Here is a 55,627-nt window from a genome sequence, read left to right on the forward strand (position 1 = left end):
TACTGTTCATGCTTGTTTATGTGCTGTTTTGGTGTTTTGCTCTTTTCTGTTTAGATTCCGACGTTTCCGGAGAGTCCGTTTTCGTAGGAGAAGAATTTGAAGAGTTCCAAGGCCAGCAAGGCAAGTCACACAGATCCCAAACAACCCCTTTGAGCATGTTGATCCCATTTAAAGCTATTGTTTCTATTCAACTATTGCATTTATTTTCAAATGTCATTGGGTGGAATTAACCTATTGTTTGTTATAGCCCTTTTGTTCTTGATTACTTTATTCCTTGATACCTTGGGTTCTTATAAATTGACTAGTTGAGCTTTATATATTGGTTCAGCTAGATATTAGATGTGATTGCTTAGCCATGCTTAGAAACATTAGCACACTATTGGGATAACTTATGACTCCCTATTATTTAATGATGGCTTAATGATAACTCATGATGGTTAATCATGATTGGTTAATTAATTAATTTGCCAACTAAAACCTGTTAATGGTGGGTTGTGAGCTCATGGTTTTGATGGTCGTGCTCATGACAATTAAGGACCGGTTCACGAGTTTCGGTTGTGGAACATTAACCGTGCCAACCACAAGCCAGCGTGGGCAACGGCTTTACCTTTTGTATAGCATAGTTCATTGCGGGGCACCAGACTGAGAAGTGGCGGAGATAAGCCCACGGGGGATCGCTGGGGAGTCCATGCCTTGTTTATAAGGGGGTGATTATGATCCAGGAACGGTGCGCTGTGGTGGATTGTGTTGTGCGAGGGGTACTGTCACAGCTCCTTTCTGAGGTACCGTGGTGGTATCAAGGCGCATGGTGACATGTCGTGGGGCTGTATCTTGTGGGTACAGTGGTACACCTCTGGCCAGAGTAAAACTATTCGAATAGCCGTGCCCGCGGTTATGGGCGGGTTTAACAATGTTTTTCGTGATTAGTCTCATACCTCTCATCATAATAAAAGATACTATGACTGGTAATAATTTGATTAGCTCCTGGTTTGGAATGGTATATTCCTGGTTTGGAGATAGAACTGTGCAGCCGGGATTGGTTGTTCAGAATGGTTGGGCCTATGCAACAGGGTATGTTGTATAGCGTTGGAATAATATTGTTTAATTATTACTCAACTGTTTTACTAAATTCTGAAATGTTTATTAAATGCTGTTTATGCAAATGAAACCCTATTATGCCATCCTTTGTTATCCTGTGCACTTGCATATTTGCTGCGTGGCTTGCTGAGTATGTCATATACTCACCTTGCAATCATTCATCAGAGGAGGAGTTCTACAGTGATGCTGATGGTGTGGAGGATTAGGTGTAGCCCTGGTCAAGCTGCCTGTGGAGTGGAATCGTCTGCGCCGTTTATCTTATTTTCCGCTGCTTAGATCTTTATTGATTGAGAGGAACTATCTACCTCTTTAATGACATTTTATTCGCTTATTAATTAGAGTAATAATTGTACTCTAATTAATAAGCGAATAAAAATGTCATTACAGAGGTAGATAGTTCCTGTCAATCAATAAAGATCTAAGCAGCGGAAAAAAAAATAAAAATAAACGGCGCAGACGACTCCACTCCACAGGCAGCTTGACCAAGGCTACACCTAATCCTCCACACCATCAGCATCACTGTAGAATTCCTCCTCTGATGAATGATTGCAAGATGAGTATATGACATACTCAGCAAGCCATGCAGCAAATATGCAAATGCACAGGATTACAAAGGATGGCATAGTAGGGTTTCATTTGCATAAACAGCATTTAATAAACATTTCAGAATTTAATAAAACAGTTAAGTAATAATTAAATAGTATTAATCCAACGCTATACAACATACCCTGTTGCATAGGCCCAACCATTCTGAACAACCAATCCCGGCTGCACAGTTCTATCTCCAAACCAGGAATATACCATTCCAAACCAGGAGCTAATCAAATTATTACCAGTTATAGCATCTTTTATTATGATGAGAGGTGTGAGACTAATCACGAAAGACATTGTTAGACCCGCCCATAACCGCGGGCACGGCTATTCGAATAGTTTTACTCTGACCAGAGGTGTACCACTGTACCCACAAGACACAGCCCCACGACATGTCACCATGCGCCTTGATACTACCACGGTACCTCAGAAAGGAGCTGTGACAGTACCCCTCGCACAACACAATCCACCACAGCGCACCGTTCCTGGATCATAATCACAACCTTATAAACAAGGCATGGACTCCCCAGCGACCCCCGTGGGCTTATCTCCGCCACTTCTCAGTCTGGTGCCCCGCAATGAACTATGCTATACAAAAGGTAAAGCCGTTGCCCACGCTGGCTTGTGGTTGGCACGGTTAATGTTTCACAACCGAAACTCGTGAACCGGTCCTTAATTGTCATGAGCACGACCATCAAAACCATGTGCTCACAACCCACCATTATCAGGTTTTAGTTGGCAAATTAATTAATTTACCAATCATGATTCACCATCATGAGTCATCATTAAGCCATCATTAAATAATAGTGAGTCATAAGTTATCCCAATAGTGTGCTAAAGTTTCTAAGCATGGCTAAGCAATCACATCTAATATCTAGCTGAACCAATATAAAGCTCAACTAGTCAATTTATAAGAACCCAAGGTATCAAGGAATAAAGTAATCAAGAACAAAAGGGCTATAACAAACAATAGGTTAATTCCACCCAATGACATTCGAAAATAAATGCAATAGTTGAATAGAAACAATAGCTTTAAATGGGATCAACATGCTCAAAGGGGTTGTTTGGGATCTGTGTGACTTGCCTTGCTGGCCTTGGAACTCTTCAAATTCTTCTCCTGCGAAAACGGACTCTCCGGAAACGTCGGAATCTAAACAGAAAAGAGCAAAACACCAAAACAGCACATAAACAAGCATGAACAGTACATGTGGATATTTTTAACATGTAGATCTCAATTTTAGAAAAATTTAGAGACTTGAACCAACTAAATCCGAGCTAAGATGAATTAGTTATGAATTTTTAAAGATTAAATCGGATTAAAACACTTATATGGATTTTAATTGAATTATGACGCAATAATGAATTATTTTTGAAAAGGAAAAGAGGATTTATTGCGTCAGCGGCTAGGGTTAGCGGTGGACCGGGTGCACGGCGACGGTTCACGAGAACGGACGGCCGAGATCGATCCATCCAAAACGAACGGTCGAGATCAACCGGTCTACGGCCGGACCACAGCGGATGGCATCGATGACGTCGGCGATGACGTCACCACCGGCGGCGACCGAACCGCGCGAGCTCGCCGGCGAACCACGGCACGACAGCGTGAACGGAAAGCCTCTACGGGCTGCGGGCGACACGGCGAACTCACCGGCGACCAAAGCGACAGCGGACGATGACCGGACGACGTCGGCGACGAGGAAGAAGCGGCGGCAACCTTCGGCTTGATGACGGCGACGGAGTTCCGGCGGTCGACAGCGACGACGGAGGGGCGGACGAGGACGGCGACGCGATGGCGACCACGACGGCGGCCTCCCCGAGCGATGGCGACGACTGGAGCGACGGCGGCGCACGGCTGGAGCGGCGGCGACGACGGCGGCGCGAGGGCTCACGGCGCTAGGGCTCTACGGAAGACGAGAGGCAAAGGCGAGAGTGGCGACGGGTAGCGGAGACACCGGGGATCCTTTTAAAGGGGCAAGGAGGCGGCGGCGAAGGCCCACGGCGACCGGCGACGTGAAGGAAAGGTTAGGGTTCGGGAGAGAGAGACGAATCCGATTCGAGATCGAATCCTCCGCTTTCCAAACGATTTTAGCCGAAGATTCCAAAAGAGAAAAGGTAGAGGAGATCGAGAAGATCATTTCCCCTCTATTGATTTCATCGGAAACAGAAAGGATCGGCCGGATTTGGAAAGAGACGGCGGCGGCGCGACGCTAGGGTTTCGGGCGGCGGCGGCGCGAGGAAGACGACGACCCTAACAGGCGGGCCCCACCTGTCAGCGGGCGGACGCGCGCGCGAACGGCGGCTGCGGACTGGGCCGACTTGGGCCGAGGAGGAGAGAGAGAGGGTTTTGGGCCGACTTTCGGCCCAAAGCCAAAAGAGACTTTTTGAAACTTTTTCCAATTTAAATTATTCATGAAATGCAATTCCATTTATTAAAAATACTTCCTTAGCTCAAATAAATCCCAGAAAAATCTAGGAATTATAGAATTAAGCAAAGTATTTAATAAAATTTTATCTGGCCCCATTTTATATTGGAATTTATTATTTAAAATTAGATCTTCTCTTCTAGGCTTTTAAAATCAATTCTAATAATTCCAATTAAACAACAATTTATATATTTGAAATTTTTAGGGTGTGACAAACCTACCCCCCTTAAACAGAATCTCGTCCTCGAGATTCGGAAGAACTGGCGAACAGATGCGGATGAGCTGACTTCAATTCATCTTCTCGTTCCCAAGTTGATTCTTCTTCCGAGTGATTACTCCATTGAACTTTACAAAAACGGATCACTCGATTCCTGGTTCTTTTCTCATCTGTTTCCAAGATACGGATTGGTTTCTCAATATAGGTCAGATCCTCTTGGACTTCTATCTGTTCAAGATTAGCTTCTTCGGTTGGTACCCTTAAACACTTTTTCAATTGCGACACATGGAAGACATTATGGACTCCTGCTAGAGATTGAGGTAACTCCAACTGATAAGCGACCTCTCCTCTTCTACTGACAATCTTGTAAGGTCCCACGAAACGCGGTGCCAATTTTCCTTTAGTGTGGAAACGATGAACTCCTCGAAGAGGCGTGACACGAAGGTACACATAATCTCCTTCATCAAAACTTAGATCTCTACGACGACTGTCGGCATAACTCTTATGACGGGACTGGGCAACACGCAATCTTTCTTGAATGATTTTTACCTTTTCTTCTGCTTCCCTTAGGATATCAGTCCCAAAAACCTGACGTTCTCCCGTTTGATCCCACAAAAGCGGAGTGCGGCACTTCCGACCATACAGCGCTTCGTAAGGAGCCATCTGAATACTAGCTTGATAACTGTTATTGTACGAGAATTCTGCATAAGGTAAATTCTTATCCCAACTTCCACCGAAGTCTAAAGCACAAGCTCTCAACATGTCTTCTAAAATCTGGTTTACCCTTTCGGTTTGTCCGTCTGTCTGAGGATGATAAGCAGTACTAAAGTTCAACTTAGAACCCATCTCTTCTTGAAGTTTCTTCCAAAATTTTGAAGTGAATTGACTTCCCCGATCAGACACTATTTTCTTAGGGACGCCATGCAAACACACAATACTTGCCATATACAATTCCGCCAACCGACTTCCGGAATATGTTGTCTTTACTGGAATGAAATGAGCCACTTTGGTAAGTCTGTCGACTATCACCCAAATAGAGTCATGTCCTGATGACGTTCTGGGTAAACCGGTGATGAAATCCATACCGATTTCCTCCCACTTCCATTCAGGAATCTTCAAAGGCTGCAGCAAACCTGCGGGCTTCTGATGTTCTGCCTTGACTCGCTGACAAACATCACATACTGCTACGTATTCTGCGATTTCACGCTTGATACTTGCCCACCAAAATCTTTCCTTGAGATCCTGGTACATCTTGGTACTACCAGGGTGAATGGAGTACAAAGTATCATGAGCTTCCTTTAGGATTGCATCTTTTAAACCTTTATTGTCTGGGATGCAGATTCTCTCGCCCAACCATACAGTTTCTTGCTCATCTTCCAAGAAACCGATAGCTTTTCCTCTTCTCATATTCTTCTTAATTTCTTGAATATCGAGGTCATTAATTTGGGCTTCTCTAACCTGATCGATTAGCGTGGGCTTTGCTTCTAAGGCTGCAACAAAACCTCTACTAACAATTCCCAAATTTAATCTTTCAAAATCCTTACATAACTCCAATGGCAACTGTCGTCCTTCCGTAGCATTGCAATAGCCTTTTCTGCTAAGAGCATCTGCTACAACATTAGCCTTTCCCGGGTGATAATGAATTCCCATGTCATAATCCTTAATTAATTCCAACCATCTCCGTTGTCTCATGTTCAGATCTGGCTGAGTAAAGATATACTTTAAACTCTTGTGATTGGTGTACACCTCTGTATGAGTACCGAAAAGATAATGACGCCAAATTTTCAACGCATGAACCACTGCAGCCAACTCAAGATCATGAGTAGGGTAGCTCTTCTCATGCGGGCGTAACTGACGAGATGCATAGGCAACCACCTTCCCATCTTGCATCAGAACACAACCTAAGCCAAGCTTAGATGCATCGCAATACACTTGGAAACCCTTCTTTGGATCAGGTAAAATTAAAATAGGAGCTGATGTTAAGCGATTCTTCAACTCTTGAAAACTCTGCTCACATTCTTCTGACCACTTGTACTTTACATCCTTCTGAAGCAGTCATGTCATGGGCTTAGCAATCTTGGAGAAATTCTCTATGAACCTCCGGTAATAACCTGCAAGACCCAGGAAACTGCGAATCTCTGAAACTGTCTTCGGTTGTTTCCAGTTGGTTACGGATTCCACATTACTAGGATCAACGGCAACTCCTCCGGCTGAGATGACGTGACCAAGGAACTTCACTTCAGACAACCAAAATTCACATTTGCTAAACTTGGCATACAACTGATGTTCTCGCAGCTTCTCTAGTGCAAGACGAAGATGTTCTTCATGCTCTTCTTTTGTTTGGGAGTAGATAAGAATGTCATCAATAAAGACCACCACGAACTTGTCTAGGTATTCCATAAACACCTTATTCATTAAGTTCATGAAGAAAGCGGGGGCATTGGTAAGTCCAAAAGACATAACAGTACATTCAAACAATCCATACCTAGTGGTAAAAGCCGTCTTAGGTATATCCTCTTCTTTAATCCTCAACTGGTGATACCCTGATCGAAGATCTATCTTGGAGAAAACGGTGGCACCTTTAAGCTGATCAAACAAATCATCAATTCTGGGCAGCGGGTACTTATTCTTGATAGTCAGATCATTTAATGCACGATAGTCCACACACATCCTCTGGGTATGATCTTTCTTCTCCACAAAAATAACTGGAGCTCCCCATGGAGATGAACTCGGTCTGATGTATCCCTTTTGAAGCAAATCGTCGACTTGCCTTTTGACTTCTGCCAACTCATTGGCTGCCATTCTGTAAGGTCTCTTATGGATCAGAGTTGTTCCGGGTATCAGATCTATTCTGAATTCAATATCTCTCTTAGGCGGCATACCAGGTAAATCGTCCGGGAACACGTCCGGGTATTCCTGTACTACGGGAATCTCTTCCGAAGGGGGTAGGTTCAGCAGTAGTCCTGTTAAGGCGGAAGTGATCCCACCACTCAGAGGCAGGGCCATGCAGTTGGTGTGATGCAAATGAGACCTTCTCCTGATCGGTGCACTGAAGCAAATCCAACTTCTTCTCTATGGCGTGCAGCCAATCACCAGCTTCCACAGGATTAGTGGTGCTAGAGAAAGTGGGCGGCCTCACACGAAGAAATTCTGCTAACTTGTTCTGGGGAGGTGCGTGGTTATTTCCCTGATTCTGCTGGTTCTGGAGTTGCTGCATCATCATGTTCATAAGCTGTGCCTGTTGAGCCAGGACTTGAGCAAGTGTGGGATTCTCTCCATTGTTGTTGTTGTTGTTGTTGTTGTTGTTGGGGCCATTCCCGTTGCTGCGAGTGAGCACCATCTGGCACAGGCAAGAGCACAAGAAGAGAAACCGGGAAAAACTACTTAGGACAGAGAATTTATTTTTCCACTAACTTAACTTTTATTGATCTTAATTGAGTTTCATTATTACAAAACTGAAGACTCTCTCACACCACTAAACTCACCAACTACCTAACACTCGAAAGCAAACAAACGCATGCACTTACATCCCACCACTGATGTAAACCACATGCAGGACCCACACACACGACCAAACTTAAAACAAGCAAACTAACACAACGATCTAGGACAACAGCTTGACAAGGAACTCTAGGTCTTCCGGGCATCGGAGTTGATTGAAGGCTCGTTTGGCTCGTCTTCATCATCTTGAGTGGCTCCCCACTCGACCTTTGAATGGGTGCGCTTCGATTCTTCTCCTTCATCATCACTTATATTGACGACCGGAGGATCTGCTAGGGCTGGGGTAACTTCTTTCTCCACCACACGGACCTTTGGCGCCAATTGGTAGCGAGGGACGAATAGAGCTCTCTTCCTTGCGGTAAGACGAACCCTGGCCTTCTGCGGCGGTGCTTCTCCCTTCAATGCGGCTAGTTCCTTCTCCAAACGATCCACCTTGTCTTCTAGCCTGCAAATCTTTCCACGATTCCGGTCTTCACGATCTTGAGCTGCTAGTACAACCTCCGCGCGGGTCTCATCCATAGCCCACAGCATCTCAACCAGATGCCTTGTGGTAGCATCATTCTCAATCCCCTCAGTCTCAAGGTAACTGCCACGGTCACTTCCCTAGGGTTGGCGAGGATGGTAGCGATACTCAGTGTCGGCCAACTGATCACTGTAGCGATCGCGGAGCTCTCCTATGGCGATCCTTGCCACCTCCTGACATGCATGAATATAATTTCCCCCTCCAGCTTCGAACATCACTGATGGGATATCTTCACTATTACTGTTTAAGGTGACTTTGACTCGACACTTCTCTTCATTCCGATCATGAGGAATCTGGGCATACATAGGGGCAGTCCCAAATCCTATGGCAAAGGACATCGTACGCAACTCCTGGACAAATCCCTCAACACCAAACAAGTACTCAGGCTTGTAGTGCGGCATCTAAAGACAAGTGAAAGGAGGGAGTTAAGACGTTTGTCCAATTAATAGCACAAGTTTTTGGATTAATTTGAATAAATTTAGAAAATCAAAGTAAAAGATAAGTAAATAAAGTAAACCAAGCTTGCAAGATAAGTTGAAACAGTTGGAAACAGGATCACAAATTTTGCACTTTTGAACAACAGGTTTCAAAATAAAAGAAAAGTTATAAAATCAACCTGCTAAATTTATTTCATTGTAACAAGATAAAACAATGTTGTAAAACTTTTGCTAGTAAATGAGTCATTAGTACAGTAATGGATGTACGGTACTAATAACACAGGATTAATAATAAATAAATTTTTAAATGAGAACAATTAAAGGAATTATAAACTGCATGTGCCATTTGTTTGGTTTAATTAAAAGAGAAAGAGAGGAGAATAGTTCTATTTTTCCAATATTTTTAGAGGGCTTCTATGGGTAACCATTTGGCATAACCTAGGGTCAAGGAGGCTCTGATACCAACTTGTCACGCCCGGAATTTCTATCCAAAATTCCAAACGCTTACATGTGTGTGAACCCTCGTCCAGGAATCAGCCGAGGCACACAATAACAAATTGATAATAGAGTACAATTATTACTCTAATTAATAAGCGAATAAAAATGTCATTACAGAGGTAGATAGTTCCTCTCAATCAATAAAGATCTAAGCAGCGGAAAAAAAAATAAAAATAAACGGCGCAGACGACTCCACTCCACAGGCAGCTTGACCAAGGCTACACCTAATCCTCCACACCATCAGCATCACTGTAGAATTCCTCCTCTGATGAATGATTGCAAGATGAGTATATGACATACTCAGCAAGCCACGCAGCAAATATGCAAATGCACAGGATTACAAAGGATGGCATAGTAGGGTTTCATTTGCATAAACAGCATTTAATAAACATTTCAGAATTTAATAAAACAGTTAAGTAATAATTAAATAGTATTAATCCAACGCTATACAACATACCCTGTTGCATAGGCCCAACCATTCTGAATAACCAATCCCGGCTGCACAGTTCTATCTCCAAACCAGGAATATACCATTCCAAACCAGGAGCTAATCAAATTATTACCAGTTATAGCATCTTTTATTATGATGAGAGGTGTGAGACTAATCACGAAAGACATTGTTAGACCCGCCGATAACCGCGGGCACGGCTATTCGAATAGTTTTACTCTGACCAGAGGTGTACCACTGTACCCACAAGACACAGCCCCACGACATGTCACCATGCGCCTTGATACCACCACGGTACCTCAGAAAGGAGCTGTGACAGTACCCCTCGCACAACACAATCCACCACAGCGCACCGTTCCTGGATCATAATCACCCCCTTATAAACAAGGCATGGACTCCCCAGCGACCCCCGTGGGCTTATCTCCGCCACTTCTCAGTCTGGTGCCCCGCAATGAACTATGCTATACAAAAGGTAAAGCCGTTGCCCACGCTGGCTTGTGGTTGGCACGGTTAATGTTTCACAACCGAAACTCGTGAACCGGTCCTTAATTGTCATGAGCACGACCATCAAAACCATGTGCTCACAACCCACCATTATCAGGTTTTAGTTGGCAAATTAATTAATTTACCAATCATGATTCACCATCATGAGTCATCATTAAGCCATCATTAAATAATAGTGAGTCATAAGTTATCCCAATAGTGTGCTAAAGTTTCTAAGCATGGCTAAGCAATCACATCTAATATCTAGCTGAACCAATATAAAGCTCAACTAGTCAATTTATAAGATCCCAAGGTATCAAGGAATAAAGTAATCAAGAACAAAAGGGCTATAACAAACAATAGGTTAATTCCACCCAATGACATTCGAAAATAAATGCAATAGTTGAATAGAAACAATAGCTTTAAATGGGATCAACATGCTCAAAGGGGTTGTTTGGGATCTGTGTGACTTGCCTTGCTGGCCTTGGAACTCTTCAAATTCTTCTCCTGCGAAAACGGACTCTCCGGAAACGTCGGAATCTAAACAGAAAAGAGCAAAACACCAAAACAGCACATAAACATGCATGAACAGTACATGTGGATATTTTTAACATGTAGATCTCAATTTTAGAAAAATTTAGAGACTTGAACCAACTAAATCCGAGCTAAGATGAATTAGTTATGAATTTTTAAAGATTAAATCGGATTAAAACACTTATATGGATTTTAATTGAATTATGACGCAATAATGAATTATTTTTGAAAAGGAAAAGAGGATTTATTGCGTCAGCGGCTAGGGTTAGCGGTGGACCGGGTGCACGGCGATGGTTCACGAGAACGGACGGCCGAGATCGATCCATCCAAAACGAACGGTCGAGATCAACCGGTCTACGGCCGGACCACAGCGGACGGCATCGATGACGTCGGCGATGACGTCACCACCGGCGGCGACCGAACCGCGCGAGCTCGCCGGCGAACCACGGCACGACAGCGCGAACGGAAAGCCTCTACGGGTTGCGGGCGACACGGCGAACTCACCGGCGACCAAAGCGACGGCGGACGATGACCGGACGACGTCGGCGACGAGGAAGAAGCGGCGGCAACCTTCGGCTTGACGACGGCGACGGAGTTCCGGCGGTCGACAGCGACGATGGAGGGGCGGACGAGGACGGCGACGCGACGGCGACCACGACGGCGGCCTCCCCGAGCGATGGCGACGACTGGAGCGACGGCGGTGCACGGCTGGAGCGGCGGCGACGACGGCGGCGCGAGGGCTCACGGCGCTAGGGCTCTACGGAAGACGAGAGGCAAAGGCGAGGGTGGCGACGGGTAGCGGAGACACCGGGGATCCTTTTAAAGGGGCAAGGAGGCGGCGGCGAAGGCCCACGGCGACCGGCGACGCGAAGGAAAGGTTAGGGTTCGGGAGAGAGAGACGAATCCGATTCGAGATCGAATCCTCCGCTTTCCAAACGATTTTAGCCGAAGATTCCAAAAGAGAAAAGGTAGAGGAGATCGAGAAGATCATTTCCCCTCTATTGATTTCATCGGAAACAGAAAGGATCGGCCGGATTTGGAAAGAGACGGCGGCGGCGCGACGCTAGGGTTTCGGGCGGCGGCGGCGCGAGGAAGACGATGACCCTAACAGGCGGGCCCCACCTGTCAGCGGGCGGACGCGCGCGCGAACGGCGGCTGCGGACTGGGCCGACTTGGGCCGAGGAGGAGAGAGAGAGGGTTTTGGGCCGACTTTCGGCCCAAAGCCAAAAGAGACTTTTTGAAACTTTTTCCAATTTAAATTATTCATGAAATGCAATTCCATTTATTAAAAATACTTCCTTAGCTCAAATAAATCCCAGAAAAATCTAGGAATTATAGAATTAAGCAAAGTATTTAATAAAATTTTATCTGGCCCCATTTTATATTGGAATTTATTATTTAAAATTAGATCTTCTCTTCTAGGCTTTTAAAATCAATTCTAATAATTCCAATTAAACAACAATTTATATATTTGAAATTTTTAGGGTGTGACATCCATGCATGTGATGCTTGTGCATATGGTGCATGTTGGATGCTATGATAGATGATGGTATGCTTCTTTTCACGACATGCACCAAATGAATGTGGGATCCTAGAATATTTTCCCTTTGTATATCAACGATCATATCAAATGTAGGATCCTAAAATATTCTCCCCCTTTTGGCATTAATCACAAAAAGATTTGCATGGAACCAAAGAGAAACAATTTTGCTCAAGCAAAACAAGAACAAACATTCACAAGACCAAAAAAAAAAGATGAAAGCTCAAAGCAAAAATTTGAGAAACGGTCCATTTAAGAAATGCTCCCCCTTACACTCGGAGTCTTGTTACTTAGACAAGAAGAATTAGAATGGATTTTATTTGTAGGAGGGAGTGATTATGAGCACTTGAACTTTCTCTCGAAATATACTCATCAATTATTTTCTCTATGAGAGGAGTTTGGTCAAAGATACTTGAGAGATTTTTGGTCAAGTGAGTACTCTCGGCAATGGAATGACAAAGATTGGCAAATACCGAGTGCAAGATGATCAAAGGATACTACCATTTTATATGGACACTACTTGTGTATGCAAGTGTAAATTTGGAATCAAGAAATGGTAGTTGGCTTTGGTAGCAAGGATCAACTTGTATTTGGTGGCAAAGATTGGAATTTGGAGTCTACCCATGGAGGCTTGGTTTTGAGAAGTCCAAAAATGACTTTTGAGTTTCGGTGGAATCATATATCATTGGCATTTCATAAACCAAAAGAGTTCAAGCAAGGAACACATCCAAAAGAGTTCAAGAATACAATAAGTTTTAGAAACAACAAAGAACTATTACTTGAAAGGATTACCATATTAACAGGGAAAGGATTACCATCGACCTTCATTGGCTTTTTCGAGTCATCAAATTTAATTTTTTTCCTCTTCAATGGCCACCTGGATTTGCTGTCTAAAAGCTAGCTTTATAGTCATTAGTAGAATGAGAACCAGAGTTATGCCATTTGCAATACCTCTTTTTGCCTAGTTCCTCAGCCAATGGTATAATATGACCAGCAGGAAGTTGAATCCGCTTCTCCCGAAGTAACAAGTCAAAGATCTTCTCAGCCTTGGTGATATCAAAATCAAATCATTCTTCTTTTCCAGAACTCTTCACCCATGGGCATGGCACAACCTTTTTGCTCCTGACCCATTCGGCTGCTGCTACTTCGGAGTCATCATCATCATCATCGGATCCATACATGTAAGGATAGACATGATTGATTTTCTTGAAATTCTTCTTAGCCTCTGCAAACCTTTGCTCATGCAGAGTTACCTTCTATGCAAGATGTGATAAACTATCAAACTCCTAAGATGAGAACTTCTCCTCGATTTGGAGCTATCAGACCCTGAAAAGCCAAATCGGCTAGTTGGGAATCAGTCAGACTCAAACTGTAGCACCGATTCCTCATCTCTCTGAATCTCTGAATATAATCCTGCACAGGTTCGTCATGAACTCCACTATAGAAGTAGCTATGGAATTGTTTCTCCAAATCGGCCCAACTATTAATTGAATTGTACGGTAGAGAAGAAAACTAAGTAAAAGCCGATCCGGACAAAGACAAGGGGAACAACCTGACCCTTAAGGCGTCAACAGCCGATGCCTCACCACATTGAGCTATGAATCGGCTAACATGCTCATAAGTCGAGACATTGTCTTGTCCTGAGAATTTTGAAAAAACTGGAACTTTGTATCGGTTAGGCAATTGAACCCTCTCGAACCATTCAGGATATGGATGCCGATATAAGTTTCCAGTGTCCTTTGGTTTAAGCCCAAATTGCTCCCTCATCACATCTACAATCAAATAGGCCCATAGTCTCTGCTGAGGCACCCCTTGCACTTGTTGTGGTATAGGCTCGAATTGATTGAACTGAGGAGCAAACTGAGGCTGAGCTGATCCCCTCTGCTGATACTGAACATGCGGCGATGGAGGCTGATATTGGTAATTCAAATTGCCCCCTTGATAATTCTGAAAGTTTGGTTGTATGTTGCACACCAAATGTTCGGGAATAACTTGAGGTATCACCGATTGATCTGGTTGCACATTATGAACCAAGTGTTCAGGGACAACTTGAGTTGCGACATGCTGCCTTAGCTGATTATCAGGCGTCCTCAACCCAGCCGATGCATTTAGCAAACCTTGCTGTTGAATCGGCTGAGTAATCTGCTGCCTTGGTGGCGTTTGCTGAATCGACAGTGCTGGGTCGGCAACTGGTGGATTTGGCAAGAACATAGCAGCCACCTGCTCCTGAGTTCGCCGATTGATGTTTTGTCCACCCCGCTATGGCTGTTCTCTGACCAGTAACCGTGGATTGGTAATTTGTCTTGGTGCCGATACTGGTGCCGTCGGCTGAGCTGGTGGTACATTAGAAGTACTCGGCTGATTATTTGTGATCAGAGGCCGATAATTTGGGAAAACACCCCCTGGTAAATATACTGGTCCTGTAGCCTGATACTCAGCTATTGAACCCTCAACCAGTGACTTTACCATGTTTGACAAGGTATTGACTAATACTCTGGATTGATTGATCAGAGCATGTTGCACGGCATAGTCAATCCGGTCTTGGAAATTGTTGAACTGTGGTTGTAGTCCATTGCCATCTAGACCAAGATCTTCAACTTGCCCTTCCTGAAAACCGTCACCTTTATCTCCTGAGCCCTCTGCAATGCCTTTACCGCCTGATTCATTTGTACCAGCCGGAACTTGTTGTCCTTCTCCATCCTTATAAGAACCTGTTCCAGGAACATCAGCAACTAATTTTACCTTATACTTCTAAACAACTGTTCCATTACGGGTCTCCATGAACAAGTTCAAGAACTGGTGTTGTGCTTGCTGCATCGTTAGCTCAAACTCCTTCTTTTGCTCTGGTGTTAGTTTGTCTACAGTGATGGGAACAATGTTTCCATCATGAACTTCAGACCCATTAGGTTTTGGAATTTTAGTCCTGGGAGGGACCTCCGGCTTGCTAGCCGACGACAGTGATGGTGGTGGTTTCTCCGCCATGAGAGAACGTTGTTGCAACTCGGTCCCACCGGGTGTGCCAAAAGCGTGTTCATGCGAAAACACAAGGACTGAGAGATCTGCTTAACTCCAGTGTAGGTCTAAAAGCTTGCCTTTAGGTTCGTGAGCGTGCCAGTTGATTTGATCCTGCAATCAACAAGAAATAAAGACAAAGAAACCACGATTAAATCCATAAACGATAGCCGATCGGCTAGTTGCCGATGACATATCATTTATCTTTGAGCCGATGTCATATGTAGATCGATCGACAGTCATGAACAAGTAAGAAAGAACTAAATCTACTCGATCGGCTGTAGATATTAACAATATATAATCCTTATGTCTATATATACTTAAATCAAGTGATTGGGATAGATCGGTCATCATGCCGAGACAGCATAAATCACTTAGATCGAAATATATATTAACAACAGGACTATATATGTTCATAGCATAGCCGATCAGATAGATCTAGCGTGTATCGGCTAATACTCTGATACTACTCTATATTAAGATATCAAAGCAAGTAAAATATACCGAACAAAAGCCTAATATATTTATGTACAACAAGATCTTAATATAAAGGGCAGATTTAACATGTCAATCAAGCATATAAAATACTCCCTCCATTTCACAATGTAAGTCATTCTAGCATTTTCCACATTCATATTATATATGTCTAGATTCATTAATATAAATATGAATGTGGGAAATGCTAGAATGACTTACATTGTGAAACGGAGGAAGTATAAAGTAGTTAAATCAGGTAAGATCGGCTGAAACCCTGATGCTACCCTAATCGGCAACCAGAAAGCAGGCTAGAGATTAAGATTCTAATCACAACTTATAAGATCAAACCCAATTGATGCAGTTATAAGTATGAAAAGAAGGACAATATCTAGACAATCAAGCCGCTGGATGTTTCATAGAGTGGTAGATATCCTATATAATCTCAACGTTGGTATTTAACCTAATCGACTGCCTTCTAGCGATAGATGTTAGCCGATTGAAGGTTAAATAACAATATTGCCTAAGATTATATAAACTATATGATAACTCGACGAATTACATAAACAAGATTAGAGTATCATAAAGATGGAAGCACTAATCCCGAGAACGCAAGCCGCCATAACAAGTTTAACCTCTAGTTGAAGATCGAAACAAAACGAAAGTAAAAGGGTGGCGATGCGCCGAGATTGTATTGAACGTGTGTTGTTGTATTACATGGGGCTCGGGGTCTATTTATACCCAAGATTACAAAATATGTCCGTGTCGGACATGACTCTTATCTCTAACAAACTCTAAGATACCATAAGTCTTTGCGGCAGACTTTTGCCCAAACATATCTCTAAGGGAATTACATAAAATATCCTAATTAATAGATACAATTGCCTTTCCAGGACCTAATCCGTGTGTGGCAATCCATATGAAGCACATTAACACAACCCGACAACATATACCGAGTCGTATTGTCGGAATCGGCTCAATCGGCTAACCTTGTCCGACTTGAACTCTGCCGATTAAGATCGTAGCCGATTCGGACTTAGCCGATTCTTGCTCTGTTTCCGAAACGATCTTGATCTTGGATTCCGCTTCGATCCTATCTTCATCTCGGACACTTGGATTACCAAATTTGGTTGTTAACATCGGTAGAGATGCACTTCAATTCCCAATTAATACCAGCAAGCTTAGAAGGCTTTTGGCCTTTGGTTGCTCACAAGGTAAGTTGGACCCCTCAACTTTGTATTAATTTCTAATTTGAGTCTCTCCTATAAGCAGAACCTATAAGCCCCAAAATTAATCCTAAAGAAGCAATAAATTCTCACATTAGTCAAAAACATTAAATCAACAATGTCGATCTATCCAATCTATTGATCTTCTAGCACAAAATATATGGATTTATTAAAACCAAAATTAATGAAGCTCCAGCTTATTTGGTTTTGACTATTAATTACTCCCTCCAACCCACTGAATAAGACATATATGTATTTTAATATTCAACTCTTTAAATATTTTACCAATAACTATTTTATTATAAATTAAATTTATTTGATAATACCATTGGATTGACATTTGAATTTACTTTCCTATGATTATGATTTTGTTTCTACAAACATTAGTATAAGAAAAATTTAAAGTAAAAGATTAGTTTTGGAAACCGTGATAAGTTTGGTCATGCCTTATTTAGTGGAACAAAGGGAGGATATTTTTTTTATGATTTAATAATAAACACAAAGTGAGCATAACTCAACTGGTTAGGCAAAACCCTAGAGTCGACACTAAAGCACAAGGGGTCTAGCCATGGTGACTAGGTCCAGGGAGTAATGGGGATCCGACCCGGTAAGGTGAGAGCTGTCATGCCTGGTGCACTACTACCTTTCCCACATTCTTTCTGGATCTCCTCAAGTCGCGGCTTGCCCTAGAATCACTATCGCCACTTCTCAAAACACTTTCCAGCATTTCCGGAGGCTTGAGCAATGTGAGTTTGGGTGGAGGAATAAAGTGGCCGAGAGAAGATGTTGCGGGGGAGACATCGGAGATTGAAAGGGATGGGGATGGGGATGGGAGACTCGCAAGGTTTTACAACAGTGGTGAAGGTGGTGGGGAAAGCTTCAATGGAGGACATATTCCGTTCAAGCAGGTGACATCCACACCACATCCACGCCACCTTCAGAATGTGTATTGAGGTGGAGGAGGTGCATTGGGCTAGGGAAGAGGCCCTCGACTACCATAGCCGCACAATTTGCTGGGTGTTGGCTATTGGGGGGGGGGGGCATCAGCGACTACCACAACGTGCAGAGCTATATGTGCCGGTGTTGAAGGAGAAAGCCCTAGCGCTGAAGCAACAATTGCAGGAATCGATATAGGGGGCGCAACAACTCCGTCCGAAGACTACAGTTCATCATCATCGACACCAACAACATGAGCTTGATCGGCTTCGCAAGCTGAGACCTAGTGCTCAGATAAGGCCGTGCTGGGAGATCATGAGCCAATGGCGAAGGTCGTCACCAACAAGTATCCCAAAACACTGACACCTCTAGATAGGTCATGTGAAATTCATTGGATGTCTTTAATTGAAATGGAACTGAGAAGATAATTGGAAGGAAAGTTAAAAATATTAATGAGGGAAGAGGAAATAAAATGATTTCAAAGGAGTAAGTAAAAAGAGCTATTAGAAGGGGGACAATAACACCAAGTATTATCATGGCAAAGCTAATGGTGGGAAAAGGAAGGACACAATAACATATGTGGCACAGGAAGCAGGGATAATTAAAGGGCAGGAGAACTTGTTGAAGTATATCACAATTTTTTACAAAAACTTGTTTGGGTACTGAGAACACACCTCAATGAAAATAAGTCTGGGAGTAATGTTCCAGTATGGAGGAAAGCAAAAAAAAAAGAAGATGTTTTTGAAAGAGTAAATTGCACTGCCGGTCCCTAAACTTGATCGTCTATGTCATCTAGGTCCCCGAATTCTCAAAATGTATTTTCAGGTTTCCGAACTTGTCAAAGTTTTTTATTCCGGTCCCAAATTGCCAAAACCTCTGCGGGATCATGTAGTGGGCCATATGGACGTTGAATTACTTTCTTTATCTTTTTTTTCTCCTTTTTCTTTCTCTTCTTCCTTCCCGTTCGTGGGGGGAAAAGAGGAAAAAAGAGAAGGGAAACGTAGAAAGGAAGAAAATTAAAGAAAAATAAAATTTTGGGACCGCAATGTCCATGTGGCATGCCATATAAGCACAATGTATGATCCTAGAGGGGTTGTGGCAACTTGGGGGACCAGAATAACAAACTTTTCACTAGTTCGGAGATCTCAAAGTGTATTTTGAGAGTTTGAGGATCTAGATAATATGGGCGAACATGTTTAAGGACCGGAAATACGCTTTACTCTTTTTGAAATGGCCCTGGTGGTTTCCCTGTCAAATTTTAAAAGAAATTCTAGGATTTAATAAAAGAGGACTCAAAGAAGATGGTATATGATTTCCATGCTGCTCTATTGGTTATTAATTGGCTAAATCATCGAATGACTACCTTGGTGCCAAAATGTAAGGAGGTAATACAAATACCAAATTTAAAACATTATTCCTTTTAAATGTCAGTTTCAAGATTATCATAAAAATTTTGATCAACAGGCTTGCTGAAGTGATTCACCTCTTAATTGCAAAAATTAAACTGCTTTCTTGAAGCAAAGATATATTATGGTGGGTGTAGTAGTTATTCATGTAATTCCGAACTATCTTCATACCTAAAAGAAAACATGTATTTTGTTTAAAGTTGCTTTGAAAAGGCATATGAAAGATAAAATGGTCTATTGTATATCAAATGTTACAAGCAAAAGGATTTCCTGATAAATGGAATGATAGGATAAAGGGAGTAATGAGAGAAGGTAGGTGTGTGTGAAGCTTAATGAGGTAGAGGGTCCATATTTCAAACTCAGAAAGGATTGAGACAACTATACCCTTTTGTCAAGGTTATGTATAACACATACCAATAGTAGTCGATTAAGTTTGGCAGGGCCCACCATATACCAAGTCTTATACGGAATCATACCTCGTATATAGAATAGATAGTGGTGGAAACGAGCCAAGCCGAGCCTAGCTCGGCTCGGCTTGCAGTGGCTCGCAACAAACTAGACTTGGCTTGGCTCTGCTCAGATAGGGAAACAAGCTAAAACTTGAGATCGGCTCGGCTTATTTCTGGCTCGAGCCAGCTCGAGCTGGCTTGCAAGCCTTCCTGTTGAAACACCTCTTCATATATATTTTGTAATTATTAAAAGAAGCAAGAACAAATCATCAACATGTAAAATCTAAATAAGTTTATATATTCAATTCTTCAAAATCTTAATGATAAATTTCAAGTTGACAAATAATAACGCCATAAAAAGTGAAATAATCAATATAAACACATGATGGCCTAGGCTTGCAAGCCAAAACAAGCGGCTCGCAAGCCAGCTCGGCTCGGCTCATTTCAGCAACGAGCTGAAAAGTAGGCTTGGGCTTGGCTCGTTTGGCTTACGAGCCGAGCCGAGCCAACCAAGCTCGAGCCAAGCCCGAGCTGAGCTCACGAGCTCAAGCTTTTTTTCCACCCCTATATAGAAGGAGTTCCGGATAAGGAATGACAAGTAGAGTTCTATGTGGAAACTATAAGGACTACTCGGATTGTATCTCATATTGGTCTCCCTAGTTCTATTTGGATAAGTGGACATCTATGGGATAAATACAAGACCCCCAAGGAGGAGAGGGGGCACAGAACAGTTAGAATAGACAGCAATACGTGCTGCCCAACATCAATATCAGAGATAAGTCTAGACATACCCAATCTGGCGCCTACGAATGCCAACAAGGGGGATCTAGTGCTATCTCTGATCTCGAAGGTGCCTAGATAGGTTTTTACAAATATTGTACTTGTGTGATTAGGATGAATAAGAGCAATATCAGCTTCGGCCAATAGGAGTAGGGCTATTACCAGATGAATAACGGGCCTGAACCTGTATAAAAATCCTTGTCTATGTCTCTGTTACTTCAATCTTGCATATACCCTGGTACCAACGATCCCCATACCATGGAAATACCATAGTCGTGATCTAAAACGTCGACACCTTTGTCTCCCATGTTGTTTGATTTGTCTACAGAGGCACATACAATCATGATGAGTAATGCTGAAAGACATCGCGTATTAACTAGATTGGCGTTTTTTTTTGGGGGGGGGGGGTGATTTTACAATATACAGATAATACAATCCTTCTTTTAGAGGATTCATTACAGAATGATAAGAATTGTGCTTGTTTGAATAAATGTTAGTGTTAAAATTAATTTCCATAAAAGTGATCTATATAGTGTTGGGTTATCTGAGGAAAAGGAAAATCTTCTTAGTTCTATCTTAACATGTAAGAAAGCGGATTTCCCTATGAAATATCCTGGGGATCCTTTTAACATAAGAGGATACAAAACAAGGATTGAAAACCCTACAAAAGACAAAATGGAAAGTAAACTGGACTGTTGGCAAGGAAAACTTTTGGTAATAGGAGGTTGATTGACTTTGACTAATGCTAGCTTAAGCAGTATCTCTCTTTATATGTTATTATTCTGTACATTACATCATCGGGTGGACTGCTTTAGCGCTAGGTTTGCGTGGCAAGAGTATTAGGGGATTATAAATAATCGCCTAGTTGGTACAATAGGCCTAACCAAGGGGGATTGGATACTTGATCTAGAAGTAACAACCATTGCCCTATTATGGAAATGGTTGTGGAAATTGGAAAATGAACAAGGATTATGGCAGGAACAAATTATAACAAATATTTGGAACAATAAACTCTATCTCAGGTCATACATAGAGCTGGTGACTCACATCTTTTGTTTGGCCGAATGAAAATCAAAGAATTTTTTTTGAAATATTTTAAAACAATAAGTGGGTTTACGAATTGTTCAGCCTAAAATTTGTGACCTACCTTTTTTTGTAATAGTAACCGCACATTCCAGCTCATCCAACGAGCGAGCCCACTTACACATACTACCCCACTTACAGTTTCGTCCTCGCTTCATGTAAAATGGTTTATCCAGCAGGAATAGGGTCTTATAAGTTGGACCACATAGGGCACATCCAAATTGGGCTAGGATGGCACACCCCCTCCCCCTCAAAGGACCTTACATCCCTATTGGTCCAACTTGCATATAGGAACACACCTATGCCATGTCATGTGCTTCACATAGAGCCCACATGCGCCATGCGCCATCTGCCCGCACACTAACCCATAGGCGCAACCGTGAGGGTTAGCTCTGATATCATTTGTAATAGCCCACCCTTGCAACGGGCGGGTCCACTTACACATACCACCCAATTTACACATAGCCCACCCATGCAATCTCGTTGCGCAGCTCAGTCCATGCAACAGGCGGGCCCACTTACACATACCATCCTACTTACACTTTTGTTCTCGCTTCGTGTAAATGGTTAAGCCGGAAGTGATATGGTTGAAGGGACAAGACCTTATAAGTTGGTTCCACTCTTACTTAGGTGGTACTAATCAATTGCACACAACACTCATGAGTTACGTACATACGTCACATCCTAATTGTTCCAGGATGTCACATCAAATGAGCCTCTCAAACAATTTCAATCTAATTAGAGTAAACACCCGTCTCGTGGGCGATTCGGAAGGTTTATGGGACAAATTTAGAAAGAACATTGCACTCTCACAGTGAAGATGGATGATTTACAATGCAAATCAATAAATATGGGAAAAGTATGGTATTAGGTAGATGGTTGAAAGTACAGGTAAAAGAATGATTCGATTTATTGTTGAGTGTTGGGGTTGGGGATTCAATCGAATCAGCCTTTAAGAAGTAGTTGGTCTTACCTCTCCACAGGCCTTCTCCACGTTCTATTATGTTTGAGATCAATTAGGACAAAAGAAACCTCGTGCCTAGGCAAGGAAAGACAAAAACAACCTTAATTAAACTCAGACTTGGGGTTGTCGGGTCCAACCAACGGAACACCTGCGGTCTGACTATAGGTCACCCTCCAGTACGGCCGGCCTCCATGGGAAAGCTCCGGTTTATTCAAAATTTGATCCAAAATTTCTATAAATTTGGCCTAGAGCTAAATTTTGTTGTCAACAATAGGAAAGTAGATATCCCTTCTAAAAGATGTGGAAATTTAAGATTCCAGTCAAAATCAAAGTGTTCACTTGGTTAGCTCGTAGAAACAATGTCCTGACTGAATATAACCTCATTAAAAAGGAATGGAGAAAAGGTAACAACAAATGTCAGTTCTGTAACGAGAAAGAAACAATTGATCGTATGCTTTTCCATTGCCATTTAGCTAGGTTTGTGTGGAATATTTTGAATTGTATCCTTTTTGCCTATAGTACACCAAACTGGATGCAAAATCTAATGGGTGCCTGGCTAATCAAATTCAGTAAGAGGGCTAGTAGGCTTATTGTTGTAGGGATCGCTGCAGTACTATATATGGTCGATCTGGAAATTGAGGAGAGCTTGCCTTTATACTTCATAATGATCCAATTGAAGTTGTTTTTCAAGTTACTTACCATATCTCCAATTGAGCCATGTTGCAGAGCAAGGAGGCAGGGGCAAGAAACCTTCAAGAAGGGGCCAGGCGTGAGCGAAAAGTGAGATCTATGGTGCTTACCATGGATGGAGCTTCAGATCAAGGAGGTTGCAATGCTAAGAACACAAAAGAACAAAGAGGCTGATGTCTTGCTGAGGGTTTGTTGTGGCTATTCTGATTTCTTTCTGAATGTAACAAGGGTTTTTGCCAAGTAGCTGTTGGGAACAAAAAACTTTTTTGGTAGGTTGTGTTTGTAATGGTAGTTGTCTAGAAACATGAAAACTGCTAGTTACTCTCCCCTAACCATGGTGGATGAAACCTAGAAAAGAGGAGTGGTAAAGTTGGCGAGTTGGCGAGTTGTTATGAACTTGGGTTACTTGTACCTTCTCATTTTGCTTAGTGGAAATAGGGGGTTTGCTCTCCTAGTTTTTTTTTTTGAACAAAAAACTCAACTAATAAGATTCCTGGTGGTAAAACCAATCCAGTCATCGGAGATGCTCATAAAGTTAGTGGATTGTGAATCCACCATGCACAGGTTCAATACCCATTATTTGCTCATACCATTATCCCAAATTCCAAAAAATGCAATTTTTTTAATGGTCTAGTTACATATTTACTTACAGCAACGAGAGCAGGGTGTCAACACTGACTTTGTTAATCTTAAAATATATCGAACCAATTTTCGAAGATGCTTATAAGAGTAATAAGTTTAACAGTAGAGGTAGCTAACTACTTGCGATAAGTCAATCTACGATTTAACATATATAATAGATTATTTATAAGGTTATCTCTAATTTTCTTCTCCTCTATCTATGTAATTAATGCATTTGCTTAGGAGAATGTATATAGCTAGCACTCAGGATTTTTCTTGTTCTCTCTCCTCCACAAAAGTACTCCCTCCGCCCCATATTTAACGCCGTTAACTTTTTTAAAACTGTTCGTCTTATTCAAAACATTTTAGTAATTATTAATTCTTTTCCTATCATTTGATTCATTATTAAATATACTTTTATGTATATATATAGTTTTATATATTTCAAAAAAAAATTTCAATAAGATGAACGGTCAAACATGTTTAAATTTTAAAAAGTCTACGGCGTTAAATATTTATGGACGGAGGGAGTATATGGTTGGCCTACATTCTAGTACTACTGATGGGGCTACGTACATGCACGTGGACGTTCAGGTAGACAAGTGCGCGCACATTTACGTTTGCTGGCAGCTATAATGTGTTATGAAAATAGATGCACAACGGAGATACAAATTTTTACGTGCAAAACCTTTGTGGAAAAAAACCACGGGCGCTGACCGGCAATGATCACTATAGAGGAATTGGATACAAACACAGGGATACATTGGGCTGTGACACCCTCACCGTGCGGCTTACAAGAAATATATATAGGAGAAATCTAGAAGGCCTAGTGGATAAAGACTTAGAGTCATACTAGGAAACTAATCCTAATAGTCAAGTTCTATTAGGAATTAGAGAAGGAAGAGATCTTCGAAAAGTAGGTTTTTATGATCCGATAAAGAATCAAACTTGTTTAAATGTTCCAGCTATTCTCTATTTCCTTGAAAAAGGTGCTCAACCTACGAGAACAGTTTCTGATATTTTAAGGAAGGCGGAATTCTTTAAAGAAAAAGAAAGAACTTTGAGTTAATTGAAGAACTAAATGAATAAAAAACTAGGAGAGGCTCACTAGTATCCCTTGTTGTCTAACTATTTAGAAATAATTTGCCTCTTTCTTAATCCTATTTTTGACTGGATTTATGTCGTGCTATTCCAGCATAAGCCTTTATTTTTTTGAGTTTTTCTATCTAATTTTTTTCTTACCATTGTATTTCCATTGACAAAGGTCCATTGAACATAATCCGAATATATTATGGGTCCAAAATTCGGAACACATATTTAGCAATTCTCCACCTTGAGACGAATTTCCCTTGTAGCATAAAAATCTTCAATCTCCAAATAACCTCACGTATGAGATAAAATCACTGTGCGCCAAATAATCTCCATGACTATACTGTAACACCTTTCATCCTTTCATCCAGAAGAGGTAGACCATACTTCAAACTCGCCATTGGGAACAAATCCTGAATCTGTTGGTATGACATTGTGGAACCCAACAGAGACGTGAAACTGATGCATAAACTTTAAACTCACCATGCGAATAAAACCATGAATCTGCTGGCATTAATTTCTGAAATCCTAGCAGAAACACGAAAAATTCTTGTGCTCGAAACGAAATACTTAGATCTCCTTATTAACCTTCTGATACGTTGGGCAAACGGACATAGCAATTCCGCCGGAAATTTGACCACCTCCACGTGATCTGGGTAGGAACCTTGAGGCTCCCTCTCGACGACTTCACTTGTGTGTCCTGAAATATGTATGCACAACTGATAGACTGAAGTATGTATTAGCTTCTCCTCCATAATAGATGTGCCAACTTGCATCTTCAGTTGCCATAACGAGAATATTGTATCTCAATTCAGGAGCGGTAGATCAAACTTCACTCGCCTTAGGAATAAAATCCTTAATCTGCTGGTATAATTTGGGGAACCCTAGTAGAAATGCGAAACACTCTAGGTGCAAAAACGAAGTAATTGGATCTCCGTACAGAACCTCCTGGGAAACTTGGCTTTGTGAACCTAGCAATTGAACTTTGTATTCCCCTGAACCGAACAAGAACAATGCACTGGACTTGATTTCCCGGCCGTGAATGCCTAGCAAAAACAACGTGAAATTGAATTCACATCAACAGAACATATGGCGAAGCCCTAACCTTGATTAACTTGATTTTCCTCGGTAGATGGCCTGCGCTTCTACTGTAAAGATTTTGACTCCACGTCTCCGCTCCCGTCTTGATATGAGTCTTGACGTCGAAACATATATATAATTGATCTGTCGAATCCCGCTTTGGACGGCAGCAACTTCATCTCTGGAACAGATGAATCAACCTCGTCGAATAGAATCGGCAGAACTCGGCCAGCTCACCGAACAGATTAAACCTGCACGATGACGATCTCCACCGCAACTAGGTAGCAGATCAATCTCCATATCAAACGAACAACGACGCCGACGTGGATGATGAACACGGCAGCGGGGGAATTGCGGATCGGATCTCCAACGCTCTGATACCACTTGCTAAAAAAATAGATGCACAACAGAGACACGAATTTTTACGTGGAAAACTCTTGCGGGAAAAAACCACGGGCGCCGACCAGCAATGATCACTATAGAGGAATTGGATACAAACACAGGGGATACATTGGGCTGTGGCACCCTCCCCGTGCGGCTTACATGAGATATATATAGGAGAAATTTAGAAGGCCTAGTGGATAAAGACTTAGAGTCATACTCCCTCCATCCCAAAATATTTGATGCCGTTGACTTTTTTAAACATGTTTGACCGTTCGTCTTATTCAAAAAATTTAAGTAATTATTAATTCTTTTCCTATCATTTAATTCATTGTTAAATATACTTTTATGTATCCACATAATTTTTCATATTTCACAAAAAAATTTGAATAAGATGAATGGTTAAACACGTTTAAAAAAGTCAACGGCGTCAAACATTTAGGGAAGGAGGGAGTACTAGGAAACTAATCCTAATAGTCAAGTTCTATTAGGAAACTAATTTGAATATATCGTGGCCCAAAATTCGAATCACATATATTTAACTAAACAGTGTTTCCAAAAGAAAATCAATTTAATAACACATAATCTATCATTAGTTAGAGCAGGTACAATAACAGACTATTAACCAAGTATAAACATATTTTAATGATATAAAAGATAAGAGATAAAAGCAGCGGGCTATAAATTTGTAGCCAGCCACAACACGGACTCCAAGACGCAATATGTGTATGACAGGTGGGACCATATATTAATAGTATAGTAAGTAACTATTGTATAAATTGACTATTAGATTAGCTATAAATAAATTGGAGCTAGTAGTGGGCTATACTATAAAACTTAAACTTGCTCTTAGCACACTGCTACGTCGTGATGCTGCCGCACGTACGTGTTCCTTGGTTGGTCTGGATTGCATCTCGGTACATGCACGCTGCATATTGATCTGCTAGCTGCTCCGTCCTGTGCGCACGCGCGCGTCACGTGCGCGCCAGCCACGAGGCCGGGGCGCTCGATCGGCTCGCTGGTGGCGTCGTCGACGTCGGCCCTCGTGTCCGCGTGTCCACCGGCGTGCGTCGCGCGCAAGGTGTCGCTCGGTCTCCGCGAGAAAATAATCTCCCGGGTTCCTCGAGATTCGAGCCCGCCTGCCTGCAGCGAATCAGCCGACGGATCTCGCGTGCTCGCGACTGGCGTGGCGTGGCAAGATTCCGCGCGCCGCGCGCGGGGCGCCAGAACGACCATGCGTGGCCGCCGTGGCTACAAAAAGCCGCTGCTAGCTAGCTCTCGCTCAGCTCACCATTACATCCGCGCGCTCCTTGTGTTTTCCGTTATACCCAGGACTAGGCCTTTCATCGAGCAGCTGGTGTGCCGCCCGCTGCTAGCTCGTCGGCTCTGCTCTGATTCACCACCACCACCGCCGCCGCGCGCGGCGACTATCCGATCTCCGCTGCCCGTCTGGCTTCTTCTAGGTGAGAGACCCCTTGCACCACACTGCCGCTGTTCGGTGGACGCCGGAGAGCTCCTGTGACTTCTCATACTCCATATAACATGTTATTATTGTGTTGTTTGGGCAGATAGAAATATATATAGGGTTCAATTCCTACCCCAAGCATTTTAAAGCCATGAAGATTGATCGCGATTTCCACATGATGAAAGGGGATGACGAGTTCAGCTATGCCGAGAATTCTAGGATACAAGTTTGTACCAAACCTACCTTTATTCTATTTGTGTCCTTATTAGTTGTTGTTTCATTTATCACAAGCTACACATATATATGCTGTCCTGGGAAAAATTATTAAGCAATTTATCTCCAACACTATAGATTGTACTCAGTAGTAATATAAAAAGAGAGCATATGGGATAACTGCTAATAAACATTTGTTTGTACATATGTAGTACATATTGAGTAAATTAACTAGAGTTATGTGCCAAATCGGCAACAGCACCACACTTTCTTCTCACTTTCACGTCGGATAGGAGTGGTAATCGGTCTCACTTTTAAACCTACAAAGTTTTAGTTGTGCGAAAAGAAAGGTGAGCTAAATTTTTGGAGATTTTTTTTATCTAAGAATATATGTCGGCTAAATTGGGTTGTGAAAGATCCATGGATTGTGGTCCGTTACTACCCCTTACCGCGGAACTGCATTAGAGTTGGAAAATCCAAGAGTAATATTTCTTTGACAATAATTTTTGTTTTACTTTTTGCTCCATATCTTTTTAGAGAAGAGCTATTCTTACAACCAGGCCAATGGTCGAGAAAGCTGTAAGAGAAATGTGCAGAGATCTTCATCCTCAATCAATGACCATTGTTGATCTAGGTTGCTCATTCGGTGCCAATACACTCCTCTTTGTCTCCGATGTGATCACCACAATATGTGAAAATAGTAACAATGCTATCGAGGAGAGCGCCATAGAGATCCAGTTCTTCCTCAATGACCTACCTAGCAACGACTTCAACCACATATTCCAATCACTAGAGCAGTTTGAGCAGTTGACAAAACAACATTTCACCTGCAGAGGGTTACAACCTCCTCCGTATTATGTTGCAGCTATGGCAGGTTCCTTCTACACCAGGCTCTTCCCAAGCAACAGCGTCCATTTCTTCCATTCCTCCATGAGTGTCATGTGGCTCTCTCAGGTAAAGCTTGTTTATATATGTCTCGTTGCATAAACTTAATTAGGACCTAACATTCCTGACCTTTGGGGCTTTGTGTTTGCTGTTTGGATAGGTCCCTGAAAATCTCGATGGCAGCATGAACAAAGGGAATGTTTACATTGGGGCAACTACACCGCCAATGGTGGCAAAGCTCTACCAAGATCAGTTTGAGAAGGACTTTTTGCAATTCCTCCGGATGCGATGCAAAGAGATCGTGCCCAGAGGCCGGATGGTGCTAACTCTTGTTGGGAGGAGGAGCAAAGATGTGTTCGATGCAGGAAGGACGACCATTGGTTTCGAGTTGCTTTCGCAGGGGTTGCGCACTCTTGTTGCTGAGGTATAACTCACATGATATGAGCGCCATATTATTATTTAAACCATAATGTTATCCTTTAATAGAAAAAATCTCCAAGTGTACCAACTGCCATATTAGTAAAAAACCAAACACTCTAAATACTTTTTCAAATTTCTGGGATGTGTGTTGGTACTTAATCAAATTCTTCATGAAAATCCATAGCATGTAAAAAATAATGTTAAACTATGCCTATGCTTGTTGACAAACAAGAAATGTTTAAATTTATGAACATAGTTGACAGATTTTTTTTTTCAAATAAAGTTGACTATTTTATTTCTTGCTTTTATATATTATGGTCTCTTATTATACTACTAGTAGAAATAGTGCAAGAAACAATCTGATCCATCGTTTTACAACGTCTCACTTCGTTGGACATTGATTTCAGTTAGAAGGGAAATAAAATCCAACTCATACATACATACATACAGTCACTCGTACATGGAAAAGCTATACTCTTATCACTTATTTAATTAATTTGCATTTTTCACAACAGGGTCGCGTTGAGAAGGAGAAGCTAGACTCCTTCAACATACCAATTTATTGTCCTTCAGTTGATGAACTAAAGCAGTTGGTGTGTCATAACGACCTACTTGACATAAGTGACATCCAACTCTTTGAGATGGATGGAAACTGCATGGATGACTCGGAGCCAGTAGAGGGCCCTGCTGCTGCTCAGGCCATTGGACAGAGCACATCTGCGGCCCTAAGGGCGGCGACAGAGTCCCTTATCGCAAGCCATTTCGGGGATTCTATACTCGATGAGCTCTTCACACTTTTCACGCGTTATTTTACTAGCTATATTGAGAGTGAGGTTGAGAAGAGCGCCATCACAATAATCACATTGTACTTGCAGGTAAAACATTAGTGTCATCCCAAGTACTCTCCCTACGGTTATTTCTACATTTAAAGACCATAAATTTTAAACAAGGGATTTTTTAGAGTAAATTGAAGTAACGTGTAGTCTCATGTGTGTCAATTGGGGATATCAGTATGCCAACTCGTGATCAAACTGGTTTGGCTATCTACAATATGCCAAGGGCTTCCCTCACCCGGTGGTTTGCCCTATTTATGATCAAGTTGTGGAGTTTATAAAACATATCATGATCAATTGTGTTTTCAGCTGGCAAGTTTGGTCCTTAATTTTACAAAGGCTGGGTTCTCCACATTACCGTACAATGACACACTCAAATTCTCTAGTTTGTGGGCAGAGGTAGTAAAAGTTTGTTTCCGACAGAGTTAGCTACAATATGTCAGAATCTAAAGGATACATTTGTAATGGGAGGGGATTTTAATATTACTAGATGGGCACCCTACGTGTTGTTGCGGGAGAATTGTGTGATAATATAGTATATATGAGTTCTAAAATTTTCTTTCTTACCTACTATATGATTTTTTTATATGTTTATATATTTTTGTACATTTATCAATTATCCAGAGGTTATATATCATTGGGTTGTATGGTTTACCTTTTAGGAAGAGATGCAATCTATACCCTTGAACCTTGATGAATCATCGAATGGCTAAAAATAATTGAGGTGATATGAAGAGATGCAATTTACACCCTTGATGAATCATCCAAAGGCTAAAAATAGTTCAATGAAATGCTCCTGGTCAAGAAGGAGAGAATCCTCAAATACTTGGTGTAATTTTTTCCCTGTCACAGTTGATTTCATTGTTTGGTTTTGTAATTCTCAGTAGGTACAGAACTTCCAATTAACAAATACATAACTTCCAATTAACAAAAGTGACCAGGAACAACTTCATGAATCCATCAGCCTTGTAGCGGTGTGTCATCTAGGTCCTTAAACTCTCAAAATGCAGATCCAAGTCCCATAACTTGTCATAGTGTGTCATCTAAGTCCCAAATCGCCACAGCCCCTTCAGTATCCTACGCGGCGCTGATGTGGCATGTCACACGGATATGACGTGGCATAATTTTGACTGACAAATGAGACCCATTTAAACATTTTCTTTTTTTCCTTCTCTGGTATTTTCCTTTCTTCTCATTTCTCTGTGACCGGAGCAGAAGAAAGGAAAAAAAAGAATGAGAAGAAAACGAAAACGGAAAAGAAAAAGGAAAGAAGAAAAAAAAGACACATCACGTCCATGTGGCATGTCACATCAGCGCCACGTAGGATCCACGAGGGGTTATATCGATTTGGGACCTAAATGAAACACTTTGACAAGTTCTAGGACCTGAATATGCATTTTAAGAGTTTGGGGACTTAGATGACACACCGTTACAAGTTTAAGGACCGTCTGTGCACTTTACTCTATTCTCTATGAGCTGCAACTGTGGTTACATGGAGCAGGAAAGTTTCATCGATCTATTCAAATTTATCAGAATATATAATTTATGCTGTCCTCTATCTGTAAGAACCCTTTGTTACCAAAAGATATCGACCTGGCAGTTGGAACCGTATGTTGTGAACAAGTAGGAGCACTATCCTGTTTACACCTCTTAATGCTGTTTTGCTGTTGTCATAGCAAAGGAATGTGGAGGAGCACATACTAGCTGCTAGATCACATGTCTCTAATCTTTTGAGCATATATTTCGGGACCCCAACTAGGATCCCTCTGTGTATAATGTGCTAGTCCCAGATCAACGCTAGCACACACAGTAACAAAAGATAATGTCACAACTGTTGACGGTTGTTATCGATCAGTTTCGACCGTCAATATGACCAAAATAGAAGAGAACTAGTGATGCTTGCAATGCTTATGTTTTTTAGAATAATAATATTCCACTAGTATTAGGTCTACTAACCGTTTGCAGAGAATGACAATAAAGTAGAGGATAATTGACATCAACACAAATGATAAATCAATCGGACGATGTCGAGAACCAGACTTAAGTATGAATGGGCCAAGAACTCAGAATTGACACGATGAATTGGGCCAAAATTCACAAGTCTGCGGAGTGGAGCAATAGAGAAAGTCGCCAGCCGAAGATGGGCTGGTTTGGGCCAGCCCATGGTTCGGTCGAACCAGGGGGTTCGGTCGAACTAGGGGGTTCGGCTGAACCCCCATCTCCACCGTTGAGGCCAGGGCTTGGCATGGACGTCCAAGATTGCACCCCAATGACGGTTGGAGGGTACTTCGGACAATTCCCCTTCCACAACCGTCATACCTACCTCTATATAAGGAGCTCACTCTCTTCACTTCAACACACACGTCAAGCAAGAGCTCTCTCGTTCCTCTCAAGTTTAGTTTAGTAGTATCTAGCTGGTGGAATAGAATTAGAATAGGAATCAGGAATCCGGAAGCCTTCGGAAGAGTTCGGGTATGGCTCTAGTAGCTTTCCTTTCCTCTTTTGTAAGCTTTGTCCTTTTATTAGAATACTCTTCTAAATACATTTCTAGTATTGAAATACTTTACGACTATATGAGTACCTACTTTACATTATGTTCATGTTGTACTGAATATACTGCTAGCTTATCTGGGAGATGCTTTGGTGCGGGTATAGTGTTTGCTTATGCAATTACTCTATGTCATGACGATGATATTAGAGTAGTATCTGGTAGTTTAGACGTGGTATCTAGATTATGGGATATCATTATTTGGGGTTATATATTACGGATGAGAGGTGGGCCGCTGATGGTGACAGCTCAGTACGGGTATTCCTCCGCGCCTATATATAATCCTAAGTTAATTTCCTGGGGAGGGTACTCCTCCGTATTTAGCCCCGGTTGGATGGTCATGACGGGCTGTCGTAAGGAACTCGGCAGTCAGGGGTGGCTTCTCGAAGTACCAAGAGGGCATCGGATCGAGGGTATTAGCTGGTATATCAGTTGACTAGAATGTATGTATACTATGTATATTAGAAGTATAGGAATAGATTCTCTTTCTCTTTTCTTTCCACCTAGCTTAGATTATTTATTACGAGGATAAGTAGAAATGCTTGTGTGTCACTCTACCCTTGGATTATCTTAACCCCTACTTAGAATATGATTATCACAAGTAGTATATAAATTATTAGTTAAGTTCTCTCTACATGATCTTCCCACGGGATAAAATAAATACAATACCCTTGGAATACTCTCGGGTGAAATGCTACAATGGTATATCCGTGCGCTTGCGGATGAACTCTGTAACCATAATATACCAGAAGTATTTCTGCGCCATTGTTGGGAATTATATTTCTAGTAATGTCATTAAGAAATACCAACAAGCATTTCTAGCGCCGTTGCCAGGGAAGATTCATAATAGAGATTACTTAAACTAACACTTTATATTTACCTATGTATAGTCATTTTCCTTTGCAGGCTGATCTTGGTTGTTTTCACTTTTTGTCGTGAAAACAGGGTAGTGTATGACTGGTTTCAACCTGCCGGAAAACTTCAATGAAAATCCAGAAGCTTTCTTCCGGAGCGTCAGGCCGCGAGTCGTTGCTCCGCAGAAAACTGTACCGACAGAGAAACCAGCCGTATTAGCGCCACCAACCTTCAAGACAATGGCTAGCAAGACTCTTTGCGAGTTTGCTGCTCCCTCTGCTGACAATGTGGCCGTCGGGCCACAAGTCAACATAGGAGATGTGGATTTCGACTTGAAGTCCAGCCTCATCACGATGGCGCAGGCTAGCCCGTTCTGTGGCAAGCCTAATGAGGATGCCAACGCTCATCTGCAACATTTCCTGGAGATATGCAGTACGTATACCATCAAGGGAGTCAGTCTTGACACCGTCAGGCTGCGGCTGTTTCCGTTCTCTCTCCTCAGGAGAGCGAAGCAGTGGTTCTATGCCAACCGTGCTGCTATCAACACCTGGGATAAATGCTCTACGACATTCCTCTCGAAGTTCTTCCCGATGGGAAAAACCAACGCCCTTCGTGGACGAATTTCCAGTTTCCAGCAACAAGGGACGAGTCCATTCCGGAAGCATGGGAACGACTATAGGAGTACGTGGCCGCCTGTCCTCATCATGGGATGGACGACTGGCTGATCCTGCAGAACTTTTACAATGGGCTCACCCCGATGTCCTGCGATCACCTGGACACGGCAGCTGGAGGAGCCTTCTTCTCTAAAACGGTTCAAGAAGCCATTGAACTCATAGAGAAGATGGTCTCCAATATGGGCTGGAGCGAGGAACGACAACAGACCCGTCAGCGAGGCATGCACATCGTCAAGGAGATGGAGTTACTTGCTGCCAAGCTGGACCTCCTCATGAAACGCTTGGACGACCATGAGAAACGGCCACAAGGCACCGTCAAGGCCTTGGACTCACACGTCACATGTGAGGTCTGCGGCGGCACAAGTCACTCTAGGAACGACTGCCCAGAAACCCGTGAGGAGACGATGTACATGGGCAACAACAACGGTTACCGTCCACAAGGAGGTCAGGGGTGGAACCAACCACGCCCATATTATCAAGGAGGTAACAATAATGGTAACTTCTCTAACCAACCCTCCTTGAAGGATCTTGTTTTCGCGTAAGCTAAAACCACTAATGCGCTAAGTAAAAAGCTTGCTGCCAATGATAAGATCTTAGAGAACATAAATGTCAAGCTAGATGGCTTCGCTTCCGCATTTCAAAACCGGCTGAGCTTTAACAAGATGATAGAAACCCAGTTAGCTCAGTTGGCATCTTTAGTCCCTGCAAATGAATCCGAGAGGATTCCGGGGCAACCCGACTCCTCCATTGAAAATGTTAAGGCGATCACAACGAGGGAAGGTAAGTCCACTCGTGATCCGCCATATCCTAACCCTGCAGGAACTAATGGGATGTCAAAAGAAACGCCATCTACTGACTCGGCTGACAAGGAGATTCAGCCAGAGAAGACCGTGCCGTAGGAGTACTGCGATACACGGCTGCTGCCATTCCCTCAACAGAGTAGGAAATCGTTAGTGGACGAGCAGTTCGCTCGTTTTGTTGAAGTAATCCAGAAGATCCACATCAACGTGCCATTGTTGGACGCTATGCATGTACCAACATACGCCCGTTATCTCAAGGACATACTCAACAACAAGAGACCGCTCCCAACAACGGAGGTGGTCAAGCTGACGGAACACTGCAGCAACCTGAAACTCCACAAGCTCCTGGAAAAGAAGAAAGATCCAAGGTGTCCCACGATCACCTGCTCGATCGGGGCACAACAATTCAACCAGGCCTTGTGCGACCTTGGAGCCAGCGTCAGCGTCATGCCAAAAGACATCTTTGACAAACTCAATTTCACGGTGTTTGCACCAACACCGATGCGCCTCTAACTGGCTGACTCGTCAGTCCGTTAGCCGGCAGGGATAGCGGAGGATGTGCCAGTCAAGGTACGGGATTTCTTCATCCCGGTTGACTTTGTCGTGCTAGACATGGACACGGGGAAGGAGACGCCGCCCATCTTGGGGCGTCCATTGCTTAGCACCGCAAGAGCCAACATTGACGTGGGAACGGGGAGTATCCGTTTCCATATCAACGGGATGGAGGAAAAGTTTGAGTTTCAACCAAGAACGGAACAATGCTCCATGGTCAGAATCAAATACGGGCCAAACCCGCAGAACATTCAAGAGGTCGAAGTGGAGCCACCCAAGACGGATAGCCTGGTAAGGTTCATCCAGAACTTCCTGGAAAAGGAAACAACAATGCCATGGAACCGTTATTGGAGGACGCCGGTAAAATCACCTATACCGGCCAAGAAGTCAGAGCAGCCGGCTTAGAAGAAGCCGTCTTCCGCACCGAAATCAAAGAAGGTGTGGAGGAAGAAGCCAAAGACGCCCGCTCCATCACCTCCGGAGACAGGTGGAAAATCCGTGAACTGAATCAGAAGGAGGTACGGTCTTGCACGTCGGACTTTAAATGACGTGACCTTCACCAACAGGTAAATTGGTATGTATCTGCATATTTGTTTTCAACAATTTGAATTTTTGCATCACCACATGTTTGAATTTCAAAATTGCATTTAGGACTTTTGGATTTTGAGGAAATTCTTCAAATGAATTTTTCAGAGCAAACCAAAATTAAATTTTCAACGAAAATTCACAATGCCACGACCACACTGACCGTTGGATTCCAACGGTCGAAAGTGGGGCCGGGCCAGTTGGGCCCACTAGGGGTTCGGCCGAACCAGCCAGGCAACGGTTACCTACCATCTTTGGCAGGGTGACGGCTAGTGGGTCCCACATGTCATTTCTGACCGTTGTGAGTACCCTATAAAAGCCACGAGAGAGGGAATTCCACCCCATTTCAACACATTTTCATTCCCTCTCCAAAGTTTGCTCTCAAGTTCATTTATGCTTTGATAGTTTTCTGCAAGTTCAAATCTTTAGTTGCATATATACAAGTTGCTTTGGTGAAACTAACGGGCGGGTGAAACTCTTGTCATTTCTAACCCCTGCCGAGTTAGTCTTGCTCCATTGTGCAGTATGAGGAGGCGACTGTCTCGTCTGTTCAAGGGGTCGGGCTCTCCATCAAGTCGTTATGACGAGTCTAGTACTCATTCATCAGCCGATGTCTCGATGGAAGATACCGACGCTCCACAACAACTCCTGAGCAACGCTGACCTTGACCTTGTCAGTGATTGGGAGAGACAAGCCTACTACATGCTGAGCAACCGGGAGTATGCTCACACGCGAGAATACTCACCAGAGTTGCTGAAAAAGATAGGTATGGATGCTGAATTTCGTTCTATTTGGAAAGCTGTTGGTTGGCAGAGATTTGCTGTGGTAGATGAGCCCGGTTCTCGTTTGCTTACTTTGCAATTTCTGTGCACTTTGAAAGAAATAGAAGATGGTATTTCTTTTCGCTTTTTCCATAAGAAGTTCACGCTCACATGGAAGGGCTTGAGTACACTTCTTGGTTTTCACGATTCCTATAAAATCGATCTCCAGAAAGGAATTTCTGGGTTCGAGAAAAATAGGTTTTGGGAAGATATTTCTGGTGCTCCAATTTGCAAGAAACCTAGAACGAATGATATCCATAATCCTACACTTAGGCTCGTGCACAAATGGATTGCTATGACTTTGTGTCCTAGAAGTGATCTGAGACCCATCATGGGAGATAAATTAATTATCATGCTTGCCATGGTTAGAAAGATCAAAATTTCTCCTGTGAAATGTATGATAAGACAATGGTTAGAAAGTATAAAGTTCTCCACTCCTATTGAGTGCACTTCTCTGATTACTCGAATAGCAAAAGGGCTAGGGGTCGTTAGCGACCAGATTGCTTTTATCTCAGCCGCTCGTCCGCATATTGATGAGGCTTATCTAGTGCAAGGGCATATTTTGAAACATGGAGTAGATGGATCTTTGATATACTTTTTCCCCGGTTGTACAAATGAAATCCCGTTGCCAAATGCGGGGTATCATTTGTATAACTGCCATGAACTAACCATTCCCATGCAGACCATAGAAGAATCTCGTGCAGGTGGAACATACAGGGAAACGCAGCATGACAAGGAATGAATAAGGAAGTTCATCATCCTCGACACCCGTGCAGATGTATGAGGCAGGTTGGGCACCAACTGGGGATGCACCCAGATGGACCCAAGCTCCACGCCATAGCATCGGAGTCTCAACCTGGTCAAGCGCTAGTGAGGACCAGTGGCATGCGCCTCATGACATTCACTGGGGGGACAACCAACCCTCCAGGTCAAGTGGTGTGCCTCCAGCTCCAAGTGAATGGCGCTCGAGTTCCTCTCGTTGAGACTTGGGTGAAATCACTAGGAGAATGGACACCCTTGATGTGCAGACGATCGAGATCCAGTACGACCTCATGGAACACATAGCTCAAACGCAAGAATGGCAAGAATCTACTGATGCTCAATTTGCCAACATCAACAACATGATGCAGCAACAGCACGATGACCTTCAAGCGTACTTTCGCTTTCAGGGGTTCAATCCTTATCAAGGACCCTGAGCGAAGGCTAAGCTTGGGGGGAGACATCGCTCCCCCCACTAAGGTAACTTGTATCACATTGCATATTTCCATTCCCAATTGCATATTTGCTTTCCAATTGCATCTGATAAAAAATGAAAACAACATAAAAATTTGCAAAATAGAAAATACCAAAAAGATAGGATATGTTTGAGTCATGCTAGGTAAGACAAGCTAGTTCTCTTTGTTGAAATGATGAAGAGTTGCTCTGTTTTATATCTCTGATATATGGGTTCTTGGTAAGTGCTCTCTCAAAGATTGAATATAAGTAGCCAATAATTATCCGGGAACCTGACGTAAATGGGCTGCACTTGCTAATCTAAGTCTAGGTTGTTGTGAGATATGAGATAGTAAATATAAGTAGCTATGACCCTGATACTAGTTTGGCTTGAATTCCGGATGTTTTGTTTTTCAAAATGAAAAAAAATTGAAAGTTCCTCATTTGATATAAATTCCTACCAGAGCCGAGAATGTGCTATCATGATTACACCATATACATTTTGGTTACTTGCTATTCCATTGAACTTTGTCAAACTCTTGTGACTTGTGTAGATACTTCTCATGCTCTATGATCAAGATCATACACCCACATATATGCACATGCTAAAACTCCTACACTAGGAGCTAAGCAATATTCCATTCCATATCCATATTTCCACCGAAATAAGTTCTCCATGCTTTGATGTGCTTTCTTCTCCTAAAAAGAAAAAATCCTTTTGAAAAAAAAAGAAAAAAAAAGAGGAGGGAAAGGCATGGTTATGAAAAAAAAAAGATATGCTCCATCAAGCATGAGCATGATTGAAAAGAAAAAAAAATGTAATCATGCCCTCTCCTAATCAATAAAAGAAGGATTTTTGGGAGAAGAAAGTAAGCACAAAGGAGAAGCATTTTGTTCATTTTCTTCATACACCATTTCCACCTTATACCACACACAGATTATGCACGATCTTGATGTTGAGTATGTTTAGTTATCTGCTTTAGTCTAAGATTTTAACTTAGTGAAAAATGTGAATGCAAGTATACCATGCTTGATCCCTACCAAGCTCCACATATCAACTTTAGAGCAGGAATCATTAAGGCAACATTTGGTGAGGAATTCAAAATGATACACTTAGAGAGACTGAGTAAATCAATGGAGGTATTTGGTTTTCTTTTCTAAAATCATTTGAAAACTTCCGCAATAAGAGTTGAATAAAGATTGGGTGAATTGGTGCTCTAATTGTTGTTCTGTCTTTCAACCACCCAAGGCAAGGAGAAGCAGTGTCTCGTGGGAATCGGGGTAAGGGTAAGCCACCGTGCCAAAAATTATTTAATTTGAGAGAGAGTACATATACCTCGCACCTGTATCTTTGAGATATGCAGCATAGTAGCAACTCCTGATCAACAACCAAGTCTTAGTTTCCTTTCGTCCTTCACTCGGGACGAGCAAAGGTTCAAGCTTGGGGGGTTTTGTTGATAGTCGTTATCGATCAGTTTCGACCGTCAATATGACCAAAATAGAGGAGAACTAGTGATGCTTGCAATGCATATGTTTGTTAGAATAATAATATTCCACTAGTATTAGGTCTACTAACCTTTTGCAGAGAATGACAATAAAGTGGAGGATAATCGACATCAACACAAATGATAAATCAATCGGACGATGTCGAGAATTAGACTTAAGTATGAATGGGCCAAGAACTAAGAATTGACACGATGAATTGGGCCAAAATTCACAAGTCTGCGGAGTGGAGCAATAGAGGAAGTCGCCAGCCGAAGATGGGCTGGTTCTCGGTCGAACCAGGGGGTTCGGCCGAACCCCCATCTCCACCGTGGAGGCCAGGGTTTGGCATGGACGTCCAAGATTGCACCCCAATGACGGTTGGAGGGTACTTCGGACAATTCCCCTTCCACAACCGTCATACCTACCTCTATATAAGGAGCTCAACACACACCTAAAGCAAGAGCTCTCTCATTCCTCTCAAGTTTAGTTTAGTAGTATCTAGCTGGTGGAATAGAATTAGAATAGGAATCAGGAGTCCAGAAGCCTTCAGAAGAGTTCGGGTATGGCTCTAGTAGCTTTCCTTTCCTCTTTTGTAAGCTTTGTACTTTTATTAGAATACTCTTCTAAATACATTTCTGGTATTGAAATACTTTCCGACTATATGAGTACCTACTTTACATTATGTTCATGTTGTACTGAATATACTGCTAGCTTATCTGGGAGATGCTTTGGTGCGGGTATAGTGTTTGCTTATGCAATTACTCTATATCATGATGATGATATTAGAGTAGTATCTGGTAGTTTAGACGTGGTGTCTAGATTACGGGATATCATTATTTGGGGTTATATATTGTGGATGAGAGGTGGGCCGCTGATGGTGACAGCTCAGTACGGGTATTCCTCCGCGCCTATATATAATCCTAAGTTAATTTCCTGGGGAGGGTACTCCTCCGTATTTAGCCCCGGTTGGATGGTCATGACGGGCTGTTGTAAGGAACTCGGCAGTCAGGGGTGGCTTCTCGAAGTACCAGGAGGGCATCGGATCGAGGGTATTAGCTGGTATATCAGTTGACTAGAATGTATGTATACTATGTATATTAGAAGTATAGGATTAGATTCTCTTTCTCTTTTCTTTCCACCTAGCTTAGATTATTTATTACGAGGATAAGTAGAAATGCTTGTGTGTCACTCTACCCTTGGATTATCTTAACCCCTACTTAGAATATGATTATCACAAGTAGTATATAAATTATTAGTTAAGTTCTCTCTACATAATCTTCCCACGGGATAAAATAAATACGATACCCTTGGAATACTCTCGGGTGAAATGCTACAATGGTATATCCGTGCGCTTGCGGATGAACTCTGTAACCATAATATACCAGAAGTATTTCTGCGCCATTGCTGGGAATTATATTTCTAGTAATGTCATTAAGAAATACCAACAACAACCACATCACAATTATGTTAATAAATAGGAAACAAATATAATTTTTACATTGGTCTTATGACCAGATTTTACAATTTCTTTCCACACAGGGCCAAACAAAGATAAGCAGCGGAAAAAGAATCGAGAGGCACCAATGAGACACCACAGGCAATCGACTAAGGCACGCAACCTATTCGACATCCTCACCAACAGAACTTCTGGAAACAACTGACCTTCTCTGAAATTTTGTGAGACAACAAGGGTGAGTACATAAAGTACTCGCAAGTGTACAGGAATATGCAATATATGATACAGGGCTTCAAAGGAAGGTTAGGGTTCATTTGCATAAAGGCATTTGCGAACTTAAATACAATAAATGGATACAAATTTAATTTAAACAACATTTGCAATCACGGTATTTTTAACCAACCAACCAACCCAAAAAGGATCTTGCGTCCACACAGGACCACACAGCTATATTCATTAATTTATCCTACACACAGCTCTTTCCCAAAAGTAAAACTTTCACAAATCTACCCCTCATGTGAAATCACCGAGCATGTCCATAACCGAGGACGCGGCTATTCGAATAGATTGACACTCTGCAGAGGTTGTACAACTTTACCCACGAGATACAGTTCGGTGCTGCTAAACACCAAAGAGTAACAAAGCGTTTCCTCTACCTCACCCTAACACCGGCTTCCCCATGGGCGGTCCTCCCATCACCACATAGGTGAAAGGTCCCATGTACAATCCAAAAACCTATCATCTAGCCACCTGGGCCGCCGGTGCCAAAGCTAAGTAGTGTACTAAGCTAGGTCCTTCCCATGAGGACATGTGGTTGCACGGTAAGGCTCAGATCAATGGCGCACGAAGTGAAGTCCTTAACTGACCAGGGCGACTTGCCTAAACTAAGGACCTCAAGCACATAGCAAAAATGGAGCACATAGATCAATCGACCACACAGGTCAACAGTAAGCACGCACACAGATGGCTTACCTCCTAGGTTCACACAAATCCACCATCGCCCTGGTCTAAAACATTTTCCACCAGATCATTACTACACGGTGCAACACATGCCACCAAGAAGATAGCACACAACCACACAGTTTATATAAAAAAACAGTGATAAGTAGATCATTAGTCAATATTATATTTTGCCTTGTAAAAGTGTGAGCAGGGCTAAGCAAATCTACTACCCTGAGCCAATACCCCATGTTTGACTCTCATACTGTCTAGGTGACAAATAATCAAGGATAATCAACAATAATTCAAGGCATGGAATAATTAACAAGTACGTTATAACTACCCACACGATAATTTGTAAAACAAAACAATGCATATAATTTAAAACAAGATAATTTTTAAAGTTGGGATCAACATGTTCAAGGGTACACTTGCTTTTACCCACGGGATCTTCAGACTGAACCTTCACCTGCAACAGCAACCTCCTCAGCAACAACGTCTACACGATCGCAAAAAGGAGAAAACAAATAAACAAAAAGAAAAGGCAGCAAAATAACAACAAATGAAATAACCAATTAAATCAGGAGGTAGAGCTCAATTTTAGAAGAATTTAGGAAAAAGAATGGGCCGAATCGGAGTTTGGATGAAAGAGATGTGACCTCCGGAAGATTGAATTATTGGAAAACCATGAATAAAGAAAGAGAAATATTTAGAAAATATTCTCTGGAATTTCTGAACCTAAAGGATTATTTTTGACGGACTGGCGGGTATGGTCCACCTGCCGGTAGGATGTCCTACGGTTAATTGGTTACAAGGAGGAGAGTTGTGGACCAATTACGTGGATGGCTGAGATCTATTTGTTGAGATAGATGACTTGATTGATTTTGGGTTTTAGGAGGCTAGCCTGACCAGGACGCATGTGACATGGTGCCACACAAAATGGATCTCATGTACGTAACAACAATGAAGGACCGGATTGAAGTAGGGTGAATCAAAAGCACAGCAGGCTAGAAGACACCGTCGGGCTCATGAAAGATAGCAGCAGCGGTGGTGAAGGCTATGGAGTTGAAGCGCAGCGGCAAGGCGATGGCATGGTGGAGCTCGACCTCTTGGTGGCAGGGAGATATGTAGTAGGGGAAAGACGATTAGTGGCAGCCACATGGCTTAGACTACTCCGGTGTAGAAAACAGGGATGTCGGTGCGGTGATTTAGGAATGGAACCGTGATGACCACAGCAGACAAGTGGTAGGAACGGCGGATCGTTAACGGTGAGGTGGTTTCACCGGTGGACAATAGCAACTTGACAAGAGACCGTGCTGGAGGCAGGGAAGACAATGGAAGAGGAGGATAAGAGCAGTGGTGCTGCTAGAGCCTTGAAGCTTACCAACCGCAGTGGCATTCATAGGAACGTGATGGCGATGGAGACCATGACAACACTATGCTCCGGCAATGACTAGGGAGGAGAAGACAGCAACAACGACTCAAAGTCTCAGGTTCAGTGGCAGCAAATAAAACAGCAGCAGTGCTGGTGTTCGTTCACCCGAGACAGTGGTGATGTAGACGACGGTGTAGCATCACGGCAGCAAGACGAGGTGTCTGGGCGTGCACGAATAAAACAAAAAGAAAGAAGAGGGGCAGTGCTGCTGGTCAAGGAAGTCAGAGTAGAGAGCATCTCAGCATGCACAAACAAAAGAAAAGGATGACAGTGGCGCTGGTATATAAAAAGAGGAGGAAATGGGAGATGAACAGCCAGTCGGGAGATGGAGAGATGGTGAAAACAGAGCTAACCGATGAATGGTGATAGTGATTTAGTTTTTGATATTCAATGAAGCAGAATGTGGTTGAGGTGAAAGTGCTTACCAACCATGTCAGAGTTGTGGCAGCAAGATGCTCGTGCGACAATGGCAGAAACTCACGAGACATCGCTGCAGCAGCTGATCTGATCCACTGCATTGCTCAACCTCCCAAGTATTATGGCAGCGCTAAAAACAGGACGGTGATAGAGGTTATGGAAAAAGAGTGAGCATGATGATGTAAAGCTCGACATCCCGGCGATGATAGCTTTGATTTGCTGGTTGGTCAAGTTTCTTGGGCGCAGCAGTGTGGAGCAGAGAGGCGATGATCCCAGCGTGCATGAGCAACAGAAAAATATGGCAGTGACGTTGGTATATGCAAAGGAGGTGAACAACCAGCCGAGAATTGGAGGGACAATGAAAACGGGGCTAACTGATAATTAGTGATTTAAATTTTGATCTTGAATGGAGGAAACAAAACAGTACATGGATGGAGTGCAGGGGATTACCAGCCATGGCAGTGAAGATGAAGCAACAAAGCTCCAGCAAAGGAGAAGACGGCATCAATGGCTCGGGCTTTCGATGTGGATGGCGAGAGGGCGGCTCTGGTTCCACGACGGCAGCAGCGCCTCTGCATGCAGGCGACGGCGACCGAACATGAAGGAGCAACGCTGGTTCACCACCAATGATGGCATTTAGTTGGTGGCTGTTTGGAAACAGGACAACGATGACGTGCTTTGTGATATGCAAATGGAATCACGATCACGTGCACGCACAGGACGATAAATTAGGAAGAAAAAAAATGATGAAGGAGGTGGATGTAGAGCAGGTGTTTACTGCAAAGGAGAAGTTGCAGCAGCAGCAGGTGGTTGACAGAGAATCGTCGGCGCTGATGGACAGCTTGATAAAAGATAGCGCAGGAGGCGGTGGATGGGCAAAACAACGTTGCACCAATCCCCGGCAATTGAGGGACCTCTCGATGATGGTAGCAGTGTTTGAAACAAGAAGACGATGGCAACGGCTTGACCTCCCGGCAGCCAGCAGAGAGGCGGCTTGCAGGCGTGATGGCAGCCGTCCTCCCTCGGGCTGCGACGATGGCACCGGCTCGAGGTACCGAGGCAGTGGTCTGTTCCCTCCACAATAGCGAGTAGCGACAGTAGCAGGACAATGGCGTACAAGCGAAGTGGGAGAGCTTCAATGCTGCAGCATGGTGTTGCGGAAGCAGCACCAGCAGCAGCAGCACGGCATGGCTGGGGCGGTGGTGTGGTGGTTAAACAAAGAGGAAAGGAAGAGGGGTGCTGCAGCTATTAGAGAAATAGTCTAGCAATTGAGGAGGATTCAACGTTTGGCCTTGAAGATGAGAAACTGAAGGAGGAGATGAAGGGATCTGCAGGGAATTGGAAATTGTGGCGCTGTTTTCATGGCGAGAAGTGGAAGAAGCGGCTGGAGCACGGTTATGGAGAGGTGAACGGACAGAAGATGGAGAGGTGGCTGGGGAATTGGAAAAAACAGATCAAGCTCAATAGGTTGATTCAATTTTTGTCATTCAAGTGGAGAAATTAATTAGGAAGGGGAAGAGATTGATTAGTGGAAGAGGGATGGGAAGAGATGGCAGAGATAGAATGACAGGGAGGGAGATAGACAGAAAGAGAAAGAACGTGAGAGAGATTGAGAGATTAATACGGAGAGATAGGGAGAGAGATATATACAGAACCAAGAGTTAAAGAAAATGAATGTCTCATCATGTTTGATTCATTTTTTTTAATATTAGTGGAGGATATTGATTGGGGATTGAAAAAGGTGAAACTAATGGGAGAGAGAGAGAGAACATCAGAGGGAGATAGAGAGATGGAGATCGTTACAAAGAAAAAAAGAGAAGAGACATCTGCCTAGATTAGGGAGGAAAAAGAAAAAGGAAAAGAAAAGGAAGGAAAAGGAAAAGGAAAATGTTGAGATTTTTCTTGGACTTTGGATTTTTTTTTAAGAATTTGGGAGAATTCATCAAATTGAGCTCCACTTCCAAAACTCAAATAAAAATTAAATAACTCCAATTAACAAACGATAAAATAAAAGGGCGGCGTAATTAAATTATTTAGTCAAATTAAACCCTTTTTCATTTATGAAATTTTCATTAAGCTATTTTAGGCGAATAAACATGAACGTTAATTTTCAAAATTGAGCAAAATAGAAGACACGAAAAAGGGGACGTGACAATATATAAAATTCAACAACAAAACCAAGAGTTTAACCTTTGAATATATTATTCAGAACGTTTTTTTATCCAATCCTCAGGTCCAACCAACCTCACAATGGCGGCCTAACCGGCTTCCACAGGAAAGCTCTGGTTTATTCCAAATTTGGCCCAAACTTTCTATGAATTTGTCCTAGTGCCAAATATCTTTATCAACCATAGGAAAGTAGATATCCCTTCTAAAAGACGTGGAAATTTAATATTCCAGTAAAACTTAAAGTGTTCACTTGGTTAGCTCTTAGAAACAGTATTCTGACTAAAGATATCCTCATTAAAAGGGGATGGAAAAAAATAACAGTAAATGTCATTTTTGTAATGAGAAAGAAACAATTAATCATCTGTTTTCCCATTGCCATTTAGCCAGGTTTGTGTGGAATAGTTAGAATTGTGTCTTTGCCTATGGTGTAGCAAATGAGATACGGTAAACAAATTCAGTAAGAGGGCAAGTAGGTTCATTTTTTAGATAATGGATATTAAACCTAGCATTTGCTTCAATTGGAGCTACAAGCACTTATTACAAAGTTATTGGCACGAAGACTAAACACGCTAGAAATAAACAAAGGTAGATAAAAAGCCGACTCAACAACACTAACCAATGGAAAATAGCAACTTATTCAAAGTTCAAGTCTATGGATAAATCTCCATCCAAAATAGGTGAAAACATGCATGAATATTAACTCTAAATTATGGCATGCAACACATATATGACTTCCATTTCCTCTTCACTCCTTTGAGGCTAGCCACAGAACCAAAGCCAATAAATTACTCTGAATAATTCCTTCATATAAGATTTAGTTAATCCCACAGTAATTTTTTTCTCTCCATATGCACATTAAAAATTAACACCGAGTACATTGATCGAAAAAATGCACCATTCTAATGAAGGCTCCACCTAAATATGTCATTATCATCATTAAGGTGGATATGTACTATTCTAGCAACTAAATTATTCTAGTCAATAAGATTCTGATCCACCAATGTTCTACAAAATAAAACATATTCAAAGGAACAGAACCCATCACAGTTGAAATTGGTGCACTTATCTGACGATTAATATTAAAAGATAGATACTGCTCTTTAAAAGAAGAATTTCGAACCCATTTACCTTTCCAGAATGTAACTTGCTTACCATCATTGATCATAAAAGATTCCAACCCTAAGAATTTGTCTTTAACTTTCATAAGACCCGCCTAGAAATGTGAGTCAGCTGGTTTTTTCACTCCTTGAGTTATTGAGGTACTTTCTCATAAGCTCATTGTTGTAGGGATTGCTACAGTACTATGGCGATCTGAAAATTGAGGAATAGAGGGCTTGTTTCTAAAATATTCTTCCTAATGATCGAATCGAAATTACTTACCACATCTGCAGTTGAGCCATGTTGCAGAGCAAGGAGGCAAAGGCAAAAAAACCTTCAAGTGGATGCCAAGCTTCTAAGATGGGTGGGAAATGAGATATATGGTGCTCAACATGGATAGAACTTCAGATCAAGGAGACTGCAATTAATGCTTAGAACACAAAAGAATAGGAGATATTAACTATTTGCCATTGGACCGCCGCATGTCAAAGATACATCAAGGCTCACATGTCATAGACTTTTGGTAGCACTACATCTTAAAAGTGGCAAATAGTTAAATGTTTCGAAGAACAAAGAGGTCGATGTCTTCTGATGGTTTGCTATAACTATTATGATTTCCTGCTGAATGTAACATGGGTGTTTTTGCCAAGTAGCTGTTGAGAACAATCTTTTTGGTAGGTTGTGTTTGTAATGGTAGTAGTCTAGAAAAAAAAAGACTTAACTGCTAGTCACCTCCCCTAACCATGGGTAGGATGGCACCTAGAAAAGGGGAATGGTAAAGTTGGTGAGTTTGTGAACATAGGTTACAGGTAGCTTCTTATTTGTATTGATCGAAATTGTGGGAGGCTGGCTATCCTAGTTTTTTTAAAAAAAAAATTGATCAGGTTCCTGGTGATGGAATCGGCTTAGCCTTTGGAGATGTTCACAGGGGTAGTGGATTGTGAATTCACATGCACAGGTTCAATACCCGTCGTTTGCCCATTCCATTATCACATATTCTAAAAAATACATGATTTCATATTCTAGTTACGTATTTACTTTTGATAAGGAAAGCCGAGACATGTGAATCTTAATATATGTCACATTCTAGTCTTTCAGATGTACTTATAAGGGTATACATGTGAACATTTATATGGATGAGTACGTATGTGTTTATGGGCTGGTTACCTGCATCTATATATACTATATTTGAAAAACAATGCATCTATATATATATACTATGTTTGAAACAATGATTTAATAGCACACAATCATTAATTAGCCTACATATAGTTTTTCATGATCCGATTATTAGTTATCCAGTTTATTCGGTTTTGACTATTTACTATATGCGCAGTTCTCCGGTACTCCTACGTCGTGAGGCAACGAACTGAAAGACCTTTCCGAATACAGTACTACCACACGTACGTGTGTTCTTGGTTGGTTTGCTTGCATCTCGTGAGGGGAATGGTCAGGGTTGATACATTTATTCACTAAACATATCCGTAAATTTATCCTAACTCGCTCCAAAAATATAAACGGATCAAACCATTAGAACCTAACTTAAAGGGGTTCGACCCAAAATGACTTCACATATATAAATGTTTCAAAAATTTGTACAAAGTTGCTTCGCTATATAATAATTCATTCCTACAAAATTTAACTAAATTTAACAAGTTTTCAAAGTGTGAACGTGAGTTTAAAAATTTTGGGTCCGAGTTTTACATGTAACTAGAATTTTTGGGTCTTAGCAACACATCGTGGGCCCCACATGTATAAAGGGCTCAAAATTTACACAAAGTTGCTTCTCTGTGAAATAAAGTATCCCACCAAAATTCGACTGAATTCGATAAGTTTTTATAGTGTGAACGTGAGTTTAAAAATTTTGGGTCCGAGTTTTACACACATATAACTAGAATTTTTGGGTCCTAGTAATGCATCATGGGCCCCACTTGTATAAAGGGCTCAAAATTTATACAAAGTTGCTTCTCTGTGCAATAAATTATCCCACCAAAATTGAACTAAATTCGATAAGTTTTTATTATGTGAACGCGAGGTTAAAAATTTTGGGTCCGAGTTTTACACACATGTAATAAGAGTAGCCGATTCATTTGGATATCCACGAATAACCTATTGATATAATAAACTCATGGTGGATTGACCCTATTAAATCATGCATCAAGGAACTCACTTAAAACGGTTTATGTTAAATCCATATCCTAACCATTCCCATCCTGACTTGCATCGGTACATGCGCGCAAACGATACGCATTGATCTGCTTCGTCCTGTGTGCACGCGCGCGCCACGTGCGCGCGCAGGGAACTCGCCAGCCACGAGGGCGCGCGCTCGGCCCGCGCTGGTGCGGCCGGCGTCGTCGTCGGCCGTCGTGTCCCGCGCGAGAGGTCGCGTGGGTGGCGTGCGTCGCGCGCATGCATGGTGTCGACGGCCGAGGGCGTGGTCCGCGAGAAAATCTCCCGGTTTCCTGGAGATTCGAGCCCCGTGCGCGCCACTTCCGTTCACGCCCCGCGCCGCCGAATCCGCCGACGGATCTCGCGCTGGCGTGGCCATGCGTGACAAGATTCCGCCGCGCGCGGGGGCCAGCGCGACCATGCATGGCCGCCGTGTGGCTACAAAAACCGCAGCTATCGCTCAGCTCGCCATTGCATCCGCTCCGCACGTTTCCGTTAGACTAGGCCTTTCATCGAGCAGCTTGTGCGCGCCGGCTTCCGATTCACCACCGCCACCGCGGCGACCATCCGATCTCCGCCGCCCGGCTGGCTGCCCTCTTCTAGGTGAGACCCCTTGCACCACAAGCCTCCTCTCGACCCGTACAACCTATCGAAGTATCGATCCCCACGCTCCATTGATCATATTAGATTCCATACCCGCTGGAGCCGGAGCTGAGCTCCCTTGCTCCGCCTTGGAGGCCGGCCTGTGTCGCACGACACTGACGCTGTTCCGTGGACGCCGGAGAGCTCCGGCGCCCACCTCTAGCAGCCGTCGCCGAGCCTTGCTAGGCCGCAACTCGCGCACTGGCTTCTACATTTTCATTTAGGAATTTTAGCATGCGGTCGTGACTCATGTTTTCAAAATGAGTGCTCCTACACGTACTTCAATTACGTTTTCTTTTATAAAACTCTTACAAACAATAGTCTCTCGACCGTTTAATAGTTATAGGAAATCTAGATGTACTTTTAGTAATGTAACAACGTAACACATAATAGTATATTAGTAAAAGTTTAGTCCGAAAAAAATTTAGTATGTATAGACTTTTTCTTTTTAAATTTCGTTGTAAGTTCAAATGCAGCTTGTTTTTTTTTAAGGAAATTCAAATGCACCTTATCTCTTTTTTTTTCTTTAAGTGAGACATCCAGGAATTTGTTTTGAGAAATTTCCATGATTTACTTTTATTTCCTGTAACATTTTCAACACCTCTGTTCTTTTTACTCCAGCATTTTTTGTTTTCATCCATTCTAGAGGAAGGCCTTAACCCTTTCTTCCATTCCCTAATTCGTATTCCAACAGGTGCAGTTGCCTGCTGAACACCAAACACGTGAGAAAATTGTTCAGGACCCCATACATAGTGTATCATCCCCAAACAATCTCAACCGATCCACTGTTTGGCTTTATATATTTATTTTAATATAGCACAGTAGTAGAGGCTCTGCTGCTATTTCTGTAAAAAAAAAGTTATGTACAAATAAAATTAGAAACGAATTGGCAAGGACAATATACCTCAACCGAAGAATTAATTACTTTGATTTAGAATGAACGACTAGCACAGATACAGTTTTTTTTGTTCCAAACTTTGCCATTCGTTTCCATCCAAGTTATTCATCACTTAACCAACGGTTGCATATTGCTTGGCCCTAGTTCTTGACTAACTAATGGGCAATTAATTTATGGAATTGGTTCTTTGCTCTCCTGAAACGCGTACGAAATAATCTCCACGGTAAAATAGAGAAAAATATAGCACGCACCATCCCTTGCTGATTTTTTTTAACTTTCTTAATTTTTAATTTTAAAAATAAACCTTTGCAAAACTTATTTTTAAGATTTGCACCTTTTTGACACATCAAACCAACTAGCATAGCAAAACAACAATGGCACACCACGCCAATCTAAATAGTGTGACAACGTTTGGTCACGCGTGGTAGGATAAAACTATCTGCCAAATATGGGTGGCATGACCGTGTTATTTTTGCCACGTCAAGTGGGCTGACATAGTCAAAAGATTCAAAGTTTCAAAATAAATTTTAGAAGGCTTTAATTTTAAAATAAAAAAACTAAAAGTTCAAAAATTAATTAAAATTCTCCCTTGCTTCGTATATATGTGTTTACTGAAGAACGAGAAGCAAGCAACTAGGAAAAGAAACTACTCCCCTGAGTGATGAATGGCTTGGATTGAACAAACAGCAAAGTCTGCCGAGTGCGTCAAGGGCAAGCATTCTGTCTATAAAAGGAAGAAATCTCCTGTGAGTTCTTGTACTCCATATAACACGTTATCATGTTCTTTGGGCAGATAACAACATATATATATATATATAGGATTCAATTTCTACCCAAGCATTTCAAAAGCCATGAAGATTGATCGCGATTTCCACATGATGAAAGGGGATGACAAGTTCAGCTATGCCAAGAATTCTAGGATACAAGTTTGTACCAACCCTAACTTTCTTCTATTTGTGTCCTTATTAGTTTTTGTTTCATTAGTCATTACAAACTACACATATATATGTTGTTCTGTGAAAAATTGTTAAGCAATTTATCTCCAACGCTGTAGGTTGTACTCACTAGTGATATATAAAGAGAACATATAGGATAACTGCTAATAAACATTTGTTTGTACATATGTAGTACATATTGAGTTAATTAACTAGAGTCATGTGCCAAATTGGCAAGAACACCACACTTTTTTTCTCACTTTCAATTACCTTGGATAGGGGTGGCAATCGGTCAAACTTTTAAGACTACAAAGTTTGAGTTGTGCAAAAAAATGGTGGACTGAATTTTTGTAGATTTTTTTATTTAAGAATATATGTCGGCTAAGTTGGATTGTGAAAGGATCGGTAGATTGTGATCTGTCACTACCCCTTACCATGGACCTGCATTAGAGTTGGAAAGTCCAAGTGTATTATTTGTTTGAGCATAATTTTGATTTTACTTTTTGCTCCATATCTTTCTAGAGAAGAGCTATTCTTGCTACTAGGCCAATGGTCGAGAAAGCCGTAAGGGAAATGTGCATAGATCTTCATCCTCAATCAATGGTCATCGTTGATCTAGGTTGCTCTTTCGGTGGAAATACACTCCTCTTTGTCTCCGAGGTGATCACCACAATATGTGAAAACCGTAATAGCGCTCTCGAGGAGAGCACCATGGAGGTCCAGTTCTTCCTCAATGACCTACCTGGCAACGACTTCAACCAAATCTTCCAATCACTAGAGCAGTTTGAGCAGTTGACAAAACAACATTGCGCCTGCAGAGGGTTACAACCTCCTCCATACTATGTCGCAGCTCTGGCAGGTTCCTTCTACACTAGGCTCTTCCCAAGCAACACAGTCCATTTCTTCCATTCGTCCATGAGTGTCATGTGGCTCTCTCAGGTGAAGCATGTTGATATATGCCTCATTGCATAAACTTATTTAGGACCCAACATTCCTGACCTTTGGGGCTTGTTGGCTGTTTGGATAGGTCCCTGAAAATCTCGATGGCAGCATGAATGAAGGGAATGTTCACATTGGGGCAACTACACGTCCAATGGTGGCAAAGCTCTACCAAAATCAGTTTGAGAAGGACTTCATGCAATTCCTCCGGATGCGATGCAGAGAGATTGTGCACGGAGGCCGGATGGTGCTGACTGTTGTTGGGAGGAAGAGCAAAGATGTCTTCGATGCAGGAAGGACGACCACTATTTTCGAGTTGCTTTCACAAGGGTTGCGCACTCTTGTAGCTGAGGTATAGTTCACATGACATGAGAACCATATTATTATTTAAACCATAATGTTATCCTTTGATAGAAAAAAATCTCCAAGTGTACAACTCCCATATTAGTAAAAACCAAACAATCTAAATACTTTTTCAAATGTATGAGATGTGTGTTGGTACTTAATCAAATTCTTCATGAAAATCCATAGCATGTAAAAAATCATGTCAAAATATGCTTGTGGACAAACAAGAAATGTCTAAAAGTATGAGATACTTTTTTAAAATAAAGTTGACTATATTGTTTCTTGCTTTTATATATATTAGTCTCTTCTTCTACTAGTAGAAATAGTAGCAGAAACAATCTGATCCATTCTTTTACAACGTCTCACTTCATTGGACATTGATTTCAGTTAGAAAGGAAATAATATCCAACTCATACATACATACAGTCACTCAAACGTGGAAAAGCTATACCCTTATCGCTTTTTAATTTATTTGCATTTTTCACAACAGGGTCGTGTTGAGAAGGAGAAGCTAGACTCCTTCAACATACCAATTTATTGTCCTTCGGTTGATGAGCTAAAGCAGTTGGTGTGGCAGAACAACCTACTTGATATAAGTGACGTCCAACTCTTCGAGATGGATGGAAACCCCATGGATGACTTGGAGCCAATAGAGGGCACTGCTGCCACTCAGGCCACTGGACAGAGCATGTCTGCGACCCTAAGGGCAGCAATAGAGTCCCTTATAGCAAGCCATTTTGGGGATTCAATACTCGATGAGCTCTTCACAGTTTTTGCGCGTAATTTTACTAGTTATATTGAGAGTGAGGTTGAGAAAAGCACCATCACTGTCATCACACTGTACTTGCAGGCAAAACATTAGTGTCATCCTAACTGCTCTCCCTACAGTTGTTTCAACATTTAAAGACCATAAAGTTTAAACATGGGATTTTTAGAGTAAATTGAAGTAACGTGTAGTCTAATATAACAACTCGGCAATCAGATAAGCTTTTAAATATTAGTTGATTCCATGTGTGTAAATTGGGGATATCAGTATGCCAACTCGTGATCTAACTAACTAGCTATCTACAATTTTGGGTTTAGTCCCACATTGATAATTGATGATGAAAGAGCACAACTTAAAAGGTAGGGGCCGTCCTCACCCATCAGACTAGTCTTTTGAGTTGTGTAGGCCCAGGACCTAAAATTGTGGCTTCGGCTGGGCTTATGGTGGAGCAGGCCCAATTTGACTTTGGTGGCCCATGGCTGCTGGGCTGGCCTGCACACTGTAACATACAATATGCCAAGCGTGGCTCGTCTCACCTAGTGGTTTGCCCTCTTTATGATCAAGTTGAGGAGTCTATAAAACATCTCATGATCAATTGTATTTTCAGCTGACAAGTTTGGTCCTTAATTTGCAAAGGCTAAGCTTCTCTTCCACACTACCGAACAATGACACACGCAAATTCTCTAGTTGGTGGGCGGAGGCAGTAAAAGGCTTGCAAAAGAATAAGAAGAAGTGGCTCAACACGCTGATTATTTTGGTTGCTTAGGAGATTTGGAAGAATAGAAACAATTGTGTTTTTAATGGTGTTGCCCCTAGCATGGCGGATGCCATCCGAGCTGTGGCTAGTGAGGGCGCGCTTAGATTTCTAGTCGGAGCATCAATGCTCCAATAGATGTTGGCTAGGACACTATTGTCTTAGCTCCAAGAGCTATCTTGTGTGCCACAGGAAAGTCAGCATGGGTCGTTTCGTTTTTGTTTTGTGCTTTTTTTTAATTAAAACCTTTAGGGTGTGTGTGTGTGTCGAGATTTTTAAATCCTGCAACCCCCACCAACTGGTGGAGAAACCATCTTTGGTCGGTCGGCCAAAATCCACAATAGTCCTGGTTGCCATAAAAACTGGGACTAAAAATGATCTTTAGTCCCGGTTAAAAGCACCACAGCTAGTTTATGATCTTTAGTCCCGGTTGTTAACACTAACCGGGGCTTAACATCATCTTTACTCCCGGTTCATCCCGTGTCAGTAGTCTGTCAGGGGGCCGAGGATCTTTAGTCCCGGTTGGTGACACCAACCGGGACTAAAGATCATCTTTATAGTCCCGGTTGATAATACTAACCGGAACTAAAAATTATATTGATCTTTAGTCCCGGTTGGTATTACCAACCGAGACTAAAATTTAATACGTAGTATATAATCCCTATCCCTTATCCTCTCCTACACTTCACAGATCCGTTCCCCTTCCTCTTCACAGATCTAACTCCTCCTCCCCCTTCTCCCCTTCCTCCTCCCCTCCTCACTTCCCATCCGCCCTTTCTCCCCTTGCTCCTCCCCTCTCCTCCCCTCCTCACTTCCCATCCGATCCGGTGGCC

General features: G+C 42.2%; 2 protein-coding genes and 1 non-coding gene across 4 annotated transcripts; 2 read left to right on the forward strand and 1 right to left on the reverse strand.

Moving 5' to 3' along the window:
- The first annotated feature begins 27,789 nt into the window (after positions 1-27,789).
- LOC127755942 (anthranilate O-methyltransferase 1-like) lies at positions 27,790-30,808 on the forward strand. The gene is made up of 5 exons (XM_052281552.1): positions 27,790-27,947; positions 28,053-28,175; positions 28,700-29,116; positions 29,208-29,471; positions 29,983-30,808. Exons 2-5 carry the CDS (start codon positions 28,101-28,103, stop codon positions 30,352-30,354), a joined length of 1,128 nt encoding a protein of 375 aa, XP_052137512.1. The 5' UTR covers positions 27,790-27,947; positions 28,053-28,100; the 3' UTR covers positions 30,355-30,808.
- A 3,500-nt stretch (positions 30,809-34,308) lies between these two features.
- Positions 34,309-34,414, reverse strand: LOC127756098 (small nucleolar RNA R71). Its single transcript, XR_008013140.1, has one exon. It is a non-coding gene; the product is annotated as a small nucleolar RNA R71 (small nucleolar RNA).
- Positions 34,415-50,004: 15,590 nt separating this feature from the next.
- LOC127755941 (anthranilate O-methyltransferase 1-like) lies at positions 50,005-54,248 on the forward strand. Of its 2 annotated transcripts, XM_052281550.1 has the most exons (6): positions 50,005-50,118; positions 51,673-51,801; positions 51,875-51,981; positions 52,513-52,929; positions 53,018-53,281; positions 53,765-54,248. In XM_052281550.1, exons 3-6 carry the CDS (start codon positions 51,907-51,909, stop codon positions 54,134-54,136), a joined length of 1,128 nt encoding a protein of 375 aa, XP_052137510.1. In that variant the 5' UTR covers positions 50,005-50,118; positions 51,673-51,801; positions 51,875-51,906; the 3' UTR covers positions 54,137-54,248. The 2 variants fall into 2 exon arrangements, with proteins under 2 accessions (XP_052137510.1, XP_052137511.1); XM_052281551.1 differs by lacking the exons at positions 50,005-50,118; positions 51,673-51,801 and having other exon boundaries at positions 51,810-51,981.
- The last annotated feature ends 1,379 nt before the right edge of the window (positions 54,249-55,627 follow it).

This window comes from Oryza glaberrima, chromosome 11 (assembly GCF_000147395.1).
Source record: "Oryza glaberrima chromosome 11, OglaRS2, whole genome shotgun sequence".
In the NCBI taxonomy this organism is placed as follows: domain Eukaryota; kingdom Viridiplantae; phylum Streptophyta; class Magnoliopsida; order Poales; family Poaceae; genus Oryza; species Oryza glaberrima.

What these genes read in the sequence shown, in the direction of transcription:
- LOC127755941 (XM_052281550.1), top strand. Translation starts at nt 51,907, where the DNA reads ATGAAGATTGATCGCGATTTCCACATGATGAAAGGGGATGACAAGTTC. An exon ending in CCAAGAATTCTAGGATACAA is followed by an intron (nt 51,982 to 52,512) that starts GTTTGTACCAAC and finishes ATATCTTTCTAG; the next exon opens with AGAAGAGCTATTCTTGCTAC. An exon ending in TGCGCACTCTTGTAGCTGAG is followed by an intron (nt 53,282 to 53,764) that starts GTATAGTTCACA and finishes TTTTCACAACAG; the next exon opens with GGTCGTGTTGAGAAGGAGAA.
- LOC127755942 (XM_052281552.1), top strand. Translation starts at nt 28,101, where the DNA reads ATGAAGATTGATCGCGATTTCCACATGATGAAAGGGGATGACGAGTTC. An exon ending in GTGTCATGTGGCTCTCTCAG is followed by an intron (nt 29,117 to 29,207) that starts GTAAAGCTTGTT and finishes CTGTTTGGATAG; the next exon opens with GTCCCTGAAAATCTCGATGG. An exon ending in TGCGCACTCTTGTTGCTGAG is followed by an intron (nt 29,472 to 29,982) that starts GTATAACTCACA and finishes TTTTCACAACAG; the next exon opens with GGTCGCGTTGAGAAGGAGAA.